This window comes from Chenopodium album, chromosome 11, assembly GCF_948465745.1.
Source record: "Chenopodium album chromosome 11, dcCheAlbu1.1, whole genome shotgun sequence".
Taxonomy (NCBI): domain Eukaryota; kingdom Viridiplantae; phylum Streptophyta; class Magnoliopsida; order Caryophyllales; family Amaranthaceae; genus Chenopodium; species Chenopodium album.
The window spans coordinates 18,226,116-18,298,204 of NC_137844.1; the positions used below are offsets into that span (position 1 = coordinate 18,226,116).

Sequence of the window (72,089 nt, forward strand, 5' to 3'; positions counted from 1 at the left end):
AATTAAACCTCGTAATTAGATGAAAACATGTAACAATCAAGTATGATCTAAACTAAATTCTAGATTGATATGGAATATCACAATTTACACGTAGCACAAAATTCAGAAAATATATTGATAAAATGCAATCGAAATTCAGATACATTACATGCTTTAGTCGTTCCGATTCCCCACAAGAATCATCAATAATGCACAAAAACATAATCATAAATAAATAAATTAGAGGAAAAGTAAGAGTTACATCAGAAGAATTGGAGTTAGTTCACGAAGGAAGATCTCCCTATTAAAGTAAAAAGTATCAATACTATATACTAAACTAACCACCATAATTATTCTAGAAGTACACGTGTTGCGGTCACATTATAATATTTCTCGCCAAAAACCTTTTTTTTTTCTTAAAAAATAACAAGATAATTGATAAAAAAAAATTAGATTATACAGCCTACATCAATAAGAACTTTAAATGATTAAAATATTAAATGTATACAAATCTATATATAAATACAAACTTATAGTAATGTATAAATATAATTTATTTTTTTTTCCTATAAATATTCGAGCGTTGCTCGGGCAGAGAACTAGTTAATAATAAGACTAAGAAAACACCTAGAAACTTCATTATTGAGAGGAAAGAAATATTGATTTTGGTTAGAGAATTGCTTTGAGAATCGCTTGTAAGGATCAAATCCACGTTAAACTGAAAACGAAATTAACGACTAATCCTAGATTAGAGAAAATTTATTACCAAAAAAATAAATATTTGAGTTAGGGTCGAGTTCAAGATATGTGATTTATTTTTCCTAAATATTTGACAACAAAGCCAATCTTTTACATGACTATCTAAACCAAATATTAGAATCATTTAACGAGGACAAGGTCGGAAGAAAGTTTGTTTTTATGGAAATTAGAGAAAATTTCTTACCAAAAAATAAATAACCGTTGGAAATTAAACAAGTTTAAAAACTTTAAATCATGTACAATTTACCTTTAGATATCAATTTGTGCTGAATTATGCTAACATGTCAGCAATTAGAAAAGCCTGGTCTAAATTTAAATAGAATTATATCTACAACACTATCCAAAATGTAAATATGGAAATAATTCGACAATCCTATAGAAGTTAAGACAACAATTCTAAGATTGTTAGGACACCCGGCAACTACTTTTAATTTGCTAGAATAAATCTCTATATAATACGCACAAAGTGAACTCTGCTCATAACAATCATATTCATACGACGTAGATTATCAAAAAGTAGAGAGCACAGAGCACTTTCGAAAATCATATTGTATGAAATTTATAAAAGACAATAAAATTAGTCATGGAGGGAGTAGAGAAGAACGAAAACACTAGCTTTGACATAGAAAGTGGCGGAGAAAAGAACCAAAATATGATGGTTGAAAGCAATATTAACATTGGAGAAAAGAAAGAAAACGTCGGAGTTGATAACAATGTTAACAACGGGCCTCCGGTAACCTCGAATGACCGAAAGGGGAAGTGGTGGTACGCTGCCATTCACAATGTTACCGCCATGGTTGGTGCGGGTATTCTCAGTTTACCCTATGCTATGTCTCAACTTGGATGGTATGATTTTCCTTTCCTCTGCCATGTTTATTTTTTTTAATGCATAATTTTATATAATTCTAATTTTGATAATAGAATTGGTAGGATGTACTAGTATGCATGTAACAGTCTTCTTTGTGATTAAAACAGTTTAGTTTTATTAATTAATTTCAACCAAGAAATCAAAAGTGCAGAACAGGATTTTGTATATTGAATTAATTAATTTTGTTTTCAGCTAAATTATTTTCCTTGTATTCGACTAAGAGAAACTCAAATTAAAGTTGATAATTTGGTGTTGACAGTGATGATTTGTATCATACAGTAGTCTACTTTCAATATGAACTAGATAATGCATTATCAATCACAATTATTGTTGCATTACAAATTAAAACGATTAAGTTATTAAATCACTCCTTTGAAACTTATAAAGAGCAATGATTTGGGATTTGTCTCTAGACGATTTTCTTACTCTTTCCCTTTAGAAGATTTTCTTTCTCACCGTATAATGGCGTTTCTTTTTCGCGGTATAATAAAAATGTGAAGATATGTGAGTATGTCTACAATTCAGTACGAACGTATAATATTATGTCTATGACTCATAAGTGGCCCAATAAAATATGTATTAGCAACCTTGTCATTTTGGATACTAATTGATCCATCCGTATTTATTCTTGACAAATTAAATATTGTTATAAATTAGTAATGTAATGAGATTGAATGTCATTATGATAAAGAGCAATTTGATTTGATAGATATTGAATGAATGTTTGTATTTCAGGGGTCCTGGTGTGACAATTTTAGTATTGTCATGGATCGTAACATTATACACACTCTGGCAAATGGTGGAAATGCATGAAATTGTGCCTGGGAAGATATTTGATAGATATTATGAATTGGGACAACATGCTTTTGGGGAAAAATTTGGGTTGTGGTTTATAATCCCACAACAAATTATGGTTCAGGTGGGTTGCGATATTGTGTATATGATAACTGGAGGGACTTCCCTTATGAAAGTTTACAACATTTTACTACCAAATAGAACCCCCATCAAGCGAACCTACTTTATCATGTTCTACGCTTTAATCCAATTTTTTCTATCTAACTTACCAAATTTTAACTCAATCACCGGAATCTCTTTCATTGCGGCTATCATGTCTCTTAGGTCAGTTTCCACATCTTTTAATTGCATTGATTGTGACTTGAGTTTTTTATTTGTCATTATTGCAAGTTTTGACTTCTGAGTTTTGAAATTTTAAAATAATACTATTAATGGATTGTGACTTGAGTTTGAGTTTTTATTTATTTATTTTTTTTAAACGGGAGTTTGAGTTTTGAAATTCTCATTAGCATGTCTTTTTAAAAGAAAATTGTCAACATTTTTTTTTTAATCATTTTGTATTTATGGAAATACGTATACATATAAATAAATTTAACTTTCACCAAATAATTTTATAGGTTTTACTCCAAAATTTTCAATTTATACCTACTTAAAATATATATTTTATTTTAAGAGAGAGTAGCTCTTTTAATTTGTTAAAGATTAATTAACATGTTTTATGTTGGATATTGACTAAAGAAAATATTTTTCATTAAATTCAGCTATTCTTCCATCGCTTGGATAGCTTCATCTATAAAAGGAGTTCAATTGGATACAAGTTATTCAAGTAGGTATAACACTGATGCAGCTCAAATCTTTGGATTTCTGAGCGGGTTAGGAACAATTGCATTTGCCTTTTCTGGGCATAATGTTGTATTGGAGATTCAAGCTACACTTCCTTCTACTCCAAAAAAACCTTCCAAATTATCCATGTGGAAAGGGTCATTAGCTGCCTATATAATGGTGATGCTATGTTATTTTCCGGTAGCCTTTGTCGGCTATCTTGTATTTGGAAGAGTGGTCGAAGACAACATAATGATCTCACTCAACAAACCTGATTGGCTCATTGCTATTGCCAATATCTTTGTTGTTATACACGTTATTGGGAGTTATCAGGTATTTTGAAATATAAATTATATTATAATGTTTTTCAAACATTTCATTAAAAAAAGCTAATAAATTTCTGTTATTAGGTTTACGCAATGCCAATGTTCGACATGCTTGAATCTTTCATAGCGCAAAAAATGAAACGCAAACCAAGTAAAATGCTTTGCCTAATAACTCGTTCTACATATGTCGGTAAGTTATTTTTGTTGATTTTTTATTGTATCATTTTTTTCATATATTCATTTTATCAAGTAGGTAATATTTGTAAAAATTAAAAAAATACAAATTAAAACCACCAAATAATTATAAATCGTAATTATTTTAAGAAAAAATCAACTTTTATATTAATTGCCAATTTTTAAGATGGAGTACAATAATAATAATCAAAACATTATATGATATTTTTTGCAGGAATCACTATGTTTGTGGGAATAGCATTTCCATTTTTTGGTTCTCTTCTTAGTGTTCTAGGTGGAATTGCATTTGCACCCACTTCCTACTATGTAAGTTTCTATTTTCAAATTTTTCATCATTTTCATATATTGTTATGTATTAATTTAATATATTTTATTTGTCTTACAGTTACCTTGCATAATGTGGTTGATAATTTGCAAACCCAAAAGATACAGCTTATCTTGGTTTTGCAATTGGGTGAGTTTTTAACTTTCAATTCCACTAAATTTATCATTTTTTTAACTTTCTCTTTGTATTTTTACACAATTACTTATTAGAATTTTTTTACATTACAGTTCTGCATTATATTTGGCACGTCACTGACGATTTTAGCCCCCATTGGAGCTATAAGAGATATCATAATGCAAGCTGGAACATATAAATTTTTTTCTTCATCAATTGGACTCTAAAAAATTTCATCCACTGATTTTTTAAGGGGATTATCTATGTTTTGAAAATATGATAAATTACGCTATTTTGTAGTAAGTGTATTGTATTCGATAAGCAATTAAGGAATGATAGTTCCAGAATTTTTTATTCACCTTTTTTTTATTTCTTAAATTTTTACACCTTTTTTTCCAGAAATTATTTATTCGCAATCAAATAATTTTGTTTTTCTTATATCTCTACAATAATAGATTTTTATTGAATCTCTAAAAATAGTTGAATTTAAAGCACCATTACTTGCTTATAGATCTAGCTCTCATATTATCAAACAAATAAATCCCGCTATTCAAACTTTTTTATTAACCTTGTTAAAAATGTGTGTAAAGGCAAGTTAAATTTTTATTTACGGACAAAAGCAGTTAAGCAGTACTTTAGTAACAACATACGGAGTACTTGGATTTATTCAGCAAAATATTAGTTAGAAGAAACCTCAATAAACCTGTTTTAAAAACAGAAAGTTTAACAAAGTTAATAAACACACGTCTTAGCACTGGCTAAAATCCATATATATATATATATATATATATATATATATATATATATATATATATATATATATATATATATTAAACTCAAAAATAGATTAAAATGTGTGATATTTAAAACTATGAAGTTATAACTTAGGTTAGCAATATGCGCCACGTATGATTATAAATATGACATCATGTCACTTTCACATGTATTAGGTTTGCATCTAAAAAATGCTTATAACAAGACTTGAACTCAAGACCAACAAATCTTAAGTTAAGAGTCTTACCATCTTAGCCATTTATTAATTGTATTTTTTTATATCAACAAAATTATAGTTAACTTAGATAAGTTAATTTGTGTCTTATTATACTATTTGTTTCCATTATGTAATGATTGAGTTCGACAACTAAAAAATGTTTATAGCAAGACATAAACTCAAAACCAACAAGTCTTACTATTTAAACAGTCGAATTTGATTAGCTAATTAATCAAGTACAAACTAGCAAACCGGGGCATCGCTCGGGCCACACACTATTTTTTATATAAATGTATGTTTTTCAATAGTTAGGGGTTGTTCACTTCAGCTTAATTTCAATTCAGTTCAATTCAGCTCCAATCAGTTCAGTTCAATTCAGCTCCTAATTTCCTTCTCTCATAAAATATTCATTTCAGCTCAGCTCCAATCAGTTTAGTTCAGTTCACCTCCAATCAGTTCAGTTATGTTCAGTTCAGCTCAGTTCAGTAAATGTGAACAGGCCCTTAGTTGAAACTACGAACTTATTGTTACATGACTATTCAGGTGAATGCTGTGAGAACTTAAAAGAAGAAGAAAAAAAAAGTGAGGGTGAAATTGTGAAAGAAGATGAAAGAATTTAGTTAGGTATACATATGAATATTGTGGAATATGAAATGACATATTAGTTTAAGCTATATTTTAAGTTTAAAAGATAAAAAAAAAAAAAAAAAAAAAAAAAAAAAAAAAAAAAAAAAAAAAAAAAACTATTTTTATTATACTTCATATGTTTATTTAATAGTTAATTCAACTTTATTTTATCACGATGGAAATGTAACATTTCATTTTCTTACTTAAATGTGCAAGTTACAGAATGAATAAAGACTTTAACATTATGTAATACATTTAATTTAATTTTTTATAATAAAAAGGTAAGAGAAGTAACATGTGGCATGTGAGTGAGTTGTGAGGATATGTGACATCTGAATGTTGTGAGGACATGTGGCATATGAATGATTGTGGTTTGTGTTTTTAAATATTAAGTATAGAAGTATAGATATAGATAAGTTGATGCAGCAAGAATTAAGAATCTATAATATTAACATAAACAACGTCAACAATGGTGGTTAATGATAGGGAAAACGCAGAACATGATAACAGTATTAACGATTGGCTTCCGATAACGTCGAATCGGACGACAAAATGGTGGTATTCCGCTATTCACAATATTACTTGCATGGTTGGCGCTGGTATTCTAGGACTTCCTTATGCCACGTCTCAACTTGGATGGTACGTTTTTCGTTTTCATTTTTCAATTACAATTTATGTTCGATTGCAATGTATTTTACATTTTTACTTTTTTGGTGTTTCACCTGATTAACCATTTAGGCTAATCCAGAATGGGTGATAAGGTTCAGTACCTTTACATGGCTGAGTCTCCTTCAAATTTGCCTGTTTCAATTGCAATCTAGGAGCAGAGTTGGTAAGGGATATAACATTTGGCAAATCTTCAATTCATTCCGGTAATTGGATCAGTTAAGCACTCGTAAATTAATTATTAGATGTTTCAAGTTAAGTACACGTAATATTTAGTTATTAGATGTTACAAAGTGTTAAGGGGAACAAAAGTTACAAAACCTTAATAGGTGTAAACACTGACAAGGTCAATTGGACTAGACTTTTAATAATATTTCCTCCATTTTTTAATAAAATATTACATTACTTTCTTTTTAAGGAAGTTTTATAAAAATTGCACCGTATTCATTTTGAAAAAAAGAAATATCTATGTTCACATTGCAAATACATAATATTGTATATCTTCACTTTTTAACACTTGATTTTTTAATTATGTATAGGATTACATGGGTAATATTGTCTTTTTATTTTCTCTCTCATCTTTTTTCCACTATTAAAAAACTTGTGCCAAACCCACATAGTGAAATACTCTCTCCGTGTTTGAATAAATGAAACATTTTTCCTTTTACGTCCGTGTTTTCTTTGTAATTCTCTCCTCAAACTTATAACCCTGCCTATTATTTTAATAAATTCATCTAACCTTCCTAAACTCTGTAAAAGTCTAAACTTTTCATTTATTTAAACACGGAGAAAGTAATTAAGAGTAGAGGAATTATATCTTATTTATCTCATTGGTAAACTTGTAGTTATATACTTGGGACACAGGAAACTCTTGTGAAATCAGTTTCCGTTCAGTGTGATGTAGACCTTTTCATTATCATTGTTTTTATAATTATTATTTCTCACCTTAGTCACCTCACCCTTAAATCTCTTAATATGCATGTCCAAATTTAATGTGGAGTAAGAAAATACTTGATATTTGAGGATAGAGGGCCTAATGAATTCTAATCTAAACGAAAGGGTCTCTCCTTCCTTGGCAGGTTCCAGAGTAGAGGTAAATTCGTTCTCGCAACCATCAAATATGACAACTAAATACACCATACAACATTCCTGATCATATTAATCAATTTTGGGTAAAAGATGATATTTACATTTTCTCATCGGGGTTGCATGTCTAGTACAATAGCTAATTCATCCCTCCTGCCTGTACTTTTTCTCAAATGATGGAAAATCTTGCAGGAGGCAGTCCGAACATAATATTATCTTCAATGCAAGGGTAGACGCCTATCAAGTATCAACATTAAGCAAAATCAAGCCATGTCAGTCACGGGCATTGGACAAACTTCTCTTGATAAAAGTCAATAGACGTTGCAGAACAAGATTTTAGACTGCGCAGCCATTTCTAATGAATATACGAAGTATAACTAATGTTACAGCAACGGTCCAACTAAAGTTGTGTATAAATTCCTGCAATGTTACACGTGACCTAAATGTTAACAAGAATAAGTGAACTAGCACATCCATTTCATGAACTATAAGGACCATAAGTTTATCTGCCATTTCAGATGCAATACAGCCAAGTGGCTGCCTTCTCAAGGACATTTTCTCTGAATATAAGAAGCTCCATGCTCTTCATATCTGCACCAAAACACAGGCGTAAGATAGAAAGATGATGTGTGATACAAATAGTAATAAGCCAAGGATTCAAAGATGTGCAATTGGAAAAGGAGAATAAATTACTCAGCCTTGGAGAACCACATTTGCTGGAAAGAACCAAGAGATGCCAATATACTTCCTCCTATCCAAACACTGGAAAATATTCCCGTGAGTTGATGTACAACATATTCACGTAAAAGTCACTTATGACACTTTAGCAAGTTAGGAAAAGGAAAGAAAACCGAAATAATAAGTGCAGGGACAAACATGCTACGCCTGCATGCTAATTCACACAACTGAAATTTAACAGCAAGCATAAAAAAAAACAAGGTGCTTGACAAGGAGATTCCAAGACATTAGAAGAGCAACAAGGTGGCTGGACAACAGTACAATCAAGTTCCATAACATGTCGAAGATATTCCAACAATTTTATTCCACAACAAAACCTCATTCTATTAATAAGCTTTGCACATTGTCAGCAATCAACCCTAGCTTGCAGGAAAACAAACATTTGCTAGCATGGAAAGGAACTTTTCTACAGCTATGTTCCAATGACACCAAGAAAATTATAAAATTACACGTACAAGGAGAAAGCCAGTTATAACCCTATAAGCCATGGAGGGATTGAGTAACCCAACAAAGAACCAAATTCTATTAATAATCCACCAGTATGATAACGTTAACAGGCAATTAAAAATTTAAAAGTCATAATTTCTTTTATATCGTTTTACAATGACAGAACAATGACCCCCATCTTTACTCCATGGGAGCTTCCCAATTGCATAGAACTGTAGGTATCAGAGAACAAGAGCAGATTGAAAAAAGAATCAACTCACCTAAACCTTCTTTCAGTAGCATTTCCACTAGCCAAAACCTTTACTCTGGCAGCTTGAGGAGACTCCTGCACAATAACCACTGGTTACTACACACAAGCTTTCAACTGGATGTCATGTTCGCCTTGATGATTTAGTGGCAAGGAAAAAAAAGTATTGACATATTCAAAGCTGTGATATGATTGTTTCAATAATTACAAATGAAATTCCAACATGTGTTTCCAACTGTGTTTGACAAGACCTGTCAAAATAAGTTAAAACAAAATCCCTAATAAAGGTGGTAGAATTCAAACCAAATTAGTACCTACTTTTATCTTCAGACTCCCAAGACTGTTCATCGACCAGGTCTCTCTCCCGGAGGAATGAAGAGAAAGGAAAACTTTAATGACCACTCTACTGGTTTTCCCTGTTGTTTCCATCCAACTCCGACAATTATTGACCATTTAATTAGCAAAATCACCCTGATTTATTTTTTCTATCATTACAAAAAATCTGATTTGCAGGTCCTTCATGTTCAAGGGGGAGGGGTTCTTCAGAATTCTGTCCCCACCTTTCTCCATAATCCTAAATATCAGTTGTAAATTCTTTTGAGGACTCAGCATCACTGTGCTTTTAGATTGGAGCCCTTCTCCAGCTTATTTTAAGGTGCCTTGCGTAATTATGAGGGGACTTTGCTTGCATGTGGTGGTACCTTATTATTGAATACATATACTTCCTCTCCACAACTCTAGTTTACAGGGTCTGTTCAAGTTACTGGTAGCTAGCATTGCCACCCTGAGTTTCCTGGCCATAGTTTTTCTATTTTTAACTAGTAGGAGATCTATCGATTATATTTTTCAAAGACTGTTTTATTTGGATCAACACTTTTTAAAAGGGTTATGGCTCTGGTGGATGCGATTGAGGAAGGTGATAATGTACATACTTCCTTGTGGCTTTAGGATCTGTACAGCAGTTTGAAATTCAAGGTTGCTGGATGATTCTAATGTTTGCAGGTTTGGGGTTTGATCATCCAGTAAAGATCCTGAATTATAATAGCATTTAATACAAGTTTAGACAATACAGTTTTTGTACCTCTAAAAGGTCTTTCTCCAGACGTTCTTTCAGTTGTTGCATTGACGCTGTACCTCCAGCAAGCTGCAAAGAAAAGGAAATCAATATTTAGATTACAACATACACATGCTGATTCACATTAACAAGTGTCATGGATGTTATTTGACAACCTTGATGAAATTTCGCAGAAACCAAGGGAATTAATCATATGTAAAAAAAACCCAGTGCACCAATGTGACTGAATGCAAGGAAATGATAACGATTGGCAGCCCATTTCCGGTCTAGGTTCAGTTTAAGGTCTAGATTTAATGCATGACCCACCCTGACACTTCAGGCCAGTTATCGAGGCATGAACAACATATTCATAGTATGTCAGAATCTTAAGTGTTGGGCCTGGCAAACAAATCGAGCTCTCAGACGGTCAGAATACATTATGAGGTAGCAGGACTGGCAACGCAGCAAAGGGTCTATTAGTGTGGAGCAGTCCCACCGATTGTCTCAACAAATCAACTCTGCCTGCTGTCCTTTAAAGTTTTTGACATTATTTTGAATATTTTAAATTGTCTCTTCTGCTCATACACTAATAGAATTGAAGACGCATTACACTGATTAGAGTAACAGAAACAAAGTCGAGCTTATTTAGTGTGATGTATTCTCACATTATGGGCTTTATGGCAGACAGATTTGACTGAATACATCCTGCTAATTGAAAGTAGATAGGTTTCAGATAATGACAGGAGATGAAGAAAGGGGAGAGTTAGTTCAACTACACAGCAGCATAAGAGATGCTCACATAACATATCATATTTAACAATAGCAATGATATTAAAACATAATAACAGCTCCTAATTTATTATTATTATTATTATTATTAAAAAAAAAAAAAAAAAAAAAAAAAAAAAAAAAAAAAGAGAGTCAGATATTAAATATAACAAGTTTGTGTCTTTATGTGACTTGAGCAGATTAGGGATGTAATGAGGAAGTGTTTCGAACAGGTGAAAAATTAAAGAGTCACAGCAAATGTAACTTTTCTGCGAGAAAGATAACCTACTTTTTAGAAAGTCTAATAAAGCGTGCAAACCCAGCCACATATATAATAAAAGCACAAAGGAAGTGTATAGCATTTGAAAATTACCAATATACTACTGAAAAGTTCTCTTCGGATGTCAACGTCACACTTATTTATGCTTTCAATAACCTGCATTGGATATCAAAGCCATGAATATTTACAAAGTATGAGAAATCTGAAGTAACACTAAAATTCTCAGGTATTTGAAGATTTTTCCATTGGATTCCTACCAAAAAGTAGAATGGAATACATTAAACAAAATTAGTACAAGGATCTCAGTCCCGTTCAGTAATTAAGTGTAACAATGGTTGACCACTCTTCTAAGTTTAAAAGCTTTAAAAATTTCCTCATATTATTAACGTAAACAAACATATACAGCCACCATTTTTCCACAAAATGATTTCATGTGCTGAAATGTGCAATTTTTCTCCAATTTAATATTCTGATATTCAAATGACCCAAGCAAATTTTAAATGTAAAATACTGTTTCATTTCATCCTTCAGCCTAAAAAAAAGCCTAGCATTTGGGTAAGAAGCATGAAGTTTATGAAGAATACATCTACTTGTGTAATAATGTAATAGCAGTTTTACATTTTTGCTTCAATTAAGAGTATTAATCAAGCTTAATCTATAGGGTAAGAACAATTTTCAAAGAAATGGAACAGAAATTTGAAATTTGTGTTCGATGCAAGCTATTAATTAAGGGGACTAATATTATAGTTTTCCACATATAGAGTATTTATTTTCTTTTACCAGAAAGAGGAGTATCAAGAATATCAGAGGAATTTGATGCATGATTACCAATTGAAAAACAAAAGTACAGAAATTACCATCTGGGGCAAACCACGGGCTGAAGCAGCAGTCTCTACATAACTCTCCATGCCAGGAATAGTCTGCAGACAAATAGGCAGACATTATATTAAATAAAAATTGTCAGTAAGTTATTAACACAAGTTGAATACAAATGATATGGGGTATCAAAATAGACTACAGGAAGCAGAGTATGCAGCACTTAGACATCATTAATCATAACCAGTAAAGAAGGAACTTGTAGTGGAAGTCACAAACAACAAGCAGAGACCATACAATAGCATCAGGCTAGTTGAAGGAAATTTTCAATGGCAATTGAATCAAAGATTGCCTAACTGCAGGAGTCCAGGACCAAGGGGCTATATAATTAAGATAATCTCACGACAATTACTAAGAGAGGACATGGATAGCTGTTGGTGCAGATGGAGAGTCTCTATGCTCTATAGGCAAAAACATTCTACGGCTTCATTGGTTTTCTTTTTGTGAGTGCAGATAGTAACTAATTAAAAAAAAAGAAGGTTTTACAGTCAAAAACTACTTCAGTTAACTTATTTATTTGCATTCATACCTCTACTTAGTAAGGCAGCATTATGTTAAAAGTTAATATAAAATAAGTTTAGCATTTTCTTCAATCTACTCTCTTTTTATGCGATTGTGGCCAGTGGTGGTTGGGCATGGTCAAAGTCAAATCAAATTGGAATCATCCCTCTCTCAATGCCTTGTATTGTTAATCTGATTTTTTGCCCTACTCAGAAGTGGTAAATCTGGCTTCTAAATGTTAGGAAAAAAAATTGGGGGATGACTTTACCCATATCTCTCCATTTCACTTCTTTAATAGGTTGAATCCTGATGTTCATTGTTTGTGCTGTGATTTGCTAATAGTTGGGGGACATGACAATGATAGTGTTGGGCAATAAAAGAATTGGACGGTGGGGTTTATGATGGTGTGGCTGGGTGGAAAGGAAGTAACACAGTAACAGTGGTATGATTGGGAGGAAAGTATGATGATTGTGGGGCCCGCAGTGGGAATTAGGGAATTGAAATCCCAGGGGATGGAAGGAGAGTGGAGTATGAGTAGAGAGGTCTTTGTGGTAATTCTATTCTACAAATTCGAGAACGGGAAAAAAATATTTGTGAGACAAACATACATAAAGAAACCTCCACACCCTCTTTCTCATAGCCACCTTACAAACAGCCCCTACGATAACTAATGAACAAAATTATATCCTGAAATGATAATGAATGAACACTTGACAAAGAGAACCATACATATGATAAGAGCTTAAGGTCCAGGAAAGCATCAAATCCAATAAACACTACCTGAACCAATGATGGGTTGAATAAAACATCAGGAGTCTTGAACCTATCTGATCCAATTTCAATTGTCCTGCGATGTTTGCACAGTTAATAAGCATGCATGACCATCATTGATATGATTTACTGTACAGAGTCTGAGTATACAGGTTCAAAAGACAGCTAGACTAACACTGCCTCCATCCAAAAAAATGTCACAAGGTTTCATCCCCTCAAAATAAAAGAATCAGTATGATTTTTTTTTTTTTTTTTTTTTTTTGTATGATAATTTATATTGACAAAAAAATAAATATATATGAGACATGTAAAGGTTGCCAGCAGTCCTTCAAAATTCCAGGTGAAAGAGTTAATTCTTGTTGTATCTTCAAAACAAATATGCTTATGCAAAAGGTAATCTCCAACTATAAGCATATAATAAATGAGTTAATTCTTAACAGCTTGCTAACAACTTACTGTCCATCAGGAAGTTCATACGGCGTCATAGGAATATTTGAGTATGAAGTTTCTGTAACAACATTAGTAAAATCAGATAATTTTAAATGACAGTAAAAGGTTGGGGGGGGGGGGGGGGGGGAATCTTAATTGATTCTGGGATCATTATAATTCAAAGATTATACCCAAAACTATGCAATAAAGAGAGATAGAAGCAGAATGAATTATTAAAATTAAAATTAAAATTTAAAAAAAAAAAAAACAGTCAAAAGAAGCAGAATGAATACGATATATAAACAACAATAACTAATCCCTATTCCTTAATAAATTTCTTTAAATGCACAAATATGTCATTGAATTGGTATTTCAAAGTAATGGATTACATGGGATTTGAAAGTTGGTTCATGAAGAAATAATTGAATGGAAGGGGTAACACAGTAAATGCAAATGTTTGTAAAGAACGCGATAAAAGAAAATTCATATGTATTTGTCACTTGTAAAAGAATGACCATTTGCGGGTACTAATGAGAATCTAGTCACAGATACTTCGAATGATCTTCATCACACCAACAGTATATTTCAAACCACACAAAAAATGGGTGAGAAAATTATGATATACCTCCAAAGTAAGAGACATAATATATAATTATCTTTGAAATTAACATTCTGTACCCTGTGTTAATCAGACATGGAGAGATTAACTCAAATGACTCGTGCAAGATTTCATGTTTTTGGCTGGTGTGTCAAGTGTCTATATTCTACACCCATCACCCATGTTAAACTATTGATGATAGGACACATTAAAACAAAACAGATGATCAGCATGACCATCAATCTTACAGTTTTACACCTCTTGTATTGCAAAAAACATAAGAAAGCATGATAGAACTAAAAAAAGCAGTCAAGAAATAGTCCTTTGAAACTAAAAACAATAAAAGGAACAAATGCAGCATTATTCAACCACAAATATCAACCAGCTATTGAGTGGTCGGGTTCCAAAAAAAATAGCAGGCACCAGTGAACAAAAATTAGTCAATATACTAAAAGAGATTGACACATGGAAAAAAGTATCAGTTCATTCCTATATTCCAAGAAAGCTCATATATCTATTTGCAAACATGATCCAAAAAAATGCTTAACAAGGACAAAGAATTAGAGCTTAGTAAAGAAAGTTGGATATATATCAGAACAAAATCAAATCTGTACAATAGTGTACACTTTCCAAACAAAAGACACAGCAAATAATAAAGAAATGAGAGAAAGAATGGGAAAGAAACACAAACCATCATAAGGTGTATCAGGGGCTCGACACACACACTCTTTAATGTCACTGGCAATAACCCTCTGTAAAACAAAAGATTCTTAAAGCATTCAATGATGCAAAATCAAGAGAGAGAAAATAAATAAATAAAAAGCAACTTTAACATACCTGACAGTAGAGCCTGTAACTTTCTGTTGTATTTGGAAAATCAAGATCAACAGTCTGTATGGTTCCAACATGAAGAGAAAGTAGTAAATAAAATTTATTTTAAAGTATCTATAAATAAATGCCTATTATACACCCCCCCCCCCCCTGCGTGTGCACATATACACGCACAAATACAAATTGAAGTCAAGTTCACAACTAATTCATTTGTCATGCATTAGTACGGATGACACATAGTGAAAGTGTACATCCAAGTAAACCAATGAAGTAAACCAACAACAGGAACATCTCAGTATACATCTTATCATAGGCTGGGCAGGGAAGGTCAAGCGGTGACAGATACCTGAAATTCCCCAGGACGTATCTCCTTTCTTTTAAAAGAATACCTAGGCTTGATCTGTCAAATTGGATACAAAAAAACATGAGACATGCTCAAATCATGAAAAAAGACACAAAAGTCATTCCTTGAATCTTACAATGATGCCTTTGCTCTCCAAGCTTTTTGTCAAGCAGTCAGTGAGAAATTCTCCTCCAATTGGTGAAGTCAATACAGCCTAAATGAGATTACAGATAAGATATAATGGCAACAAAGAAAAAAAAGACTAGTTTAATACTCAGTAACACAAACTAAAATATAATGTTTCAGTTATTGCGTCAGTAATAAATTATTCAGAACACCTGGCTGGACACATAAAATTAAACACATAAATAGCTTTCCACGCCTTTGATGAACACAAACTCTAATACAGGCTAAGTTTTCCATTTTGAAAGAGAGGAAACTTGGGCCAACCTGCTTCATTAAATAACCAGAAATTTCTTTCCCTTCATAATTTTTGTTTGAGTCAAACCAAACCTTTTGTCTAACAGTGTATTAATATTAACTATACAACTCTTATACCTTAATCCAACAATTTTAATAATATCATACCTTAGTACTTAAGATTTCTAGACAAATAGCAGTTTAATTCAGTTTTTGAATTTCTAACTTCATGGCTTCCCATATAGGCCCCGTTTGGTTTGATGTAAAATGTTTTCATGGAAAATAATTTTCCCATTTTTTTCTCATTTTCCTTTGTTTGGTTTGTGAAGAGGTGGAAAACAATGTTTCCAATAGTGGAAAATTGCATCCTTAATGATGGAAAACATTTTCCTTTATAAAACAAGGAAAGCTACATTTTCCATCCCTCCTCCTTACCTCCTTTTTTACTTTCCTCTCCTCCATCCTCACATTCCCACCCCCATTTTAAATTTCTATAACCTTTCTTCATGGAACCAAACAAAGGAAAACTAATTTGCAACTGTGGTTTTCCTTGAAAATGTGTTTTCTATAAAAACTTATTTTTCATTGAAAGTGTTAAAAAACCAAACTGGGCCATAGTGTTTCTTCGATTTCCATTTCTACTAACATCCACGCAACAAGCACAAACAATTAAAGATAAAGTCTTCACCATATACCCGTAGTTGAAATCATGCTAAAAGTTCTTAGTACCTTAACAAACAGTCAAGGAAATCAACTATGCTCAAACTGACAAGATTTACCTTTTGAAGAACATAACCATCATGCACTGGGGCAACAGTGGTTGAGCCTCCCCCACTGTAAAGGTCAGCAGTTAGCAGTTATAAGATGCACTACAGTATGAACAAAAGTCTTATAACAAGAAATCATCTTTACAAAATCAGAGGAGCTACAATAATACTTTAACTGTAGCTACTCCCAAACTCCTACCTGTCAACTACTAGAGAGGTTGCTCGTCCTGATGCAAATGAGGTAAGAACCTGGCAATGAAGATAAATCAATACATCAAATAACCCAAAAAAACATGGCAGATTTTAAATGATACAATTTAGGTGTACTAAGAGGAAAAAGGCATACTGCATTCTTGGCCAAAAATAAAGCTGGAACTTTGTATTTTTCAAACATCAGCTCTGCTGCCCTGTTAAATGCACAACTTGTTAGAATTTGACACCACATAAAACACAACTCATACAATCTTTGTGCCATTTTGTATATCAAAAAATGAGTTAGTCCCAATAAAGTAGAAACAGATAACATCATGCTTGTCACAAGCATTCTAAGTCTTTCACTACATCTTACAAATGCAAAGAGAAGCTCTATCGCACTCATAGAGACCAAAGAAAATCAAACATGGATCCTGTGAATCTGTGATACTGCCAATGGTAAGGTCTTGGGAGGTCAAAATATACACAACTTTACCACTAACAAAAAAGAAGCCAGGGAGACTCTTTTCTTAAAACCCACACAACATTTCGAAAGAGATATCATGACTTTAAAACCAGTGAAACTGACTGAAAAGAGTGAAATCAAGCAGGAAATATATCATGCCATAATAATAGAAACACTACTTATATACAAAGTATAATTATGAGATTAATGACAAATAAGAGTGGTTATAATGAAAGATTTTTTGGTAGTGGTTACAGCAACGACAATGACAATAATGAGTTAATGACAGTACTAGTGATGGTAGCAGTGATTGATCCACTGTAAACTAGAAAGTATTATCTTCCACAATATATAGATTTAAAAATAAAACCCTTATAAGCTAAATGGTCCTCCAATAGTCAAAAGAAAACAACCTTATTTATTTTTCACAACCTAAGAATGACAACCATGAAATTAACACAAGATTGCTGCATAATTGAAAGACGGGCTCAACTTCCCCGCCATAAAAGCCATCTCACTGCAGAGAGAACTGACATCGATGCATTTACAATCCTTTTACTACATATGTGAAGCAGTTAGTAGAGCCTATAATAAAGGTCTTTGAAAGTGGAAGGTAATTTGGGCACTCAAGGGGCAAAGCCCCAAAGGTAAATTTCTTTGTCCTTGCTACAGGAAGAACGGTCTTGCTTGGAATGATAAAGAACCTTTTGAAGTTTTACTTCCAAAATCATTTTACTTTGTTTTTCCTTCCCATGTTCACATTAATTTCCTTTCTTTACTTTGTCCATATACTTCTGATGAACCTCATTCAGTTCACAGCATGAAAAGAGAGGAGGAAAAAAAAAAAAAAAGAAGAAGAAGAAGAAGAAGAAGAAGAAGGAACCAAGGTCATGGCCTTTAGTACCAAATGATAAAGTTCAAGAATGAGACAAGCTATTGTAAAACGCCAAAATTGTGCAGCATCATAAACTAGGCTCACTAAGAGGTTCCCTGTAAAGGAGGCTCAGAAGCATAGATAGAATTAACAAGTGGAGAGGTAAGTGCAAAATTTTATGAACAAGTACATGAAGACACAAACTTTTTCTTTTTAGTATGACCTTATTTGCTGCTGTTAAGCAATATGCTGTTAAATTGGCTAGGGTATAACAAAAGAGCTGCACTCTAAGGTAAGAAATTTGCATGGTTTAATTGACAAAGGAACTGGAAGGACTTAGGTGACTGTTCACACTGTTTATGACATTAGGTCAAACAGAATTGGAAGTTTACGAAAATGGAAGCCAAAACTGATAAATTAGAGAAAGATTATCTTCGCTGCCTAGGTTTCCAGCATCACTAAAACTTTAGAGTGGCCTTGACCATATAACATACCCTTTTTCTTGATTTACGGCAAGCATATTTGTGAATGAACTTCCTAGACTCAGTGAAGCCATAAAATCCTGACTTATAATGTGCTTTTAAAGGATGAAGCATATGGCAGCCTGACTGGTTGTATCAGACTTCTTTATGGCTGTTTACATAATTGCTACTCCGCATCAAAGCATCAGTTTATATGCTTTCCTTTTCTGTCTGTCCCAGATTAGCTTACACACTTTCATAGCACTTAGCGCCCCTCCCCAATTGAGAACAAGATAAAAAAAAAATAATAATAATAAATTAAAAAAAAAAGTAAGAGGCCACATTCTCCCTCCAATCTAAAATTTGCCCAACAACTATTTTCACAACTACTTTCTATTACAAATACAGCATATATGGCGCACAACAAAATCCTCCTAAAACCTCACATCTAGATGAATAAAATAAATATCCTCTTTAGAAGTAAATGAGCAAACAGCATTCTTCCAATTACAAATAAGTTAACAGGATATCTAGATGAATGTTAAAACAAAAGAACATACTACTAGCTGTGAATTGGAGCTGAGGACCTGCTGTGAATTTAGAAGCTATGCACATTGACCAACATAAAAGACAAAAAGAGAAACACTTGACCAATAAAGCAAACATGCAATTCTTGACATGGACGGAAGGGGTAATATGTCACTCATCAGACACTTTGTCTGCATTCAGCAGGATCTCTACATAAGATGTCCTTGCAACCAAATCACTATTATTACAATCTCTAAACACTAAGTCCATACATAGCTCAAGCTCACCTTTCTCTTTGCTGTTGATTATTTGCAGATGGCTCTGCAAGTAACATCGGATGCTCTTTTGGATCAATCAGTAGACATTCCCTACAAGTGATATCAAATAGATTACAATATGTCTTGTATAAATACATAGCTTAACTAGGAAATAAATTAGGCAAGGATCACACAGTTGAAGACGCTGAAAAAGTGGATAAAGATCAAGATTATAAACTATATATAGCTAATATTTTTCCTATTAATATAGTTACATGGGTTAAAACAATAACACTGAATATATTTACATTAATATTTTTGAAACTCAAGCAGTCAAGCATATAAGCATAGGAAGTAAATCACTAAAGCACTAAATTTACAGATACAGAGAAATTTAAGGATCGCAATATTGATACAAGAGAGAAAAATTTGGGCAAAGGCTCTTTGTTCATCTGATTTTGTCTGAACTTATATTATTTTATTTAATATCTGAACTTATATTATCTTGGCTTAACTTATCAGCACTTAAATAATTTAGGTCAGAACTTATTTTGTATGAACTTAATTTTATCTATTTTGTCTTATATAAGATAAGATAATTTATAATAAGATAAAACAAACAGGCCAAAAATCACAAACAAGTATGGCAATCTCGGAGAAAAAATAATTTTTATTTTAAGACAAGAGACAAGATAAGTTCAAATCAAATACTTTCACTTAATTTCAAATTAAATAACTTCAGACTAAAAAATAAAACCAAACATAGCCTTTTTTTTTTATTATTATTATTCCTATTAGGATTTTAATTTGTCTTGGTGAGTTGATACATCACTAACAACCCTAATTAAATTTGTTCCTTACAAAATTTCTGTTACAAATAAATACATAACAAGGCTTTTAGTAGAACTATTTATTGAATATAATTCGCCGAGTGAAATGATGAATTTTGTTTATATATATGCTCTAAGACATCCCAAGGTTCTATTCATAAAAATCCTAAGGTTTACCTATATAAAAAGATCAATGGCAAAAAATCTATTGCCAAGGGATGTTAGGGACTTCCCAATCACCTATATAAAAAGATCAATCACTAGTACCTTATGTAAGGTTCTTTGCATCACAAAGATCCACTGTAATTCTAGAATGATCGAGTAACTTGCAAGAAATTGCACCATGGCACTATTAAATAGTGCGATTAACCTAGACCAATCTTTAAGCTTTTGGAGTCAAGGCTTAATTTGCTTCAAGCAAGATGAGAAAAGACTTTATATACGAAATTTGTGTACTGCTTTATACATTAAGACCTTGGGTGATCATCTACACAAAACTAACAAAGAAAGTGACTGGCAACTCTCCTACAACCTCAATCAATAGTCGAAATTCATATAAAGCTCATTCAATAGAAACTGAGCCAGAAAATACAATAGTGAACATTTTTGAAGGCACAAAACTAAATTCCCAGAGCATTATTACTATCATCACTTTCAACGTTAGTATATTGTCCACTCCTTTCACATTAGGAACCAAGGAATTAAAACATTCCAATCACCTGAAACCGTGGTCCAATATGCTGTCAACAATATCCCAGTCTGCGATCACTCCATCTTTAAAGGGAGATAAGACCTGATAGAGTAGAATACAAGATACCATAAGATAAAAATAAAAAATAAATAAATAAATCAAGAAATGTATGGTTCATCTTTTAATATGCTACATTAACCACAATGTTCCTTCTGCTACATTAGAATTTATTTTATAACAAGTAAGAAAGCAGCAAAGTGTTATCTTTCAATATTTATCCCTTGTTCAGGTAATCTTGCAGCCTACACTCAATTATATTCTCCACAATCACAAAATTATGAGTAAGAAACCAGAAAGAGGATCTATAAGGGAAGAATTACATCAGTCACTTGCCTCCATATTATCACGACGAAATCCCAAGGATTGCGATCCAACATAAAATTTGCGTTTACTCTTTTCTTTCTCAGATTCAAAGGTTTTCACAGTACTGTTTGAATCAGGAGCTGAACCCAGGTTCTTTTCAGGGTTATCAGGAACATCAACCTCCATTTGATCAACTGCTCCAACCACCTTGATAACATTAATGAAAAGAAAGAGGAGAAATTTAGATAATTGAACCACTACACTTAATAACAAAGAGACAACTAAGATGCACAATCATGAACGTCATCGTTACTGTTACTTCGTCACCAAAACAATAATACTCTAATTCCTTAATGCATAAATAAGGACTTGTAGAAGAAAATCGTCCATTAAAAGACATGACCAATTGACCATAACTTGTGAGAAGAATAAACCAATGACCAAGTTTTATCATGCACTGGGAAGAACATAAAATCTGTACAACAATTGCAAAGAGCCCGATATCAACAAAAGATAACCAGACGCCAGATTCTTTTTGTATAATGGAATATCAACTAAAGATAATGACACCTCTCATACAATTAACAGTTCTACACAGACTATTTGGGGAAATGATAACTGAACAAATCCATGCAGATGTGCATGAGGAATTCCATTTTGAGATCTTCACAAGGCATAAGCACTGATAAACAAAATATTTAGCCTATAACACTATGTTAATTACAAATAGGGGCCTTGAGGATATGCATGTTGGAGCAAAGTTTAATAAAATCTGAAAATGAGCTTTGCCCATACTCCAAGGGGAAAGCTGATCGATAAGGCAAGCTTTGACGTTGACAAAATGGCAAAGGAAAGATGTTGGTTAGAAGTTTGCCAGACCAGAACAAAGCTGCCCAATAAGGCACAAATTTAAGCAGCAAAAGTCTGGGACAAAACCTAGTTTTCTTCTCTTTGATTCCTTTTGTAACAGCTACCTTGTCAATCTAAAATAAGGTTGACCTTTTGGCTTTTATAAAATTAAAAGTAATTTCAAGATTGATTTCCTGTTAATAAGGGGGTTTCAAACTCTATTTTCTCAAATTGATTTCTCTTAATGGCATTGATATCTCATGAATTTTGGCATCTCCTAGCTGCTACATAAACCATCTTCTTCAATATGTACTCAATGACTCTCTATGAGTAATACACACAACATTGTTTATTCATCTTCTTCCTTTTCTTCTATTTCTTTCTTTGTGAGAATAAGATCATGTAACTCTAACCTCTCAACCAAAGGGTCTATGTGAGATCAGTGTGTAAACTTAAGGTAAAGAATTGGCAAATACAATTGAGTACCCTAGTTGCGCTGAAATCAAACATATTAGTAGTCCCTACTTGACACGACTAACCAATTTCAATTCACCATTGTTTTGTTTAATTTTTCCTAGTATTAGCCTTGAAAAATCCTTCAATTCCAACAATGCTAGCATCATATATGATAGGACTAAAGAGGGTAAATTGAAACCTAGTTCACCATCATAGAGCTCCTATGTCCTATACTCCAATAGCCACTGTAGGAGTAGTTGAGCGAGTGACAAGGAAAAGTTCTGCCAGATCCTTTTACAAGAGTTGTGAATGTTGTCCAATTGCCTAAAATAAGGCTCTAAAGATTCATGATGGAAAGGTAAAGAAGTTCCAAAAATTTATGATCTGATTTGAAAAAGCCATCATCATTAACCAACGTTTTAGTTAAACCACTCTCACCATTCCCTAACTACATTTTTTTTTTGCAACAACGTCCTAAACCAAAAACTTATTGATTTATATTAGTTAGAATTAAAGGATAAAATATCAAGTATTCTTAAATCATGAAAAGCTACCAAAAGCAGTACAAAAAACCTTAACATTTACTGGAATAATGAAAAACAAGGGAACAAGAAGCACTTAAATCAGAATGAAGAATATGATGAAGCACTTACAGAAGGAAAGACAGCCTTGGGAGCATCTTCACCAGCATAGCCTGCCTTGCAGGTGTGAGACCCCATGTCTATCACAATTGCTGATACTTCATCTATTTTGCAGATATAAACATAAAAGGATAAGAAACTACGCATCATTGAAAAAAAAATCAAATTTAATCTGCAATTAAGTTATTTGAAAACCACCTCCAAACCCTGCCCCCCAAAAAAAGGCAGAATATTTTAATCATCAACAAAATTCCTTTTTTAATCAAACAACTAAAAGAATACAACTCTATTGTGAATGAAAAGATGGGTAAACATAGACAAAGAAGTCCATGGAAAGTTCAAAATTTTATGATAAATAAAATGGTTTCATTCGATAAGACGGATGTTCTTAAGTCCTGTACAGCTACAGCTAATTTGCAGTTGAATTTAAACAAGAACCAAAAAAATCTAATTCATATTTATTAATAGACATATACGCCAATCATCAACGAAATTCTTCTTGTGATTAACTGGTAAAAGCATTCAACTTTATCATAAAAAACTTAAAAAAAAACATAAAAAAAATATATAAAAAAAATAAATAAAAAAAAAAAAGTGAAATGAAGTGAAACCGGGAAGTTCATGGCAAGTTTGAATTTCAACAAAGATGGGTTCATTCAATTTACAGGGAATGTTCTGATACAACTATAATACAATTGTATTTCTAAAATCAAATTTTATCAAATAATAGCAAATTATCACAAGCTAATACATAAAATTCAACAATGTGACAAAAATTTTGAACTTTACTAAAAAAAATTGATCCTGCAACCAATTGAAAAGAACAACATAGAACTATCAACATAAGTAACTATCCCAACAATTTGTCCCTAGAAATGCAGAAACAATGTACAATTGCATTTATCAACTCCAATTCAGCCGTTAACATAAAATCATAAACCCTAAAACCCTAGCAAATAATGAAAAATTCCATGAAAATTAACGATTTAAAAGAAGTAGTGCATAAATGATGGAGAAATTGAAGTAAATTTAGGGCGGAATAGAAAGGAAAGAGAGAGAAAAAGTGAACTTACCGCCACCATACATGGTTGCGCCTTGTTTCGACGAATTGCGTAAATGGTGGTCCGGTAAGTTGGGGTTTTGGGAGGGAAGAGTTGATATGTTGAGTGAGAACTGAAAAGTGTTTTGTTTGAGTTTTTCGAATTTTTATGTAAAATCCAAAGAATTTGTTCTCAAACTTACGACTTTACAAGTACTGTTGTTAAGCTAGATCAAACAAGGGCCTGATCTTGTTTCAAAAAAAATAAGGGCCTGACTTGCTCAATTGCGTTGAAGTGGACTAAACTCACCTGAGTTAATTGGAGCTGAACTGAATAAAGATGAAATAAATTACAATTTTTTCCCTAAACTCTAGTGTATGTAGCTTTCCCTACACCCCCCTTTCTATACTACGTCGTTTTATCAAGTAGCTAATTTTGCATGTTTTTTTTTCCTTTTTTCTCTTTTCCTTCTTTACTTTCCATTCAAATAAGTATTGTATATAAACATTTTTTATAGACTTCATTTGCTTCATTTTCTCTCTCCTCTTTTTCACCAATTTTATTTTCTCTCTCCTCTTTTTCACCAATTTCATTCTCTCCTTTTTTTTTTTTTTTGTATTTATTGTTTATCAATTTTCTCTCTCTTCTTTCATGGAGATCTATATAAGTAATTCATACTTTTAATGATAATCAGTCAATTGTTTGGATAATGCTTTGTTTTACAATTGTAATTGGACGATTATAATGATCTGATTTTATAGTTTTTGTTGTACTGACTTTAATTTTGATAATGCTCTGGTTTTGGTATTGTTATTGTTGTTATTAGTTGATTAATAAATTAGGTTGTATTGTTCATCTAATTCGATTGGTCTTTTTTTTTTTTGATTGTAATGTTATTATTCGATTGTTGTTTATTCCAGTTTTGTGCGTTTCATATGAGTGTCTATTGTTGTTTTAATTTTGCTAATCGATTATTTTTACCAGTTTTGTGCGTCGTATAAAAATAATCTTAGTTAAAATAATGATCACTTCTGTAATAGTAAATGTTCATTTATGTTTAATGTATTTTTTATGTATTAAACTACTTGTATATGTTTATTGTAGTTGTATTTGAATATATATGTTGTACATGTGAATTTCAATTATTTTCATTGTTTTGTAAATGCTCATATACATTTTAACTAGTGAATATATTTTATATTTGTTCTGTCGTAATAATGTTCATTTATGTAATTATAAATGTTCATTTATATATTTACTTGTGTTTATGGAATTATATGTTGTACATGTGACTTTTAATGATTATCACTATTTTGTAGTTTCAAAAATAATGTTCAGTTATGTAACGATAGATGATCATTTATGTTTTACATTTGATAATTCAACTGTAATTGACCAAATGCATCATTATAATTGAACATTATTGCTAAGGTATTTGTTTATTTATTACATGTTACATTATTGCAGTGGGAAAAAAGGATATTATTATTTTTGAAGAAGCAAGTAAGTCTGAGTTAGCGGGGAAACAATTTAAATCTGCTGATGAAGTTTATGAAATGTGTTCAAATTCCAATTATATGGTCAAGCCAATGATCAAGTTGCTTCTAGTTTTCAAAAGATCAAGTGCTCAAATTCCTCCCATTATCTTCCAAAAATGTAAAAATTCCTATAAATGCTCAAATGGCTCCTAATATTTATAAGAATATCTTTAACCTTTTGTTATTAAGTACTATTCTTCTTATTGAAATATTAATTTTTTTAAAAAAAATCTTCTATAAGTGAATATTTTAGTATTTGAAACTGATCATTTAGTTTCTAAAAATGATCATTAAGTTTTTGTAAAGAATCATTTAGCTTTTGTGAATGATCAAAATTGATTAACATAATACTTTACATAAAACCCGCAATTTTCTTATAAAATTGTAAGAATTATTCTGTCAACGAATAATATCTACTCCGTATCAAACTTTAAACGTAAAAAATTAAATAGTTAATCACATAGAGTAATTCTGTTAACAAATAATATCTATAAGTTTTATCAACTAGCTATGGACATATATCTATCCATAAGTGAACATATTATATTATGCCTTTGCAAATCTTCTTGCTACTATTCTATTATTCTTAGACTCATGGTTTTTCTTTAGTAGCATTAGTTGAGCAGTGTATTGCATCCTCAACCTTCTGATTTGGCCTACCTGTTAATGAAAATGAATTGTTATTAAAATAAATAGTACATTAAGTGCTATATAATTGAACATTATGTGCTACAAAATTGAACACTAAATACTATAACTTGTTTATTAAATTTTACTTAAAATGTTAGCTTTAAAGGCACAAACCTAGATTTCTAACTTATTGTTCTCTTTTTGTCCAACTTTTGAAGAAATTTCAAAGTTGAATTGATGGTTTATATGTACTTCATTTATTTTATGATAAGAATGTGTAAGTATAACTAAGCGTTATATTCATGAACATTTAGTTATCTATATTTGAACATACTTTTTTATTATGTATGAATGTGTGTCTTGAGTTTGTTCCCAAAAAAAAAAAAAAAAAAAAAAAAAAAAAAAAAAAAGTGTGTCTTGAGTTGTAGGTAGGTATATCATCTCCTTTTCACTTAAAATGGTATAAAAATTACAATCCAGCTTTGTTTGTTATGCATTTGATAAATATTCATATATGTATGTAGAAATGTTCATTATATTTAAAATTCATGAACATATTAATAAATGTAAAAACACATATATAAACTATTAATTAACATTTAAATGTATGGTATTTCAAGTTTTGTATGCATTCATCATATTTTATACTAATCGTTAGCACATATTTAAAAAAATCAAATTAGAATATGTTAATGAACACATATTAACATGTAATTATAGGTAAACATGTGAATAATTTCATTATATGGAAATGAACATATAATGTTTTGTAATTGTTCATTTTACCTATGCATCTGAGATATTATTTTTTCAACTGCAATACTCGATGCTTGTATATCTTTTAAAAGTGTTGGATCTACAATAGGACATTTTTGCTCTTTTTTTTTTTTTGTATTTTTTCTAATTTTATGTAGAGGTGTTTTATCATCATCACTGTTTTTACATTATATATTTATTTAATTAATAAATTTTTTGAAGAAATATTTGTAAATTTAAAAAGTTCGAGTAAATATATACTTACATTTCTGAAGAATCGTTGTTTTTCTTCTCTGAAATAGATTTTTCCGAACTGAAAATTAAATTGAAGCAAGTAGATGTTAATATTACTAATTATTCGAAATAGTCACTTTGAAATTGATCAATAATTAACATAAACACTTACATTGATACATTTTCAAATCAATTTGTTTCTTGGAACACAATCACAAACAAATTCTCAAAAAATTAGGGTTTGTATTTATATTTATTTATTTATTTGCTAAAAACATGAACATTAATACTTACTCTTTTGATTTCCACTTGTTTTTATTGGTGAAATTTGCTTCAATTGTTTGATTTCATCTATGATGTCCGCCATTGTTGAAGTTTTAGAGCTTTAGATGAGAGAGAAAATGGACAGAGAAAATGAAAAGAGATTGAGATGAAATGACAGTTTTTGTGTGTGTGTGTGTGGGGGGGGGGGGGTAGGGGAGTTTACTGACAGTTTTTTTAATTAGGGTAGTGGGGTGGATTGTGGGGAGTAGTGGTACGCTGCGTTTTGTGGGGGTGTAGGGATAGTTCCCTACCATAGGGTCTAGTCATAAATAATTAGAAAGAAGGAAATTAGGAATTGAACTGAACACATTGAAGCTGAACTGAACTGAAATTAAGCTGAAGAGAACAGGCCTTAAGGGGGTGTTTGCCTGTTTGGTACAACGAAAATGGAGTGGAAAACAAACAAATAAGAGGAAGGAAATAAATCGTTGGAAAAATTATCCGAAATAATCTCACCTTTGGGGCGTCCAATAAAAATATTCTCACATTTGGGTTATTTTTAAATAATCCGACCTTTATACTCAATCCGCTCAAAATGGTCCCAACCGGTCATGTAACTTATTTTAACAAGTTACTTGACACGTGGTGGTGACCTGTGATTGGTAAAAAAAAATTAAGTTAATTTTTAACAAAAAAATTAATTTTTTTAAAGAAAAAATAAAAATAAAATATTAATATTTAAAAAAACCACCCACCAGCTACCTAAGCCACCGCTTGAGTTCCCTGCTCAAGGGCTCCGGCCACTAGAACCCAACCCCAGTGTCGGTGACCAATCACGTGGCTCCACACGCTCCTGATCCCCCTCCCCTGAACCACCAACCTTCCTCTCTCCCCCACGAAAACCCAACAAGCATGGTTTCGGATAAGCACCAGCGACCATAAATCTATCCCACAATCCTCGAAAAGCCCTTTTCCATTCCGATCCCAGCTTCCTATCCCTTTTCCGGCAACCTCCCCTTCCCTACGCCCCGATTGCGGCCCCCATCTCCTCCCAAGCCTCGAGTTCGACCCTTCTCCCCTTCCCACACCTTGATTTCAGTAATGGTTGTGGTGATTTAGTGGCGACGGAAGGGGGTAGGGGAGGGTTGACGAACAGCTGCAGGAGCTGAGATCTGGTCGCAGTGGGGTTGGCGGTTCTGGGTCGATGGTAGGGGCGGGGAGGTGGCTAAAGTCGCGGTGGGGCTGGGGTGTGCTTAAATTTTTTTTTTTTTTTTTTTTGAGAAATAAGTTAAAAATAGTTAATTACTAATAATTATTTCTTTAAATAAAATTAAAATTAAAACTTATTTTTTGACCAATCAAATGGTGACACGTGTAATTAAACTTAATACAAAAAAAAATCTACTCAATCGGTTACATGTCACTTGTGACCATTTTGAGCAGATTGGGTACAAAGGTCGGATTATTTAAAAATAACACAAAGTTGGGTTTAGTTTGGGTGGACGCCCAAAAGGTGGGATTATTACGGACAATTTTTCCGAAATCATTCAACTCTTACCTTTTTCATTTGTTTGATTTAATGATATGATGGAAAGGAATCACTTAAACCTATCTATCTCTGATAATTTTTTATTGAGAAAGTAAGGGTAATTATTACCTTAGGTTTTAGAGATGTAACAAATGAGTGGAAACAATTACCCTTAGGTAATGGTAATTGTTACCCAAGTCTTCCAACCAAACACTTGATAACGGTATAATCTAATTAAATCTGTTTCCAACCTAAAAAGTTTCTTACCAAACACGCTCTAAGAATACGATTAAGAACTTTAAAACATGAGTTAACCTAAAAATTTCTTACCAACCATGCTCTAAGAATAGGATTAAGAACTTTAAAACATAAGTTAAGCAATCGAATAATTTAGGACTTGTTCTCTTCAATGTCTTTCAGATATTTATTACTATTTTCGTTTCATTTTATTTGCAATGATTTGACATAAAGTGTTAGTATAAAATTTCTAATCGTTACAAATAATATGAAATGGAGATAGTACTTATTCATATACGATCAGAGTAGAAATAATTAAATTAAAACTTTTAATTATCATTTACTTATTGCTAAATATCATTAATTGTGTACTAAAAAAATAAGACATAGGAAAACATAAGACAAAGTTAATTCCGAAAACTCATCAACCCGATAAACCTAATTAAGGACTTCCCAATGATGGATCTTGACACCTTCAAATACATGATCTTCTCATCATCACTTTGAAGACCTAAGAAGAAATCTGCATTATCGCCATGATGAAGAAAATTCATACATTGGTAAATAAACCCTTCTCCTTGTTGAACAACAGCCTCAATATTATATAGAGCTTCTGAGACATCTTTATACTTATTACTACTCCCTTGCTTACAATTAGTTTCAATAGACATTTTCAACAACTCTATACAAGAGTCAATGTTACTACTCTTGTTTTTTTTTTTTTTTTTTTTTTTTAGTTTACCAGTACACCCATCACTCTTACGTTTCCCCAATGAGGTACTTTTAGGAGGTGAAATGCTTTGTTCATCATTCGAATTATTTATTCCCCTACTTATTTCCATAGCTCCTATACTTTCATCACTATCTCCAGACCTTTCCTCATTTTTTTTACCAATTTGTACTCCACCTAATCCCGGAGAAAAACTCCATTTGCTAGTAGAAAATGACACTGAAAAAAGTGCTCGTAGCTTCTCTAGATGAGGCAATGGCCTCCTAAGGAATCTCACTGGTATATCTTTATGTTTTTGCATAAATGCACAAGATTTCGATTAAATAAATGTAAAAATAAACTAGCATTGTAGAGGTCATAATGCAAGAAAATGGATAAACAAAATGTCATACCTTCACAAATATCTTCACCTATCATCTTGTTCAACTAGAGGACACCAGTAATAAGATCAAATGTAAGACTATTCCAATTGAGTTACATTTCATTCCAAATTTTGAACTTTTTCCTTAAATCATCCCAATAATTTTTTGCTTGTTTAGTATTGAAATTATTCCCACTTTTTACGTTCAAAGTACTCACTATTCTATCCCAATTAACCTTTGATAGTCCACCTGCTTTCATCTCCAAGCACATGTCCAAAAAAATTTATGTATTGTCATCAGATCATGCTATCCTACCAGAGTACCAGCCATTACACTATGATCAAGAGCACTTTGAAATTATTAGTTTCACGCATGAAATATATATATATATATATATATATATATATATATATATATATATATATATATATATATATATATATATATATATATATATATATATATATATATATTTTAAAACCAATGCATGAAATATATAAGTAACTATAATTTAAATTATGTTATTAAAAAATTCTGGTCAATCAATTATGGTTCACAATATAATTTCCCCTCCGCCGTTCACTATATAATTCTCCCTCGCTCCACTTGTTAACAAAATAATTAAAGTATTGCATGATACTTTAAACGCCCACCCATTTGAGTAGAATCCCACGTTTAACCTTCAAATCTCTTACATTTTATATGGTTATTTCTTTATCCCTAATTTTCTCCTTCAGTATAAAAAACTAGCTGCTTGAGGCCACAATAATATTTTATTGATGATAAAAGCTTATTTTAGAAGATTTGATTTATTATCTTCATAAAATCGAATAAAAGGATATTTTCTAAACACACCAGCTAATCATGAATTATGATAAAAATAACAATAAAGAGTTAAGGTATTTACCTGTCGACGAGATTATATATGAGCAAGCTACTAAAATGAGCAATAGAAGGAAAAAATTTGGGAGAGATTGATGTGGTGTGAGAAATATTGCAATACGAAGGATTATACATACACAAAAAAAAATTATAGTACCAATACTCCCATTCAATTTTTTTGTCGGTCAACCATACAGATTTTGTATTTTTTTTTAAAAAAAAAACATTACTTGATGTATAAAGAAAAAGCTGCCAACCATGCACAATGCAAATACATGTCGGTATTTATTTCCTAGGATTAATTGGGGTTTGGTCAACGTGTCATTAATTGTCGGTTATCAATCTATCTATCTATATATACTATACTAAAGTAATCCCCAAAAAATTTCCTAGAATACACATGTCATGTAATCCCCCGTATTTTTTAAATATTTTATAAATAAAATTTTATATTATTTATAATATTTAATTGTATTTTTCCGGATTTTTATTTCAAGTTTCAGATTATTTTTGGGTTGATAAACGATTTTATTACAAAGAAATTTTTATAAACCATCATTCTACAATTTATGTCCAAACAAACAAAGCCTAGTCCATTTTATTTCTTAATTGGCCCATTATTTTATGAGCCCAATCTTCCTACTTACCCTACAACTCTCTCTCCTATAAATACCCCATTAATCCCTAAAATTTTCCCCACACAAAAAGGTTAGTGTTTTCTTTTCCCATTTATTTTTCTTTCCTTTCTTTTATTTTTCTTTTTCCTTTTTTTTCCCCTTTCTTTTTTTTTTCACGTGAGAATTTCTCACGCCCCCTCCTCCTTGTGGCTGCCTGCTGCCACCTCCGGCGCACCCACCTTCCGCCGTCGCCCTCTGACCGCCGGTGAGCCACCCTGCCGGCCACCGTGGCTACCCCCATCCTCCTCCTTTGTTTTCTTTTTATTTTTGCTTAAAATTGATTAAATTGTTTTGGGTTTGATTTTATGGTTTGAAATTGATTTATTTAGTATCAAAATTATGTTTTTAATGTTTTAAGCCTATAATTTCATATTATAATTGTGTTATAAATTTTCAGATTTATACAATTAAGAATTTTGGGTCTAAAACTTTGATTTTTCATGATTTTAGGGCTTAAAACGTGTTAATCAAGTTACCTAATCATACTATGTTTAAATTATGTTAAAGTTTAATTATTTTGATGGTAATTAAAATTTCAGATTTTTAAAAATTTGATTTTGGGTTTTGATTTGTATTAGTTTCACATTTTCATGTTTCTAATTCTGTTAAATGATTATTATGAGTATATTGTAACTATAAAATGTGGAACTTTGAAGTTTAGTTTCATAACTTAATTTTCAGATTTTTTTGTCTATTATTTTTTGGAGTCTTTAATCACTTCAGAACTAATGGATTTTTGGGTTTAAAGTCTACTAATCTACTATATAGTAAATAAGAATTTCAATAACTTCAAATTACTTGTTTAAAATTAAATTTTAGATTTTTATAATGTTTTTAGCTTGCTGAAATTTCAAAGATAAAGATGTATTTTAAGGATTTTTCTATCGAAATTTATGCTAATACTTCTATACTACTAACCCAGACTTTAGGATGGCTTAAAGATGTCGTTTCAATGATTTTTGAAGCTTTTAAAGTTAATTAGTATTGCTGTAAATTATGTTGCTTGGGTATTGATTGAATTCTTATTGTTTGGTTTAGGAGAGGACTTTATTGAAGGTGATTTCTAGTTAGTAAAGTGGCATACCAATTCGTTTACTCAAGGTACGTACGAGTTACAAAACCTTGTCTTTAGATGCATGTTTAGGGATGTATCGACAACTTAGTATCAAGTATAGATAAGACTGGGCTAAATTGTTTGGTTATACATTGTGATTTCCGTAAATTGTGTATGAGGCATGTTTGAGATATAAGTATATGACTACGGTTGTGGGTTATGTATTAGTGATTGTCTTATCAATTGGATATGTTATGATTAATTAAAGGTTATGGATTCTTTGTTGTCTATAAGTGGAATTAATTTTGATAATGGTTCCATGAGGTTAATTTTTAATACTCTTTCATGAATTAATTATGATTTGAGTACAGGGAGTTTATTAAAGTCTTTTAAGACGAGGTTCAGGATTTGAAGTGCCCTATGCACTTAAGGTGTTTATACACCGAGGTAGTTAAAGGATTCAATACTAAATATTGTTTGCCAATAAGAAATCAAGAATTGAATTGGAAATTTAGATTGCTTAGAATGATGTGATATTTAATTGATTGTATTGTTTTGTATACGAGTCATCACCAAGTCTAAACTTGTAAATCACGTAAAGTGCAAGATGGATGAGCAATAAAACTCTAGATTTGTGCACATCTGGAGTAATGACAATCAGGGGTTGGGGTACACGGGGTATTAGCCGTGCACTTTTCTAGAGGCCGTCTGATCTACGAGTTTCTTATTTCAAATATTTTTCAAAAATTAGGAGTTAAATGAGATCTCATACTAGCTACGGTCACGGAGTCGCGCCCGTGGTCGTTGGATGTTTTATTGATTTTTCCGAAAGGAGGCATGGGGTTTTTCTTTTATTGATGTTCCAAATGGAGCATGGGCTGGACAACCTTGTCTATTACTTAATCCAATGATTATAATGAAATTAATAAATTGTCATTAAATAGAGGAGTCTTAGTACGTATTGTTTGAGTCGTTAATTAAATTGTATGTCATGATTGATAATTAGTAGCATGCGAGAGATTTCTTATTATATTTCGCAACTTGTATGTACTCAGCTTTGTTGATTGCGTGTTTCTGTGTGCTTTTCTTTTGTCATGGCCTTCGCTTTTCAATGACCCTGTTATGATCCAATTTTTACACTTGTAATATTGGGGAGCAGATTAATCACAGGTATTTGCATAAAGTGGGACTTGCATCAAGTGATGGGTAATTGAGTGGAGAGTCGGTTCTACTTATGATTTATTTCTCGCAAAACATTAAACTTTCTTAAACTCCGCTTTGATTTAAATGCTACTTTGTTGATTGGGTTTTGAATAAGGACCTTAATGGTTCCAACTTGTAAGATTTAGTTTTGTTTTTTTTTAATTATTGGTTTGAAACTTTAATTTAATTAAACTAGTTTTTTGCTGCTAAATTCTGAAATAGCCTTAACGTTTGAACATGTGGCGGTAGCACGTCAGTAATTCTCTTGTATTTTGTTCAGGGTACTCACAGGTTTAAAGAGAGAATTATTGGGGTGTTACATGTCAGCGCCTCATAAAAAATTGTCCCGCCCCAAAAACTTTTTTTTTTTTTTTGTTAAAAATAATAAGATAATTGATAAAAAAGAAAAGATTTTACAGCCTAAATAATAGAACAATAACAATTTGAAATACATAAAATATAAATGTATACAAAATTTATAAACAAATACAAACTTATAGTAATATATAAATATAATTTTTTTTTCCCCGTTAAATATCCAAGCATAGCTTGGGAAAAGAACTAGTTCATAATAGGGGTGACAATAACAGGGTACCCTGTTAAATTCCAGGAATCGAAACTGGAACCTGTTGCCGCAACTGGTTCCTCAATATGAGAACCGGAACCGGAACCTGTTGAACAGGTTCTTGGAAAGTGGGAACCGGAACCGGAACTTGCAGGTTCCAGTTTCGTTTCAGGGTACCCTGTCTTTCAATATATTTCGTACTTTTTTTGCAAAATTATTTCAAAATAAATTGGAAGGTCATAAATTTACAGCTCTTATAACTTGCAAATACATCAAACTAAAAATAGTTACTTACCAAATATAATACATATATTTATGACTATCATTTATTTATTAATTTATAAAAATTTGGACTTAATTTTATACATGATTTGGTTTTAAATAATACTTTTAGTAGGTTACAGGGTATCCTATAAATTCCAGTTCCAAAAAATCGAGAACCTGAATCGGAACCTGTTGCAACAGGTTCCCCATGTTATTACCCGGAACCGGAATCTCTTGCACAAATTCCGGTTCCGATTCAGGGTACCTTGATTTTTTGCTCACCCCTAGTTCCTAGTATAAAGTCAATTCTTTTCCTAAAAACTTGTCGTTGATTCATTTCCTAGAAACATCAAGTATTTTTTGATTAGAAAATATTTTAGTGTGCTTGTATTTTTCAACCACCTTTATGCTTTGCTAAGAAAATATTGCATGGTTGACAGCTTTTAGGACAGTATCATTTTCTAAGATAGAGTTATATTGTCATTTCCTAAAACAATATATTATTTAAGTGAATAAAAAATAGTATTGTCAATTCCTACAACATCATACTCCTCCCGTCCATTATTGATAGCCCCTTATGGGCAATTTTCACGGGAATTAATAAGCATAAATAAGTAGTAAAAGTACATTGGAAAGATAAATTTATATTGGGTATGAAAAAAAGTAGACGGAGGGAAAAAGCAAATTGGATGAACATTTTGGGACTAAAATTTAGCCAAATAAGACTATCAATAAGGAACGGAGGGAAAACATAATACTTTGCTTTTTCCTAGAAACACCTCTTCAGATCAAAACAATAATACTTGATCAAGTGGTTTTAAAAAAACTACTTGAATATCTTCGTACAAAATATTACTTATCTTTGTACCAAGCCTATTGTTTCCTATATATATAAAAAAACAATAATAACAAGCCTAACGTTTCCTATAAATAAAAAATCGAATATTTTCGTACAACATATTACATACATTTTCATATATTTTTTTTAATTTTATACTTTTGATAACAAGCCTACCGTTTCCCATATATATATTTTTTTTAATTTCATATTTTCTCTCCTCCTATTCTCTCAAATACTTTTGCTTTATACAATTTTTTATTCTTCCACCTACCCACTAACTCCATATATTATTACGTTCACCGATTTCTCCTAAAATTCCCCGCATGTAGAAATGTACAAGGTTTTCAATAATAATAGCTACGCATTACTTTAATTGAAATTAGTACAAAGTAACATAGAAAATGTTGTCAATTCAAACAAACGATAAAATTAAATCAGATACATCATAAATCCAATATTATTATTTAAGAACATATTAAGGTTGGATTTTCAAATGTCGCCTTTAAATTAGGTAATGACTTCACAAAATACTAATGGATTTTCAATTGTCGCCTTTAAATTAGGTCTTGATCTCTTAAGAAAAAAGTGCTCGCATTTTCTCTACATGAGGTAATGGTCTCTTAAGGAATATTTCAGGTATATCTTTATGTTTCTGCAAAAACAAGATTTAATTAAGATTAAATAAAGTAACCAACAATGTACCGATAATAATGCAAGAAATTTGTTTAAAATATGCCATACCTTCACAAATAGCGTCCACTTATCATCTTGTTCAACTAGAGGACAATCGGTAATAGAATCAAATGTAAGGTCAGTCCAATTGAACTCCATCTCATTCCAAATTTTGAATTTATTCCTCAAATCATTCCAATGATTTTGTCACTTGTTTGATATTGAGTTGCTTTCCACTTTTTACATTCAAAGTACTCACTATTCTATCCCGATTAAGCTTTAATAAAAATTCATTCATCTCCAAGCATATGTCCAACAATATCTCCGTACATTCTTCAAACCATGCTACCCTACAAGCCATTACACTATGATAAAGAGCACTTTGACTTCATTAGTTTCATGCATAAATTATAGACATTAATGTTGAATTGGCACCAGGATTATAATCAAAAGGATTCTCATGAAATAAATGAACTGATTCTAAAATGTTACTTGTAATTAAGATTTTCATCGATATTACTTGCATTAGGTCAAATGTAATATTCATGAAATCAAATAAATGGATATTTTCCTACATTATCAAAAAATAATGGACAAATGATAAAATTAATGACATAGAGTGTTAAAGTATTTATCTACGATGGAGATTATAGGCAAACAACCTATTGAAAAGATGAGAAAAATATTTTATTAGATTGATTTAGAGTGTGAAAATTATGACACTAAAATGTTGTTTTATATAGGAAAGTAAAGGTGCTACCTATAGTAGTTCAGAATATTGAAATATGAAATGATAATTTTCAATTCAATTTAGTCAACCATTTTACATTACCAAAAAAATTTGTAAAATTCCCTATAACAAAAACAAGTCAAATCTCTTTTTTCTATACAAAAAAAAGCTATAATAAATTTAATTAATCTTGTTATAAAATTAAAGAGAAAGGGAAGAAAGTTTGTGGAGGGAATATATCTATATTCTTATTACTGAATGATATGGGAGTACATATATATACAAATACACACACACACACACACACACACATGATACAATTAGGGTTTTCTAGTAGAATAATAAATCTAATATCTAGAATATCCTAGAATAATCATAGGGGTATAATGGGCATCCACTAAATACATATATTATATAACACTCCCCTTTGGATGACCATTATCGAATAGTGTGCCTAGTTAAAACCTTACTAGGAAAAACCCTATGGGATAAAAACTTAGTGATGGAAAAAGAGTACAACACTTTCGTAATACGCCTTTTGATGTTGCCTCATTAAAAACCTTACCAGGAAACCCAATATGGGGCAAAACCATGGTTAAGGAAAAAGAGTGCAACACATATTTTCTCCCCTTGATGAATGCATAGCTTGAGATCTTCCAAGTCATCTGACGCCTTCGGGTAACTTGCTCAATGCACTTGTAGTGAATAACAAACATTCTGATTCTTAATAGCTGATCCTAATTGAAATTGAATCTTCAAATCTTGAATGTGAGAGACATCTTCATTTCTTCATACTTGTGAAAATAATACAAACATGTGTTCCATTTACCAATCTTATATATTTGATATTTGTGTTTCAAGTTTATGCCTTCTTCTGGAGGTCATATAGAGTAGCTATACATTGATAATCAAATATTGATCATAATCTATGGAAACTCATAATATCATCAACATCATTGTATAATATTATGAATTATTAGTAAAATAATGTATTGTAAGTAATTATATAGCTTGTTCATGATTCTTCTGGATCACAAGAAGTTTATTCTCACTATAAGATTGTAACATAAAAATATCTCATTGTTTTTTTTTGTAGACATTTTGTAATAGTGTTCTCTTAGAATACAAAATCTAATTAACTTTTACATACTAAAACTTCAGGTTGAGATGTCAATAATTTAGTCATCAATACTCTTCGGGCGTTTGAAAATAACTTCAACACTATGATATTCAAAATATAAAAACTGAAGGGCTAGATATTTAAATAAATCGTATATAAGTTCTTCGAGAACTTCTTCAACATGATTCATAACATGTTATTAAATCGCCATCATATAGAATTTCATCAAAACTATAAGCCTATCTGAGTATAAATTTCTTCTTGTAAGCCTTCATCACAATTGTAAACTTGTCAAACCATATTTTACACAAACATTCACATGTACCACGATTATTGTATGAAAACTAGAATATGTAATATGAGATGTATAATTCATGACATATATGGATGATGCAATTGAACAAAATATGCATAATGAATTATGCATCTAATGACTTCCTACACATGCAATAAATGATAATTTACCTATGCAAACATGCACATAAAAGACTCAAAATGCAAAACACTGTATAGTGTGGATTTTAGAAATCCATATTTTTGCTTGGTCTTTTGGTCCATGACAAACTTTTGATCATCATCATTTACATTTTGTTGGACTTCTAGTCCATTGATTGTTATTAATGTGTCGTCATCAAGGTAGACAGTAATTTTAGATCTCTTATTTTAAGTCCACCCCTTCTGCATATGCATAATAACCATCGGTTCCATCACATACCGGTATCATAATATAATTTGAAATTCAATTTTCACTTGCATACTATTTTACAATGATATATGAATACATTTCTCGTTGTACCATCATAACTTTTCTTACATCATAGGTCATCTATTATAATAATTCAGATATCTACACAACTTCAAGGGTATTTCATACACCTGGTATTAATATACTATTACACTATTAAAAGTGTTAACTGCACTATCTTGCCATATATCACATCTTTATTTTGGAACTGATTATACAATCTACACTTCAGATGTAGTAATTCAAGTATATATAATTGACAAGCTTTATCTCAATGTATACACATGATATGACCAAAATAACTTATATGTGACAACATATAAGTTATTCTGGTGAACTCCTAGCTAGTCACCTATTGCTCTTTCGTATGAAAATTTATTCAAAACGAATATGTTATCTCTTGAAATTTTCTTCAACACAAATCATTAAAAATCACAATCCAATTATAGCTCAATCTCAATGTTATGTCTTGCCATTTAATTCATTTCATAAATCTGACATTGAGAGAGCGTGAGCACATTATTTCTTTCATATCAAATGAAACTTGAAGTTTCCATAATGGGTATTTATTGAACCCGAATGACCTATTTAATTATCACATCCAATCACCTTTTCAAATGTAAATTCTGGTCAGTTTTCCAACACTAGTGATCACTTTACTATATATATTTTATGCATGGCCATGAATATGATGCTGTAACACCCCCAAATCTGCCTCTACGGAAATACTAGTATATTACGTATAATTATACCGTAGAGATAGACTTAGGCGTATTACCACCGCTTGATTACGCAAGGCTACTCACACTCACTAAATAAATCAATACTTTGCAGCGGAAACTACAAACTCTTCTTTATTAATAATAACTATAATTAGAAACCAATGTCATGAGTACTCAAATTAAATACAAGACCAAAACTCCTAATTTAGATGAAACCAAATCCCAGGACTCCAATGCATCAATTTATTCACTCCACCTGAAATAACACTGCTTACCATTACGGTAAACAGGGCGAACCAAAATAAATAAGAAGTATGAGTTAGCAAATATGCTAAGTACGATAAGTGCGAGATAATTAAACTCAATTTATTTGTAAACATGCTTTCAAACCAATTTCAATAATTAATCCAATAATTCCAAACCCATGATTCAAAACCAATTCTCAATATTCCAATCTCAATAATCAATAAAACCAATTCCAAATTTTAAAACCAATTCCAATTATTTTAAAACCAATTCCTCTCCCAAGTGTGCACACCCCCCAAGCTAATCTCCTTATGTTACAAGGCTATTCTTGAGGAAAGACCCGGTCATACAAAGTCCAAGACCTTGTCAATAAACCAAATCCGCATAGTGGGATTACCGACATGCTTATAAAGCATTAATAATAATAATTCAATGATTCAATAAATTCTCTTTTAAATCCAATAATTTAACCTTTAATAATAATAATCCAAACCCTTATTTATTATTTCTTTTTTTTTTTAAATCCAACATGCTTTCAAAATCAATCCTTTTTAAATATGAATAATAAATTAATTAATCAAAACATGTTATAAAAGTCAATACTCCAATTTAATTATTAAAACCAATCTTTTAAACATAATTTTATTTCATAAACCATAATTCAAGTCAATTTAATTCAAGCAACATAAATTATTCAAACATGTTCATTCAAATCGATCACTTTCAAGGTATCTAGCCACCTAACGTACCTTGATCCTCGCTTAGCCAAAACACTTCAAAAGAACTCTCAATTAGCTTGATCAAAAACACCCTACAAATAAATATAACCTTAATCAATATAAGGTTAACAAATAATCACAAATCATTAAATTAAAACCTCCTAACTATATGTACATGAACCTTAAAAATTATTTTCTCAAGAACATAATTAAAATCTGATTTTTATTTAATTAAAATCATTTATTATAATTTTATAAACTCCCCATAATATAAATAATTAATTAAATAAGAAGAAAGGAGAAAAGAAAATAAAAACCGAAGAAGAGAAGAGCAAGGAGGGGTGGCGGCAACAGGTGGCTGCCGCGGCTGGTGGTGGTCGGAGGCGGCAGGTGGCGCTGGGAGTGGTGGCTGGGGTGGTGCTCGGTGGTGGCGCAAAGGAGGAGAAAGAAAATTGTGTGAGGTTTGATCATGAATTAAAGGGGTATTTATAGGCTAGTATGTGTATGAATTATGGTAGGAAAATGTAGGAAGAATTATGGTAAGTAGGGTTTAAGGGATTACTTGGAGAAGTGAGTAAAGATTTAAGGAAAGTTTTGATATTAAAGAGATTGTGTATAATTGAATATGGAAGGTATGTATGTCATGAAAATATTAAGGAAATTGGAATTACTTGGGGAATAATTAAGAAGAATGAATGGCAAGAAAATGTGATGATTGGATATTAAAAAGATGGAGAATTAGAATTAAGAAAAATAGGAGATTTTGGGAGATAATTAATAATATAATTTTACCAATTAAATTCCCCCAAAATATTTCATGAGGGCCGAAAATATGGAGCTTACCATAGCTCTAATTTTCGGATTCCTCTAGATATATTTAGGAATATTTTGCTTGGTTTTTCAGGAATAAAATAATTGTATAAATAATATAGAATAATAATTAAATAATTAATTAATTAAATACCAATTATTTACCAATAAATTACCAAGAAAAATCAGATTTTCCATACATGGAAAATCCGAAAATCCTAGCTAGTTATTAGGTTATTTCGGCCATAATAATTAATTAATTAAAATATTATTTTGCTTTAATTAAAATATCCGAAATATGTAAATAATCCGGTTTTTAAAATAGGATAAATGGATAATAAATCTTATCCAAAATAATAATTTGTTTTTAAAATACTTTTGGCGCCAAAATTCAAATATCATTTTGGCTCCAAGATTTAAATAGTAAGTTGAATTACTAAAATACCCTTTTTAGAAAATAATAATTAATTAATTAGGAAAATACGTATAAAAATACGAGGTATTACAGATGCGATATAAGAATACTAACATGTATTATTTTTTCTACACTTGGCAAGACAATTAACTAATATTTGATCCAATAATAACTCATACTCGATGTATTAAGTGTAATATTGATACATGCTAATCTTGTTGGACATGCATTTTATACTCTTTTGGAGTCTTTAGAATAATCATGGAACATATGAATTTCTCTAAAAGTTATTATTTTTTTTCTAGAAATCCATTGGGATGTATCACTTCCTCAAATTTGTCATTGTCAATAGTTTCTCCCTTCTTTCTTTCTTTTTTCTAAGATAGAATTGAACTATCTTTAGAACCTATTGATCATCATGCTTCAGGCGTGATATAGGCTCATCAGCAATTGGTGTTGTCCTTCTGGGACATCAATTTTAATCAGAGCATTTACAATTGGTATATGATCAATGACATTTATTTATATCCATCTTCAAGATAGTATCATTTCATATTAATATTTAATTAACATGTGGTCACTCTATTAAATAAGTCGTTAATATTTAAGCTAATGTATATATGCAACTGACCATCAATATATTTTATTATTTATGTTTAAGTACATAAAATAATCGAATAACTACTATCTCCCCCTAATGCCTGCATATGGGGGTATAATGTTCGCCCAACAATCTTTAAATCTCTTGCACGTTTTAAGTCATAAATTCTTTTAGTAATGCATGCATGTATCAAGCAGAGTAAAATTATTCTATAAAACTCTTGTTCCTCTGGCCCAATTATGGAATCTTCATATAAAAAATGTGGGCATATATGACGATACATTTTCAATTGAGTTTCTCACAATATAATGATATGCTCAACCTCTTATTAAACTCATAAAATTATTAATTAATTTATTTATTTCCTAAAATGAATATTATTTACTCTTGTTTGCAATCCTTATGAACTTTTACATGAATTATAATCATCATGCAAACATTTTCTTTTTAATCATATAAATTCTCATTCACTTTTGGGAATAATGAGTAAATAAGTTATTTATCAACACTCGTCTAAGATTCATTATCTTTAATATCCATCCAAATGAAAAAATATATTAACTACTAAAAAACTTTTGTATATGATTTCCCTTCATATAATTAATCTCGTAAATGATGGATAAACAAATCAACATACTTTAGAAACTATTGGACATTTATAGGTCATTTTGATCCTTCTAAAATATAATAAAATTCAAGCCTATACAATTGCTCGAGTACTTCATGTTCAATTTAATATCATAGTATATATCAAAATATTTATCAAACTTTACTGATTAAATATTATATACTCCTTCGTTCCTAAATGTTCTACCCATTTCAGTTTAGCACGCATGCCAATGCACGTTTTATTTTGATCATATCTTTAATTATACACCAGTTTTGTGCCTCGTGCGATGCCCGGGTTGTTTAATAAATTTTAAGATAAATTTTTAATCTATATGTCAAATTTTAAAATATATCATTGATATAAAATTAGTTAAAAATTGATGTGCTTTTGTGATGATTTGCTATCTAGCAGGCATGTAATGACTAATAATAATGTTGTTCGATTTAATACATTAAAAAAAATAAAAAATTAGCTAAAAATAAATTAAATTAAATAAAAGTTCAATGCCCGTTGGGTTGACCCAAAACCAAAATTTTGGGCAAGGGTTGAACATTTCTTGACTCGTACTGAAGTCACTCAATTCGAGATGACTAATGACCCGACCCTAATTGACAGGTCTACATAGTAATAAAATTCTATTAGATTGTGAAGTATATTATTTCAACCGATTAGTATATATTATAAACTAGTTTGGTGCCTTGTGCGATGCTCGGGTTGTTTATTGAATCTTAATATAAACTTATTATCTATGTACCAAGTTTTTAAATATATCATTTTACAATATTAGTTAGGAATCGATGTGATTTTGTGACGATTTAAATTATGTAGTAGGCATGTAATGACTATTAATAATATTGGTCAAAATGCTCGATTTAAAAAATTATATAATAAAAATAGCAAAATAAACTGAAATATTAGAAATTTAGCCAAAAATAAATTAAACCAAAAACTTGTTCTAAGCTCGTTGGGTTGACTTGTACCCGATATTTTATCGGAACTAAAACTCTAAACCAATAATTTTATCCTATAAATCTATCCGTTGGGTGAAGAAAAAGAAGGAACTAGCTAAGATAGAAGGGAAGGAGAAAAGAAAAGAGGTAGGACAAAATTCTAGAAACCAACAGGGTAACCAGAACGGTTTTAAGAAGAAAAAGTACCACCATAACAACAACAACTTTCACAACAATAACAATAATTCCCAAGGTAACAATCGTCCAGGAGGACGAAACTTCAATGGGGGAAATAAGAACTCTAACCAGGGAAATAATAAGGATGGAAGACGCTATTTTTGCAAGAGGTGCAGAAATAACCACCCTAGGAGAGATTGTGACGGCAACCTAGTTGCTTACCGTGCCTGCAATAAGTTAGGGCACAGGGAGTATGAATGTTTCTCTAAGGATTCCAAGCACAACAAACATGGCAATAATCAAGGAGGGGCTCAAAGAAACTTCCAGGAAAGCAACAACTATTCTGGGAATAAGGGAGCTCAACAGAATGCGGTGAAAACCATCAATAGTAATGGGAATAACTAACAGAAAGGTGGAGCTGCAGAAAAGTTGAATGTGATGAGTAGACATGAGGCTAATACTAAAGATGTCATCACTGGTACCTTTTCTATTAACTCTATTCCTGTTAAAGTTTTGTTTGATTTTGGTGCAACTTTTTCTTCCAATTCAAAGGCCATTGTTTCAAAATTATCAAACTATTTTAAAACAGTAGATGTGGTAGATTTGCCCATAGTTATACCTATGGGTAGGGTAGTAAATTGCAAAAAGACCTTTAAGGATGTGCCTTTAGATATTGAGGGAAAAGTGTTTCTATCTAACCTTATCGAGTTTGGATTGAGTGACTTCGATGTCATCTTGGGAATGGATTGGTTGAGCAAGTATAGTGCAGAGATTAGTTGTCGATCATAGAAGGTAAAGATGAATACCACTAAAGGTGAATCGGTGAAATATTGGATGCATGGTGAAACCAAGTTCCCAAGGTTAAAATCTGTGTTAAAATTAGCAAAGTACATTAAGAAGGGGATCCAGTGTACTTTTGTAGTGTGAGAAACATGGAACATGACGAGATAACTAAGCCTGAGGATATAGAAGTAGTGAATGAGTTTCTAGAAGTGTTTCCAGAGGAGATTCCTGGAATGCCACCAAAAAGGGAAATTGATTTCACAATAGAACTAGTTCTAGGAACGACACCGATTTCCAAGGCACCATATAGAATGTCACCTGCAGAAATGAGTGAATTGAAGGAGCAATTGCAGGATTTGCTAGAAAAAGGGTACATCAGACCCAATGCATTGCCTTGGAGAGAACCGGTGTTATTTTTTAAGAAAAAGGATGGAAGTATGAGACTATTTATTGATTATAGGGAGTTGAATAAAGTAACCATAAAGAACAAGTACCCATTACCAAGGATCGATGACCTATTTGACCAGTTGAGAGGCGCAACGGTGTTTTCAAAGATCTATTTAAGGTCCGATTACCATCAATTGAGGATTGCAGATGAGGATATTCCCAAAACTGCATTTAGGACGAGATATGGATATTACGAGTTCATAGTAATGCCTTTTGGTTTAACGAATGCTCACGCGATCTTTATGGATTTGATAAATAGGGTGTTTCATTCATTTATGGACAAGCAATGATATACTGGTGTATTTGTTTGTCAAAAAAAAGATATACTGGTGTATTCTAAGAGAAAGGGGGAACATGTAGAACACTTACGGGCAATTTTGCAAACACTAAGAGAAAACAAGCTTTATGCAAAGTTCTCTAAGTGTGAGTTTTGGTTGGAGAAAGTAGAATTTCTAGGTCATTTTGTGTCCAAAGATGGAGTGGAAGTAGATTCGGCAAAGATCGAGGCAGTGAAAGGTTGGCCTACGCCAAAAACAGTATATGATGTTAGGAATTTCTTGGGTTTAGCAGGGTATTATAGGCATTTTGTGAAGGATTTCTCAAAGATTGCTAAACCTATGACTACTCTAATGAAGAAGGACAAAAAGTTTGTGTGGGATGACAAGTGTGAAGAAGCATTCCAACTCTTGAAAGAGAAGTTAATTACAGCACCAGTGCTTACACTTCCAGACGATAGTGAGATCTATGATGTATATAGTGACGCATCCAATAATGGCTTGGGATGTGTACTTATGAAAAATGGAAAGGTGATTGCATATGCATCAAGGCAGTTAATGACTCATGAAGTAAATTACCTAACTCATGACTTAGAATTAGCTGCAATCATTTTTGCACTAAAGATTTGGCGACATTACTTGTATGGAGTGAAATGTAGGATTTATATAGATCATAAGAGTTTAAAATATATTTTCACTCAGAGGAATTTTAACTCACGCTAAAGGAGATGGTTGGAATATATGACGGATTATGAATTAGACATACAATATCATGAAGGGAAAGCGAATGTAGTTGCGGATGCTCTAAGTCGTAAAACCAGTACTGAATACCTTGATAGTGGCCGATGAGTTATGTAGAGAGATGAGGAAAATGAACCTCGTAGTTGTTGAATGGGGAGCGCCAGCAGGCATTCTTGCAAACCTAAGCATTCAACCAACAATATTTGATGAGATAAGGGAAAATCAAGCAGGAGATGTGAAGTTAGGTAGGATTCGCGAGAAAATCAAACAAGGCAAAGCCGCAGATTTCAAAATTCATGAAGAAGATCAAGGGAGATTAAGGTACAAAGGTCGTTGGTATGTGCCACAGAAATGTGAGGAGGTTAAAATAAAATTAATGGAAGAAGGTCACAATACACCATACTCAGTACACCCAAGATGGGACAAGCTATACAAGGACTTGAAAAAGGTGTATGTAGACACCTAAAAATGTCTCCCCAAAACCAAACCCGATGATGAACAACCTTTCACTGCCATTATTGGTCGAGTTGAGTATTTAATCTTTGGAGTGCTTAAATCCATGTTTTCATTCAATACATTTCATAAACCAATCCATTTCCTAGCTTATTTCCCTAAACCATAGCTTGTTTTCCTCTTTTCGTGTCCACATCACAAAACCGAGAGAAACTGATTTTGTGGCATAATAATTTTGATCCAATTATTATTTTTTTGGATAGGCCTTGAATTAAGCTTTCCAACCATATATCATAAGCCCAATTCAGATTTAAAACGAAAAAGATATGAGCAAAACACTAAACTCGGCCCAAAACCGACACCCTTCTACTAAAATGACCATATCTTAAAATTTAAAAATGATTTTTACCTGATTCTAATTGGGTTGGAAATTAAACTTGATAATATTTCCAATGATATATTATATGCCTTATTTTGAGTTACGGGTCAAAAGTTATGATAATTTTAAAAACGCGTAAAAAACTGGAATTACCGCAGATTAGCTAAAACTGCCGCGTCGCGGGAGATGATGACATGGCACGGGGGCTTGATACCGTGAAACGGGATTTTTTTACCGTGTCACGGTGCTTTCCCGTGTCTTTTCCGCGTTTCTTTCCCACACGCTTAAGAATCTGGACGTAAAAACTCCACCGTGTCACGGAAAACGTGCCGCGCCACAGGAAGTATTGCCGCGTCACGGCATATTTTCCCGTGTCACGGTGCCCATGCCATGACACGGGGCTGTTCCGTGTTTTCTCCGTGTAAATTCTTAACGCGCTTTTATCTTCTGCAGGTTAATTCTTTCCCGCGACACATCATATGTCCCCGCGTCACACTAAGGTGTACCGTGTCACGACACATTTTGCCGTGTCGCGGCATTATTTTTTAGGGTTTTTATCTTTTCTAGGGTTTCGTGTGTTCCCTCTGCTCATTTTCCCTATAAATACCCCCCTCCTTTCTGCAGTTCGGGGCATCAAATCATTCTCTCTTCCTCTCTTTTACACCAAAAATCATTCTCTTCTCTCTCTCTCTCTCATATTCTAAGCCTTAAACCTATATTTCTAATTACACCATTCTTCCCTTAAGCACTCATAGGAGTCCATACAACACCCGAGGTTCCGTCCTTAAACCAAGGCTTGAAAGGTATAATTAACTGAGGGTTTGGACTAAATCAACTCTACTTTTTATTTAAGTTAATTGTTTCAATTTGATTTATATTTTAATCGAAGTTACTAACAGTTTAGTCATGATGTCGCAATTTAAGGAAACGCGGAAAGTGAGTAATTAATCACTTAATTACTCTTATTTTTATTCTTGTTGCTAGTATCATGATTAGGTTTATAATTTATATTTGATTTGACTAACGTTATTATTGTTAAATTGCTTCCAACATTAATGTTTATTCTATTGTTATTTCTGATCACCATATTGCATGTTTAAAGGGAATATGTATTGAAAATCACGCCTAATAAGATAATTTGGACAACCGGTTTAGGTTCCTTTTTGATCTTATTGTTTAATCAAGTGATCACTAATATTTTAGAATTATATGTTGCATTAATATTCAACCAATTTAGCCTAATAATAGTTTGGAGCAAATTGAATCTTTGTTTGTATGCCTTTGAGATCGCAGGAATCACTATTCACTATAAGAATCGAGTAGAGGCCAATACGGGCGAATGTGACTTCATGACTCACTTCGTACCTTCATCCCCGATCCTCCTTTCGTGGTTCCGAACCATATGGAGTTAGTAATCTCATAGATTATGAATGGGGTGTAACCTTCACGGGTTAATCGTTGTTGCCTTTCGTTGTCCTTTTATCGTGGTTGCCTTTTATGATCCGGGAACGGTTTACAAGTTCCTCAAAAACTTGTTGGCGGCTCCCTACTTTCCTTGTCCCTAATCGTATATGTCAATTCCCACTTCCTATGAGTGCCAAGCATATTCACACATGCTATAACGTAGGCGCACTTCAAGCGACGCCTACAGTGTATTGGTGGCCTAGAATGAAGAATGAGGTTACGGAATTTGTAGCAAAGTGTTTGACTTGTCAAAAGGTGAAAATAGAACACAAAAGACCGCAAGGGACTGTACAGTCATTGGAAATTCCTAGATGGAAGTGGGATTGTATTTCAATGGACTTTGTGACTTGCCTCCCAAATTCAAAGAGTGGAAATGATATCATTTGGGTAGTGGTGGATAGACTTACAAAATCTGCACTGTTCATACCAATGAGGGAGACTTGGAAGATGGAGCAACTTGCAAAATCTTACATCAAGAATGTCGTGAGATTACATGGAGTTCCAAAAGATATTGTGTCTGATAGAGACTCTTGGTTTCTTTCAAAATTTTGGAAGAGTGTGCAGGAAAACTTTGGTACAACACTAAAGATGAGTACAGCATTTCACCCTACAACAGATGGTCAAAATGAAAGAACCATACAAACCTTGCAAGACATGTTGAGGGCTTGTGTCATAGGTTTTCAAGGAGGATGGGAAGATAGCTTGGACTTAATTGAATTTTCCTATAATAATAGTTACCATGCAAGCATTGGCATGGCTCCATTTGAGGCATTATATGGCAGAAAATGTCGCAGTCCAATCTGTTGGAACGACATAAGTGAAACAATGATCTTAGGGCCTCAAATGATTGAGGTTACAGTTAAACAAGTAAGGGAGATTCAAGCTAAGATTCAAGAAGCACAGGATCGTCAAAAGAGCTACGCAAATTTGAAGCGTAGAGAAGAAGAATTTGAGGTGGGTGACAAAGTGTTGTTGAAAGTGTCACCAATGAAAGGAGTGATGAGGTTTGAAAAGAAAGGAAATCTTAGTCCAAAGTATATATATTGGCCCATATGAAATACTGCAAAGGATAGGCAAAGTAGCTTATAGGTTGGCCTTACTTATGGAGCTAAGTAAAGTGCATGATGTATTTCATGTATCTCAATTCTCAATTAAGAAGGTATATCCCTGATAAATCTCATGTGCTACAACCTGAAACCATTGATTTAGATCAAAGCTTAACCTATAAGGAAAGACCAGTCAAGATTCTTGATAGTAAACTGCGTAGTACACGCAATAAGGATGTTAAAATTGTTAAAGTGCTATGGTCGAACCAAGAGTATGAGGAAGCCACTTGGGAAGCCGAGGATGAAATCAAAAAGAAATATCTCAAGTTGTTTGAGGTATGTTAAGTTACGGGGACGTAACTCGTTTTCTTTAAGGGGGTAGAATGCGGTAGAATTTCACGCTTTTTCCCTATATTTTCAGTTATTTTTATGCTTTTTGCACAATTTTAACGAATATTTTGAGTAATTTTGAATTCAAAGAGACATAAAAGGTGTAAAAGTATGACAAAAGAGTACAACAATATTATATAAAGTGAGGAAAAATTTTGAATTTCGTTACTCAAGTTTCGGGACGAAACTTCTTTTAAGGAGGGTAGAATGTAATACCCCGTATTTTTATATGTATTTCTAGTTTAAATTGTATTCTCAAAGTATTAAAATAAGTTGAAATCAATTATTTATGAGGTTTTAATTAATTTAAAGAGTTTTATTAAAGGTCTAATTTATTTATTTAATAATTTTAAAATACTCTATTTATAACTTAAAAAAATATTGGGGCATATGATTTTATAAAAGAGTAATTTTTAAAGTCAATGATATTAAAGGAAAGTCAAAGTGTAGTTTGAATAGGAAAGGGATCATTAAGGGTTGGAAGGGAAGTTTAGGAAGGAGGGTTTTGAGAGAGGGTATAAATACCCACCATATGAGCAAAATCAAACTTTGCCCAAGGTGGAGTGTAACACCCTAGAAATTTCTTTCCTTTAAAATACCTGTTTTACCCTTTTTAAAACACGAGATAGGAAATTCTAAGGCATTACCGCCACTGTGATAACGGCTAAGACATTTATCAAAGACACACAGTGGAAGACACTCTTTAAAACCATTCAAAACAAGTCAACTTAAAAGTCAAACCAAACGAAAGTAAAGGCAAACCAAAGTCAAACGAAATCCACCTACAACTTGGAACCATTGTACGCCCTTCTTAAAACCGAACAAATACTTAAAAACCTTTGCGTTAGTCTCACAAGCATAATATAATATAATAATTAAAGCAATAAACCACATCACAATCTTATGGAAACTAGGCATGATTCGCTCTTCACTCATGCCCATCATGAATATGTTTCATCACCTGAAAAGCTCCTCTCTACTTGTCCCCACTACTCGCCATTAGAAATGGGTCGTCGTAGGGCCAAGATAAAGACAAGGCCAACAAAACACACAAACACACAATTGGCAATGCTGAGTACATAATCGTAAATAAAACACACTAGCATGCTTTCACCCTATCATCACACAACTTACCTTGTTGCACCTGTTTACAAGCATACAACATTCAACATGACCCTCAATAAATAACTAATTTATTTATTTAGCTTGATTACGCATAGAACGGGTTTCCCCCTAACCTGCCTCAATAAAGGGGGTACTAACACGGGAGCTAACCGTGCTAGTATAAAAGAACCACTCGTAAGTGGCGGAATTCCTGCGCATAATAATAAAAAGGAATATACAACGTCATGTACTCCCAGTAGAAGTTATGGTTAAATATAAAACCCCATAACTCCCCTCATGTGTTCATACTCAAGGTATATACGTTCCAAGAGTTTTGGTGCGTAATCTCTTTCACTTTACATTGTTTTACAAATTTTTAGACTTGGTGATGACTCTCAAACCATAGCACAATCCATTATTATAATTATTCAAACAATTAAACATACCAATTTAATTCTTGAATAATTAATGACCACATAATATTTGATGTTGAATCCTTTTTAATCTACCTCGGTGTCAAAGACACCTTAAACGCATAATGCGCCAAAATTCCTATCCCTTGGTGTTAGAAACACCTGAAGTGCACTAAGGCACCAAAATATAATTTATTTCTCGTGTACAAAGACACTTAAATAGCTCCTTCCTCATGCTTATAGCATCAATAAAAATTATATGAATCATAATAAAATTCCTTTTCAATATTCACTAGTAGAAAAAAGAAGATTGGTACCGGTTCAAAACCCCTTAATGCCACCGGTTTGAACCGTTGAGCATTTGAGGGATGCCAATACTTCTATAAAAATCCACCAGTTCAAAACCGGTGGCAATAACACACATTGGCACCGGTTAACCGGTGGCAATAACAGACATCCACTTTTTTTTAAAAAAATAATTCATTACTTTTGGCACCGGTTAACAGGTGCCAAAAGTGCCTAAAAAAATCATTTTTTTTTCACTTAAAAATTAGCAGACAATGATATTTTAAAAATATAATACAAGTATATTTATTAATTACATATATATATTTATCAAATAAATTATTATTTTACAATTAAAAAAAAAAATTGCAACATCGAATTAGAACACCAAAATCATATTCCAAAATCAACATCTTGAATTCTTTTGCTATGTGAAGTGTAAACCCTGCATCAAATTTGGACACCAAAATTAATAAAAACCCACAATAAACTAACATTGTGAAACCCAAAAACATTATAGAACCAAAAAAAACAAAAAAAATCTAGTAATATAGAACAAAAAAAACAAGCAGCAAGTAATAAAGAACTGTTCGAATTCCTCAAAAAAAAAAAAAAAAGTCCGAAATCCAAAAACATCTACTAGAAAATCTAGTAAAATAGAACAATAAAAACATTATAAACCCAAATACAGAATTAATATTGAAATTTGTTAAAAAAAAAAATAATCTTGATATTTAATCCTCAAAACTCAAAATAAAGAAAAAAAAAAAAACCCAAATTAGATCTACAAGACAAGCAACAATTGTTGAACCAAAACCGCTTAAACCACCAACAACCAAATTAAACCACAACCACCAGCAACCAAATTAAAGCAACAATTTTGAAATTACAGATCTAACATGAATAATTGAACCAAAATGCAAAGCTAAAGAACCCAGAAACACTAACCTCAAATTCTGACTAACGAGGAAGCTTGCGAGGGAGAAAGGGCTTGATTAACGAACAACGACCGACCGACGACGAGCACGGACGACCGATGACGCTTCATTAACGAGGAAGGACGACCGACGACGAGGAACAATGACCGACCGACGACGAGGAACAACGACCGACCACGCTTCAATGGAGAGAGAACGGATCTACGCTTCAATGGAGAGAGAAGGGAGTTCGAGGGAGAAGAAGGGAATGGCGATGGAGAAGAAAGGGGGTGAGGGACTGAGGGTTAGGGTTTGGTTGAGGAGAGAGAGGAGGAGAGAGAGGCGTATGAGGAGAGAGAAATAAAATGAAAAAAAAAGGGAAAGAGAATGAATAGGGGAAAGGGGAAACGAAGGGGCGATTTTTTTTTTTAAATGCCACCGGTTTAAATCGGTGCCCTTTAAGGAATTTGGCACCGGTTTGGTTTGAACCGGTACCAATTTCCTTCAACCAATCCTACCCATTTTTTTCCCCACCGATTTTAAAAAACCGGTGGGCATTACTTGGTGCCTAATTGTTATTTTCTACTAGTGATTCCAAACCAAATTAAACATTTAGTTTAATTAAACATGCTCCTTATCATGCCAATAATAAAAGTGTGGTTCATATACAACATGCTAAATTAACTATTTCCAATCACCAATCCAATAAATAATTTATTTCAACCAATCATGCTTCACATATAATTCACCGAAACCATTCTCAATTCAATCAATCCAATTTATATCACCAATCTCACTTCAATTCAACCATTCCAACCAATTCCTAGCATGACACTAACTTGGAATCACTTAAATAAATCCTAACATGTTTCTACACGCTTAATAAATTTCCGAGTATGCGTACGTACCTCAAATAAGCCCTTGAAGTAGCCGAAAACACTACAATAAATCCCGAACTAAGTCTCCTACATAAAGGGACAATAATACTATATTAATTACCCTTGTATACACAATTTCCAGCAACTTAAATTCTCTTTAAAAAACTTATAATAATCTGAAAATTATAGTAAAACCCTTAATTAATCTCTTCTTTAATGGGTAATTAATCCCTATTTATAAAACCATCAAAAGTAGTACTTTGGGCAAAATTCCAGCATTTTAGATTAATTAAAAACCCTTCAAAACTTCATCAAACATCACTTTTATGCTTAGTTATTCCATAGAATCATTGAGTATATAAAAGCCCCAAATTAATTTATACAAGAACCCTAAAAATCAAGTCTTGAATAAATTAAAAACCCTAACTTTTAATACTTTATAAAATCTAAAATTAAAACCCTTTATAATATGAAATTTACACTCTTTAATCATTATAACACAATTATAAAACATACTAATAATATTTCAATAATTAAAATAAAATCCCAAAATACATACTACATAAAATAAATTAAAAACAAGAGGAGAGAGAGGGAACCACTGTGGGTGGTGGCCGACGGCTGGTGGGTGGTCGCCGGAGGCGGGTGCCGCCAGTGGTGACATGGCAGCGGCGGTGTGAGGTGGCAGCAAATGGCTATGTCATGTGTGGTTCACGCATGAACCAAGGAGCACCAAAGAAATAAAAAAAAAGAAAAATAAGAAAAGAAGGGAGGAAAAAGAAAAATAAAGGAAACGAAGAAGAGAAAAATGAAATAAAATAAAACTTACCCCTTTGATTCTTGTGTGGCAAAATTTTGGGGATTAAAGGGATATTTATAGTGTTGAGTAGGTTAGAATTATTTGGGCTCATCAGAATTGTAAACTTAGATGATGAAAAAATTGGCCCAAATATAAAAATAGGATGATTAGGTTTATTATGAAGGTGGGCTATATTTGGATTAAATACTTATTGACCAAAATATTAATACTTGTTTTACTTATATTCCAATAATTAAAATAGCTTGACCCAAAATATATTTTATAAATAAATAAATAATTTATAAAATACATTAAAAATACCGGTTATTACAGGAAGAATACCCAAAGGTAACTTTCTCTCTCTCTCTCTCTCCTCTTATTTTCTCTTTCTCTCTCTTATTTTCCCCTTCCCCTTTATTTATTTATTTTAATTTACCACCACCACACACGGTGGCCTGCTGCCACCACTACCACAGCCGGCCACCGTCGCCAGCACAGGGTCGGCAGCAGCAGTGGCCGTGGGAGGTGGCGCTAGCCACCTTCCCTTTCCCCGGCCCCTTGTGCGTGTCCCTTCCCTTCCCCCCCTTGTGCGTGTGCATATTTTGCAAAAAAAAATAATTCTTTCTTTCTATTTTAATCCTTCATCTAATTAATTATTTTGGGTTTTATGATGATTTTATGATGTTTGATTATAAGTATGATGTAAATAAAATTTCAGATTTGATTTTGAATTAAAAAGCCCCAAATTGAAAACCCTAGGTTTCTAAATTATTGTATATAGATGGAAATTGATTATGGGTGATTTAAATTATTAAAATAGGTGTTTTAAAACATATTTACAGCAAGTTTTGATAATTTAATAAAGTTGAAATTTTTTGTAGTAAGCCATAATTAAGTTTCTTGAAGGAATTTTTGACTGCCCTTTAATTGGGATTAAAGTAAAGAGTTTTAAATTAAATTTAAACTTGTTTAAATAATTTATGAGTGAAATAAGGAGTGTATATATTGCTGGAAATTTGTGTGGAGTAGATATTAATACCTCTTTGTAATTTTGGATTGTAGGTGTAATACCCAGTATTTTTATACGTATTTTATTCTAAATAAGTATTCAGTGAGGTATTTAAATAATTTGAAATGAATTATTTATGGCATTTTAATTACTACCTCCGTTAACTATTATGTGCAACAAAGGGGTATTATTTGTGAGACATAAAATATTCCTTTGTTGCACATAATAATTAACAGAGGTAGTATTTATTTTAAATAAGTTTGGAAATATTTTATAAAAGGAAAGTTTTATTTTATTAAGTTGGGATTTAATTTAGGAAAGTTTTATTTTAGTAAAGTTTTATTAGGAAAAGGATTAGGAAAGATTAAAAAAAGGAAAGTTTAGGTAAGAAGGGTTTCTAGAAAAAGGGGTATAAATATTCAACACTTGGGTAAATTAAACTTTGCCAGAGTGGAGAATACCCAAGGTAAACTTTCTCTCCCTTCTCCTTTATTTAATTTTATTTTTCTTTCTTTTCCTTTTCCCCTTTTTGCACGGCCGACCACCACCACCACACCACCGGCCGCCACCAAAGTCACCGGCATAACGACCAGCAGCCACGGCGGCACCGGCAGGGCGCGACAGCAGCCCAGTCGTGCCGTGGTGGTGGTGCTGCTGTTCGGCCTCCCTTTCGAAAAAAAAATTATTCTTTTTATTTTTCTTTTGTTTAATCCTATATCTAATTATAAATTATGAGTTTTGTGATGATTTTATGATGATTGATTTTAAGTATGATGTAAATTAATTTTCAGATTTTAATTTCAATTAAAAAGCCCCAATTTTTGAAACCCTAGATTTGTAAATAATTAATTATTGAAGGAATATGATTTAGGGTGGTTTAAACCTTTAATTTGAGGGTTTTAAAGCATAATTACAGCAAGTTTTCATGAATTAATATTGCTGAAATTTTTGTTAGTATGTTAAAAGTTAAGTTTCTCGAAGGAATTTTGACTACTCATTAATTGGGATTAAAGTATGAGGTTTTAAATTAATTTTCAGCTTGTTTTAATTAAATTATGAGTGGTTTAATAAGAGTATATATTGATAGAAATTTGTGTGGGTAGGTTTTAATGCCATATTATGATTTTGGATTGTAGGAGACTTTGAAGTGAGTGATTTCTATTAGTGGTGGCAATTTTAAGATCGTATTCAAGGTACGTTCGCGTACTTAGCATATTTTTTGAGGATGTAGTAACATGCTAGGCTTGATTAATTAATCCCAAGTAGTATCATGCTAGATTATGATTGGAAATTGTGATTTGGTTGATATTGGTGATTGAATTATGAAGCATGGTTTATTTGTGATGGATTAATTATTGGAAAATAATCGTTTGGCATATTGTATATGAACCACACTTTTATTTGTGGCATGATAGAAAGCATGTTTAATTAAACTACATGTTTAATTGAGTTTGGAATATTGAGAAGGAATTTTATTATGGTTCATATAATTTTTATTGATGCTTTAATTATGAGGAAAGAGCTATTTAAGTGTCTTTGAACACGAGGAATAAATTATATGTTGGTGCCTTAGTGCATTTAAGGTGTTTTCAACACCGAGGGATAGGATTTGTGGCACATTATGCATTTAAGGTGTCTTTGACACCGAGGTAGATTTAAAAAGGGTTCAACATTAAATATTATGTGGTCACTAATTATTTAAGAATTAAATTGGTATGTTTGATTATTTGAATAATTATTATGATTGAATGATTATGGTTTGAGAGTCATCACCAAGTCTAATAATGTGTAAATAATGTAAAGTGAAAGAGATTACGCACCAAAACTCTTGGAACGTATATACCTTGAGTATGAACATATGGGGGGAGTTATGCGACTTTATATTTGACCATAACTTCTACTGGGAGTACAGGACGCTGTATTTTCCTTTAATTATTATGCGCAAGAATTCCGCCACTTACGAGTGGTTCTTTTATACTGGCACGGTTAGCTCCCGTGTAAGTGCCCCTTTATTGGGGCAGGTTAGGGGGAAACCCGTTCGATGCGTAACCAATACTAACTAAATTATTTAGTTACTTAGTTGCGAAGTCTTGTTGTATGTTGTGTGCTTGTAAACAGGTGCAACGAGGTAAGTTGTGTGTTGATAGGTGAAAGCATGTTAGTGTGTTTAAATATGCTTATATACTGAGATTTGCTGATTTTGTGTGCTGTGTGTTTGTTGGCCTTGTCTTTATCCTGGCCCTATGATGACCCATTTTTAATGGAGTGTAATGGAAACAAGTAGAGAGAAGCTTTTTAGGTGATGAAGCATATTCTTGATGGGCATGAGTGAAGAGCGAATCATGCTAGTTTCCATAAGTTTATGATATGTTTATTGCTTTCATTATTTTATTATATTATGTTTGTGAGACTAACGCAAAGGTTTTAGATTGGTTCGGTTTTGTTAAGGGCCTACAATGGTTCCAAGTTGTAGGTTGACTTTGTTTTATTTTGGTTCGACTTTACTTTTGTTAGTTGACTTTTTAAGTTGGGACGTTTTGAATGTTTTTAAAAATAGTCTTCCGCTGTGTGTCTTTGATAGTTGCCTTAGCCGTTTTAATGGTGGCGGTAATGTCTTAGATTTTCCTATTTTTGAGTTTTAAATAGAGCAAAACAGGTATTTTAAAAGAAAAGAATTTCTAGGGTGTTACAAAGTGGTATCTGGGAGCTTTGGTTGAGATTTTTATTACCACTAAAGCAAAAAATGTGTTTTATAGTGTTTTATTTTAAAACTTGGACAAGTGCTTATTTATTTAAGCGGTTTTAAAGTGAGTTATTTTATTTTGTTTTTATTTTAAGAAGGACCAAATTTTTTTATTTTATTTTGAGGAGGTCCGATATCTTATATATATATATATATATATAAGGACATCCGATTTTTGTTTTTGTTTTATTTTATTTTATTTTATTTTATTTTATTTTAATTAGAGGGTGTCCGAATTTTTTTTATGATTGCCAAAAAATTTTCGGTCTTTTTCGAAGCTTGTTTTCGAAAATTGTATTTTAAAGGATGAATCAAAAATATATTTTTTAGTTTGTTTATTTTGCAGGAAAGCAAGGATTGAGGTAAGTATTATGTGTTAAAAGCTTTTAAAAGCATGTTGGTGAGATTGGGTAGGAAAGAATTTAGGCATATAAGTTAGAAATAATCATGTTCTTGTGTGCATTAATATTTAGGTTATGATGTTTAATCATGTGAATGGATTTCTTGTGAGCATGTAATTATGTGATTAGAAATAAGAAAATTGTTTGATTGAACATTGAATCTAATTCGTGCAAGAACTTTATTACTACATATTTTGTTTTCTTTGGAAAAGGGAATTATTTTCTAAGTCTTTTCCTTTACAAGATGTCGAACCTCCCTTCCAAAAACACCCAAATTGGTACTCTAGTCAAGAAAAACAATGAACACTCCTACGATTATGTGGAGAAAATTCGTTACTATTGTTCCTATATGAGTAACGTTCTTGGAAACAAACTTTATGACCTCCCTGATCGTATCTCTGCTATGATCGTTCATTGCCTTCCGAATGAGCCTCCATATCTTGCTGTTAAGGCAAAGTTCTTTGATTTCTACCTTCCAGGGAACATTCCAAACTACTCTAAGCATAAGGATTTCTTTGGTCAATGGTATCCAGATTACCGATTCTTCATTACTTATCTCATTAGGATCGAGAAAACCCATTGTCAACATATGCACATTCCTTATCCAGACTACTACTATGACAATCCAGTGGGGAATAATCCTTCTTCTTCTAGCCATCAGTCAGGTAGTTCTTCTTCCTCGGGAAACCAAGTAGGGACAAATGGAGAGCAAGAGGAGGGAGAAGCAATGGAAGAGAGTAACAACACTGTTGACAGTTCCCTTATGGAGATTTCTGATCCAAATCCACCTCCAACCCCAATTATAATTGAATTTTCATCTGATGAGGAGAAAGAGGGAGAGTTCGTTCAAGTGGAGCTTGAACCAGAGTCACCCGAACCCATGGAGGAGACAGATGATCCTGAGTTCGATCCTAGAAGTTACAAGCAGTCCACTGATAAAAAGGACAATGTTCGAAAGGATTAGATCTTTATGGTTTCTTTTCATTAAGGATTCTTAGTTTCATTTCCATTTGTCATTTCTTTTAGTTTTAGTAAAGTAATAAGTGGCATGGCCACAGTGAGTCTGTGAGCTTATGTAAAGCATAAGTTTTTAGAACTCATTTTTATTTCAGTAATTCTATTCAATTCCTTTATTATTAATAAAATTCTAGTTATTTCCTTGTCAATTAATTTATTTTATTGACAATTAATTCATTTCACTTCCCAAAATTGTTTATTTCATATCACCATTCCAATGAGCCGATCCTCAATCAAAAGCACTCCAATAGATTATTTCTAAGATATGGGAATTTATGGGAATTATTTTTATTTATCTATGTGATGCTTTATTAAATTTATGGTTGGTTAGCAATTAATAATTGATTGACAAAGCTACAAATTTACGGAATTTTAGCTTTTGCTATCCCAATTTGTTAGCTTCAAATTTATTGCGAAAGTTTCAAGGGTGTTAATTAATAGATGAGTGTATACCTTGAGAGCTAACCAAGACCATATCTAATATAGACCCTTATTCTTAATTCAGGAGAAGAAAGATGGCAGGGGGAAGTGGTAACAATAATGATGGAGGAGAGTTGAGTGAAGTTGTGGGGCAATTAGCAGCTGTTGCCCAACAGTTGGCAAGGAGCTCGACTAACAATGGGGATTCTCAAGGATAGCTTTTCAAGAAGGTGACCCAAAGCAAACCACTAACTTATTAGGGAGAGCCTGACCCTATTATACTGGAAAATTGGTTAAGAGAGTTTGAGAAATTTTTTGGGGCAGTTGGATGCCCAGAAAATTCTAAGGTGGGCTGTGCTATTTATTATCTAAGGGGTGAAGCTGACCTTTGGTGGCAGCAAAACGAAGCTACCATTAGGGCACTACCTGGATTCAATTGGACTAAGTTCTAGGAGAAAGTAAGAGATAAGTTTTACCCTAGCTTCTTACAGAAGTAGAAAGCTGAGGAGTTTTCAAACCTTAAGATAGAGGAGATGTCAGTCACTGAATACTACACAAAGTTTATTGAGCTATCTCGTTTTGCTGAAGAGTCTGTTGCTACAGTGAAGGTAAAGGCTAGAAAATTTTAAAGTGGTTTGACTACTGATTTGCAGCTGAAGTTGTGTGGGCAAGTGTTTGAAACCTTGGATGTAGTGTATGGGAGAGTCGCACACCTTTATGCATTAGAATTGAAGAAGAAGAAAGAACTAGTTGAGATAGAAGGGAAGGAGAAGAGGAAAGAGGTGGGGCAAAGTTCTGGAAACTAACAGGGTAATCAGAATAACTTTAAGAAGCAGAAGTAACATCATAACCACAATAAATTCCACAACAACAATAATTCCCAAGGTAACAATTATCAAGGAGGACGAAACTTCAATGGAGGGGCTAGAAACTATAACCAAGGGAATAACAAGAATGAGAGGCGTTATTTTTGCAAGAGGTGCAAGAATAACCACCCTGGGAGGGATTGTGAAGGCAATCTGGTTACTGGTCAAGCTTGTAATAAGTTGGGGCATAGGGAGTATGAGTGTTTCTCCAAAAATCGTAGTGGGAATAAGCAAAATAATAATTCCGGAGGAACCCAAAGGAACTTTCAAGGGAACAACAACTTTTCTGGGAATAAAGGAGTACAGTAGAATGGAGCGAAGAGCAACAACAATAACAGTGGGAATAATCAAAAGAAAGGTGGAGCTACAGGAAAACTAAATGTGTTGAGTAGGCATTAGGCCGATTCCACAAAAGATGTCATCACTGGTACTTTTTCTACTAACTCTATTCCTATTAAAGTTTTGTTTGATTTTGGTGTAACTTTTTCTTTCATTTCAAAGGGTATTGTTTCGAAACTTAAAGACTGTTTGAAAATAGTAGAAGTAGTAGACCTACCTATAACCATTCCTACGGGTGGGGTAGTGAAATGTACCAAAACCTTTAGAGACGTGCCTTTAGAAATTGAAGGGCAAGTGTTCCTGTCTAACCTCATCGAGTTTGGGTTGAGTGATTTTGATCTCATTCTGGGAATGGATTGGTTGAGCAAGTACAGTGCAGAAATCAATTGTCGATCACAGAAGGTGAAAATGAACACAAGTGAGAATGAGTCAGTGACTTATTGGATGCATGGTGAAACTAAGTGCCCAAGGTTGATATCCGTGATAAAGTTGGCAAAGTACATTAAGAAGGGACATCTAGTGTACTTATGCAGTGTGAGAAACATGGATCACGAGGAGGCAACTAAACCAGAGGATATAGAAGTGGTGAATGAGTTCCTGGATGTATTTCCAGAGGAGATCCCTAGAATGCCACCTAAGAGGGAAATTGATTTCACAATAGATTTATTCCCAGGGATAGCACCAATATCCAAAGCACCATATCGAATGGCTCCTGCAGAAATGAGTGAGTTAAAGGAGCAATTGCAGGATTTATTAGAAAAGGGGTACATTAGACCGAGCGCATCTCCTTGGGGAGCGCCTGTCTCATTTGTTAAGAAGAAAGATGGAAGTATGAGACTGTGTATTGATTACAGGGAACTTGATAAGGTAACAATAAAGAACAAGTATCCATTACCAAGGATTGATGACTTGTTTGATCAGCTAAAAGGTGCAACGGTGTTCTCTAAGATTGATTTGAGGTCTGGGTATACCAATTGAGGATTGCAGATGAGGACATTCTCAAAACTACATTTAGGACAAGATATGGACATTATGAGTTTACAGTGATGCCATTTAGATTGACAAATGCAACGGCAATCTTTATGGATTTGATGAATAGGGTGTTTTATCAATTTATGGATAAGTTCGTTGTAGTGTTCATAAATGACATATTAGTGTATTTAAAGAGCAAAGAGGAGCATGTAGAACACCTAAGGGAAATTCTACAAACACTAAGAGAAAACAACCTTTATGCAAAGTACACAAAGAGGAACAATGAGGATGATGATCCTCAGGTCAAAACATACATTGCCAAGGATGGCTCTCTCTTCACTAAGCGCATCCGTCCCAGAGACACTTTAAACGAGGTGAAAGCCAGGCGTGTACCAGTAAGACCCCTGGTCAGCCGGAAGGGGAAACCCAGTCGGCAAGAGGTCAGGCTCCAGTCACCAGAGACGAGCTCATGAAATTCATGACGAGTTTCAAGGGTGAGATCAAGGAACTGATCGAAAAGAAAACGGCTAGCTCTAGCCAGGGTCAGCCGGCCAAGAAGTCTCCTCGAACTGCGAGGAAGAAGCCAGTCAGGGACAGGCAGCCAACTACGCATCCAAAGGACAAGGCAGCTGCAACCCTTGACTGGTCCAAGATCCTTCTGCCCCAAAAGGGTCCAAGAAATCCCCGCCGGGAGGATCAACCGGTGGGTAACAAAAACTCCACCCCTGACGCTCGGCAAATCATCAAGCGCAGGAGAAGTCAGCAGTTGTTTGAGTCAGACTTTACTTCGAGCTTTCCAGACAGCTTCAAAAACACATCTGTAAGGAATACTCAATCCTCGCATGAGAGCCATACAGGCGGTAATACCGTCCATTCTAGCCCTCAGATGATTGGGAATGCACCGTACGTACACCCTATGGTTTACGGTCCGTATTCTCCTCATTTCATGCAGTCGGCCCTCTTTGGGGGTCAGACAGCATACAATGTCCAACCTTTGGACTGGCAGCTCCGTCTGCTCAAACTTAGTGAACAAACTTCTGCATTCACCAAGGAGATAACCGAGGCCGCCCAGCCGGCCAAGGTTAAGAATGTGTTGGTGGGTGCTTATGACGGTACCACCAACCCGGAGGACAACCTCATGGCCTACTCGAACCTCATGCACATGCAGGGGTTAGAGGATGCAATGTGGTGCTGGTGCTTCCCGGCTACATTGAAGGGCATTGCTTAACAATGGTTTGGCAACCTGCCAGCCGGATGTATTGACAGCTTCAGGAAGCTTGCCTTCCTGTTTGCCTCAAACTTCTCGATGAACATCCCTGCCAAGAAAACAAGTCTCGACTTCAGCACCATCCGGCAAGGAGATAGAGAAGGACTTCGCTCCTATGTCTGGCGGTTCAACCTAGTGAGAATTCAAATCCAGGGGCTGTCTGACGAGGTAGCCTACACAGACTTCTTCAAGGGTCTGAAGGACGGGTCGACCTTTAAGTTCGACCTTGTTCGGAAGAGGGTTTTCACCCTTCAAGAGGCGTTGATAGAGGCGGAGAACTTTATTCAAGCCACTGACCTCTGCTCGTCCAGCCATCAGTCGGACTCCAAGAAGTCTGACAAGCGAAAAGAGAGTCGATCTGCTCAGCCGGCTCAGAAAGCTGAAGAGAGCAAAAAGAGAAAAGAAGTTTGGGTGGTTGAGGAACCTGATCAGCTATCCAAAAAGAAAAAGAAAGGAATTCAAACCGTATGTCACACAGTATGAATTCAATAAAGACTGTTACACCATCTTTAGAAAGGTGAAGGACCGACTGACCATTGAGAAGCCAAATCCTATGAAGAGTTCCGTTCAGTCGCGGAACAAGAATAAATTCTATCACTTCCATTAGGAAGTGGGCCATGACACCAACGACTACTATAGTCTCAAGCGGACGTTGGACCATCTGGCTGACAAGTGCTTGCTGAATTCCTATGTCTAGAAGTCTAAAGCGACTTCTAAGACGAATCTGGGGCAGTCGTCATTAACTGTCCAACCTACTAGTAGCTCGAATACTGACAAGGATCCGGTCTACACTATAGCAGGCGGATTCGCATGCGGTGGCCCGACCATTCGGGGCACCAAGGATCATCTGAAGAGAATGATCCATTTAGTTGATGATGGACATGCGTCTTCCAGCGGGACATTCCCAGACATCCTCATCACTGAGAAGGATCGGGGCAAAGTTCGCCGACCGCATGACGACCTAGTTGTCATTGAATGCAAGGTCGCCAACCAGCTGGTTGGCCGGATCCTAATAGACATGGGTAGCTCCTCTGATCTCATCAGCTACAAGTGTCTGTCCCGGATTAATTACAAGCGGGACAATCTGCGCAACGTCTCCCATCCATTAGTTGGCTTTGGCGGAGGGGTCGTGCACCTAGTCGGACAAATCGATATACCCATCCGGCTGGGGGAAAAGGGAAAAGGGCGACACATGGTCGTCCGGTTCCTGGTGGTTAAAGAGCTGACCGCCTACAACATTATTCTTGGCCGACGCACTCTGAACGAATGCAAGGCCGTCATCATCCCAGCTCTCATGCTTCTCAACGGGGATCAGAAGACAACAAGGGAGTGTTATCTCTCAGACGTCAAGCCGACCGCTGCTGTAGCCGGTCAGCCGAAGAAGCCAATAGACCTTGACAACGTTAAGGACCCTGATTCGCTCCCTCCAACCCCAAAGAAAAGAAAAACCGAACAGCTGGTGGAGGTGAAGAAAGAGAAGAAATAGCAATCACTTACCGGGGAACGGTCAAATGATCTCCGTCCCCAGCCGGCTGGTGAGCATATTGATATTCCTCTGGACGACAGCCGTCTAGAGCGAACTGTCAAGGTGGGGACGGCTGCCTTTAAAAGGCTTGGTGCAGACTTGCACCTTCTGCTGAAAGAATTCAAAGACATTTTTACCTTTGAAGTGGAAGAGATGCCAGGAATCAGCCCAGATCTTGCTGTCCACAAACTCGCCGTGGATCCAAAAAAGAAGCCCATCCGGCAAAAGAAAAGAAATCACGGCGAGGAAAGAAGTCAGGCGGCAGCTGCCGAGGTCAAAAAGTTGTTAGACGCCAGGTTCATTCGGCAATGTAACTTCCCTGATTGGGTTGCGAACGTGGTGCTTGTAAAGAAGCCGAATGGTACTTGGGGCATGTGTGTTGATTACACTGACTTGAACAAGGCATGTCCAAAGGACAGTTACCCGCTTCCAAAGATTGACAGCCTTGTCGACTCTATAGCCGGGCATGCCATGATGAGCTTTATGGATGCCTACTCCGGCTTCCATTAGTTACCCCTGTGGAAAAATGATCTAGAGAAGACGGCCTTTGTCTTTGATCAGGGGTTATTCTGCTATACGGTGATGTCGTTTGGCTTGAAGAATGCGCCGACTACTTTCCAACGGATGATTAATACAATCCTTATTAATCAGATTGGGAGGAATGTAGAGGCGTACATTGATGACATGATAGTCAAATCCAAGCTACAGGAGGATCACCTTGATGATCTCCGAGAAACCTTCACCACACTCAGGGTGCATAATGTCATGTTAAATCCAAAAAAGTGTGTTTTTGGTGTTGAGTCTGGGAAGTTTCTCAGATTCCTTATTGATCAAAGGGGGATAGAGGCTAACCTCGAGAAGATACAGGTGATGATTGACATGAAGTCACCATGCACTGTCAAGGAAGCTTAGAGGCTTACCGGTTTTCTGGCTGCGCTTGGGAGATTCCTCAGCTGGTCAGGTGACAAATGCCTTTACTTCTTCCAAGCAATCAGGAAGAAGACTAGATTTGAATGGGGAGATGAGGCTGAGGCGGCCTTTCAGAAATTAAAAGACTCCTTGTCGAGGCTGGTTAGCCCTCTGCCAAAGGAGACGCTTTACATGTACCTAGTTGTCTCAAATCATGCCCTCATTGCTGTTCTCCTTGCCGAGAGAGACGGTATTCAGCTCCCAGTTTATTTCATTAGCCATGTACTTAGAAATGCTGAACTCCGATACCCCATGGTTGAAAATTTTGGCCTTGGTCTTTACATGGCTGTGAAGAAGTTGAAACCATACTTCTTGGCACATCCGGTGGTGATATACACGGATCAACCACTCAAGAGGCCAATGACAACTCTAGACTCATCCGGCAGAATGCTCAAATGGGCTATTGAAATGCAAAGTCTTGAAATCACTTACGAACCAAGGAAGGCAGTGAAGGGTCAGGCGTTTGCCGACTTCATTGTCGAAATGACAAGGTCGGTCAAGGCTGAAACTGGGACACTTGAACAATTTCATCTAAGTCAAGTGCCCCGGTCTGAAAACAACCAGGCGGATGCTCTGTCAAAATTAGCATCCTCCGCCTCCTGCGATACACCTCGGTCAGTCTTTTGGGAAGTGATGGAAAAACAAAGCATATCTGATGATGAACCGATTGGAGTGCTGGACCGAAGTTCTACTTGGATGGATGGCATTGGGGCGTATCTGGAAGACGGCACGCTCCCTGATTCACCCCAGGAGGCAGCCGTACTAAAGAAGTGTGCTGCTAACTTCGAGGTGAGAGAAGGAAAGCTCTTCAAGGCGGGGTTTCTGAAGCCTCTATTGAAGTGTGTTACCCAAGAAAAGGGGAGAGAAGTTCTCGAAGAATTGCATGCGGGATACTGCGCCTCTCATGCAGGCGGCAGGTCCTTAGCCGTCAGAGCCAGGCGGCACTATTTCTGGCCCACTCTTGAGTCAGATGCCATGGAGTTTGTTAAAAAATGTGATTAGTGTCAGAGATTTGGCAAGCTAATCCATCTCCCGGCTACTGACCTGACGGCAATCCACAACCCAATCTTGTTTGCTAAATAGGGCATGGACATTCTAGGCCCGTATACGCCTGCACCAGGCGGAAAGCTCTACATTCTCGTGGCTGTGGATTATTTCACCAAGTGGGTGGAAAAGAAGCGGTCAAAGGCATCAAGACAAAGGATGTCATCTCCTTCATATGGAAGAACATTATCACCCGGTTTGGGGTACCTATGTCCATGGTATTTGATAATGGACCTCAATTTGAGACGCCTCAGCTTAAAACTTGGTTGAGAGGTGAAGGGATCTCACATTGTTTAGCATTAGTCGGCTGACCCCAAGCAAACGGCCAAGTTGAAGCCTTCAACAAACTTATCTCAGACATCATCTCAGACGGTATCAAAAAGAAAATTGAAAGAGCCGGTGGTTTATGGGTTGAAGAGTTAATTCATGTCCTATAGGCCATCCGGACAATAGAAAAGGGGCAACCGGTGAAACCCCATTTCTCATGGTTTACGGTGCTGAAGCCGTCTTGCCTATCGAGCATTATGAGCCGACTCTACGAGTCATGCTATACGATGAAGAGGTAAACTGGGAGGCCATGCGACTAGCATTGGACTCACTCGTGGAGCGCAGGGGCAATCCCGCCTTGCGTCATGAGATTTACCGTTTGAGAATGACTCGTGCCTATAACAAGAGAGTGCACAAACGACCCTTAAAAGTTGGGGACATTGTGTTGCGGAAAATGGAGGCAACTGGTAGGGCTAATGAACAAGGAAAGCTAACTCCTAATTGGGAAGGCCCCTACCGGATCTATGAAGAAGAGAGAAACGGCACCTACCGCCTGGAAACCCCAGACGGGAGGCGGCTGCCTAGAACTTGGAATGTAGACAACTTGAAAAAGTACTACTTCTGAGACTTGTAAATTTTTGTAAATAAAAATTCCATCAATGAAAAGTTTCTTTTTGTTTCCAATTGCTTTGTATATACATGCGCAACAACCTACTACCGACTGTGGAAATCACAGATGGTCTATTGAATAAATAAGCTAGGATAAATACCTAGCGGCTAACTTAAAATTGAGGCCAATGGCCGGATGCAAATTTATTTTATAAATTCATCTACTCCAATATGAGTATGGCGCCTGGCGACGCCCCTCTGGGTGTTATCGTTGCAGAGGGCATTCTAGCGTTTGCTCTACTAGCATATACAAACGACAAAGATTGAAAGATCTAATTGGTTAACTCATAGTTGTCTGACTAAAATAGTCTAAAAGAATGATTAAGCTTAAAATCGGATGTCAAGTGACATCAGCCGGATAATTACTGAAGTTCTCTGTTAGACTATTCAATGAAGTTGTACCAGTCACTCCAATGAGGTAGACAAACCAGGTGCAATGGATTGCAGGCACCCCAGACGGCTTAAAGGCCGTCTGAGGACCATCAAGCATGCGAACAATATGTTCCCTATTCCATTAACTGCCAGGTGGGAAGTTCCCGTCTGGCTCACAAAGAAATGAAATGCGAATGCAACAAAAAGGGGAAATAAGGCTTTGATCTAGCCTACTCCTCGGTTGGGTAAAACGGCTACTTATTGATTCTGTAGACGGCTGTGTATTTGGTTTGGGGCAATCACTACTGTGATTGATTGACTTAGGAACATTCCATAATCTTTAAAGTATCAAACATTCCAAAGTCAATCAATCAAAGAAGTACTGAAACCAACCACACAGCCGCCAGGGGCAAGAATAGCCGATACACTATTTGAATTGCTGAATTGCCGCATGCTCTAAAAAGTTAGGCAAAAATTCAAAAATCAAAATCAAATTTGAAGAATTTAGGTCGACTCAGTCGGCAAACTTCATTCAAGCCTGTAAAAACTGGATAGTAGTGTTAACCGGATAACATCCGGAACAGAAAATAAAAATTGTCACCCGACTCCTTAGTCGGTAAAAATATACAAATACTCGGCACGTAGGCCGGAAGAGCTAAAATTTGGCATACTGCCGCAGAAAATTCAAGGCTGGGCCACCTGGTCCGTATTATGCTAGGCCGCTTGGTTCTCCTCTTTGGGATTCTCCCCATCAGATTAGAGTTTAATGGCTTCTCCTTCTTCGAGGAGCTCCTTGGCAGGCTCCTCAAGCTCTCTGTTTGCCCAGGCCTCGAAGGACTCGGGCTCCGGCTCCCATTTCTCTATTAAATACACTACATTTTCAGCATATTGAAAAGTCAGAGCCCACAAACCATAGTCCTTGTCGGGGTAGAGAGCATTCCAAGCTATCTTCATCTGGGCGTCGGAGTCCACTTCATTTTCAGCAATCAGGCGGTCTTGCTCCGCCTTGATTGTTGCCTTGATATTCATTTGGAATCGCTCCGCATCCTTCTTCAGCTGCACAAACTCCGCCTTGAGATTTACATTCTCCCGGGAGGCACCCTGCAAGGCCTTGAGGTCTTCCTCCGCCTTCTTGATGTTGGTTTCAGCCGTGTTGGCCTTCTCCTTGGCCTTATCCAGGGCTTTTTGAAGACCCCTAATCTGATCCGCCTATTGCATCAATTCAGCTTTAGTTTCAAATTCATTAATTGTACATTGATATTCAGCAACATCTTGAGAATCCCTAGCTGATCTAGTGGCTCTCTTTACCTCCTCCCTCTTTCGGGCATATGGCCGTTTAAGCCTATTAACCCTGAGCATGGCTTGCAGACACAAACGGTGTCAATCATGCGGGATATATTATACTTAGTTCTAGAAAAGGGGACTTAGGTATACCTCAGACAAGAGTGCAGTGATCCGTTCAACATTGAATGTCTCAATGCCCGGGATGATATCCTTCTCCTTCTTGGGAACGGCCGCCAGCATGGACTGGGCATGCGCCTGGACGTCCGGCCATTGGGAGGATTGATCTGCACCATATGTGAAAGGGGGTGAGTGAGCTATATAGGCGGCACCAGCTTGATGCCGGCTGTCGGACGAAGAAGTCTGTTGAGAGTGAGATTTCACTCGCAACGGCCATCCCAGCTCAGGCGGAGATTCGAAGGGATTGTATTTACCTTCAGGAGCTTGTGGGATTGCACCACCCACAGGCGCAGAGAGGCCGGATGGGACCATATCAAAGCCCACTCTAAAGCCTCCGATGGTAACATTTCTCCCCCCGATGCGGAGGCGGTTCCTCTCAGAAGAGCCTTCGGGGCCCGTCTTACCTGAAGCCGCTTTGGCGGACTTTACAGGCTTGGTTGGGGTGGAGGCGGTCTCATCCCGTCCCTGTTTGAATAGGCTCTTAGTAAAGGACCTAGGTGCCTCTCCACCATGCAATTAAAGAAGTATTAAATATATACAACCGGCAATGCCTGTTGGAAAAACAGTGCAAGGAGCTAGACAGTTCTTTACCTCAGCCTTCAGCTTGGCGGCCTTAGCCTCTGCCACGTCTCTCCGTATTTGTGCAGAGGACCGCTTGGGAGTCTTCTCGTCAGCTACCATGTTCAAAGCTTCTTCTGCAAAAATAATGAACACATGATTAGTGCAAAATCATAATTGGCTAACAATAGTACAAATGGAATTAAACCGGTTGTATATCAAACATACGCTTTGGAAACATCGTGCTAAGCCCGCAGGCGGATAAGAACGCCTCATCTCTAAACCATGCGCACATGAGAATCCAATTATTAGGGACCTTTATTACGTCCCCGGTTGAGAGTGTCTCCGGATGGAGCTCAAAAAATTTGGTTTCCATGATAGCGTCATAGTCATCCCCTGGGATCCGGAGAAGGGCACATTTGCGACCTAGTAGGTCGGGCTTTTTATATATCGGCGCAGCTCTCGGTTCTCTCGATGGGTTGGGGCAGACAACAGGTAAAAATGGGTCTTCCAACCGTCATATTTGGACACCTTGTCCAATGTCATTTGATACCGAGGGAGGGTGGTGAAGGTGTACCACGCCCTCCAACCGCCTGGGTTGCGGCTGAGATAGTGCATGTGTGCAAAAGCCTCCCAGCTGGGATTTAAGTTTTGCATCTCACAGGCGACAACATATCCCAGAATATTAGCCTATGAATTTGGGGAGAGCTGCCAGACGCCCAGGCCATAACCCCTGAGTATGGCTCTCACAACATTGTGAAGCGGGAACCGGAAGCCTGCCAGGAATGCCGCCTCATAGCATTCAAAGTAGGCATTGGCATTCTCTTGGTCATCTTTCCAAGAGATGGTGCCTAGTTCAGGCGGCACCTGGACAGTATATCCATTTCCCAGGGGCCGCTTCTTTACAAAGCTTTCAATGCCCTTTAGCATTATCCGCTTGTCTTTGGCGGAGATATGGATCTGAAAGGGATCATCCTTTGCTTCCCATTTTTTCCTTTCTTCGGCCTCACTATCCTTAAGCGGGGAAAGAGGGGCATCACTATCATCCTCAGGGCTAGACCCTGAGGTGGAGCTTTCACCGTATCCCTCGTTGCCGGCTGACCCCGATGCAGACTTTTCCTCGTCTCTATCTTCGGGGCCAGCTTCATCAAGGTCCATCTGGGAGATGGCTCCTTCTCCTTCTCTACCCTCATCGTATAAGATTGTGTCACTTGGGGTTCTAGGAATCCCAGACGGGGAATATTCCCCTGAGCTTTCATTGCT

The 72,089-nt window shown here is 34.4% G+C and overlaps 2 protein-coding genes across 2 annotated transcripts; one reads left to right on the top strand and one right to left on the bottom strand.

The window, feature by feature from the left end:
* Positions 1–1,321: 1,321 nt before the first annotated feature.
* LOC145566405 (lysine histidine transporter 2-like) lies at positions 1,322–4,410 on the top strand. Its single transcript, XM_081625835.1, has 8 exons — positions 1,322–1,584; positions 2,342–2,569; positions 2,672–2,725; positions 3,163–3,556; positions 3,634–3,739; positions 3,959–4,050; positions 4,130–4,198; positions 4,297–4,410. The coding sequence occupies exons 1-8, from the start codon at positions 1,322–1,324 to the stop codon at positions 4,408–4,410; spliced, it is 1,320 nt and encodes a 439-aa protein (XP_081481961.1).
* A 3,335-nt stretch (positions 4,411–7,745) lies between these two features.
* Positions 7,746–24,460, bottom strand: LOC145568692 (actin-related protein 4-like). Its single transcript, XM_081628114.1, has 20 exons — positions 24,305–24,460; positions 23,244–23,335; positions 21,316–21,492; positions 20,951–21,024; positions 19,432–19,512; positions 16,970–17,030; positions 16,823–16,872; positions 16,636–16,690; positions 15,573–15,650; positions 15,440–15,493; positions 15,100–15,153; positions 14,954–15,014; positions 13,692–13,743; positions 13,245–13,311; positions 11,945–12,007; positions 11,181–11,243; positions 10,067–10,129; positions 8,999–9,063; positions 8,247–8,315; positions 7,746–8,144 (listed from the first exon to the last, which is right to left on the bottom strand). Exons 1-20 carry the CDS (start codon positions 24,315–24,317, stop codon positions 8,099–8,101), a joined length of 1,338 nt encoding a protein of 445 aa, XP_081484240.1. The 5' UTR covers positions 24,318–24,460; the 3' UTR covers positions 7,746–8,098.
* Positions 24,461–72,089: the final 47,629 nt, after the last annotated feature.

What these genes read in the sequence shown, in the direction of transcription:
- LOC145566405 (XM_081625835.1), top strand. Translation starts at nt 1,322, where the DNA reads ATGGAGGGAGTAGAGAAGAACGAAAACACTAGCTTTGACATAGAAAGT. An exon ending in ACGTTATTGGGAGTTATCAG is followed by an intron (nt 3,557 to 3,633) that starts GTATTTTGAAAT and finishes TTCTGTTATTAG; the next exon opens with GTTTACGCAATGCCAATGTT. An exon ending in TATCTTGGTTTTGCAATTGG is followed by an intron (nt 4,199 to 4,296) that starts GTGAGTTTTTAA and finishes TTTACATTACAG; the next exon opens with TTCTGCATTATATTTGGCAC.
- LOC145568692 (XM_081628114.1), bottom strand. An exon ending in TATTTTTGGCCAAGAATGCA is followed by an intron (nt 16,873 to 16,969) that starts GTATGCCTTTTT and finishes CTTCATTGCCAG; the next exon opens with GTTCTTACCTCATTTGCATC. An exon ending in AACTTTTCAGTAGTATATTG is followed by an intron (nt 10,130 to 11,180) that starts GTAATTTTCAAA and finishes TTTTCTTTGCAG; the next exon opens with CTTGCTGGAGGTACAGCGTC.